This window comes from Sipha flava, unplaced genomic scaffold (assembly GCF_003268045.1).
Source record: "Sipha flava isolate LNK unplaced genomic scaffold, YSA_version1 129_pilon_pilon, whole genome shotgun sequence".
NCBI classification, from domain to species: domain Eukaryota; kingdom Metazoa; phylum Arthropoda; class Insecta; order Hemiptera; family Aphididae; genus Sipha; species Sipha flava.
This window is the reverse complement of record NW_020271755.1, coordinates 839,517-902,650: the sequence shown is the minus strand read 5'-3', so window position 1 is coordinate 902,650 and position 63,134 is coordinate 839,517. Positions and strand designations below refer to the sequence as shown.

Here is a 63,134-nt window from a genome sequence, read left to right as displayed (position 1 = left end):
CGCACACATCGTGTCACTTATCAATCCCCTCGTGTACGGTGGACCTTATATTGTTTTGTCTGATTAATAATTATTATGATTACACATATCCGTACCGTCTGATGCTTTTAATTGGAAAAGAAATTTAGAAGACTTGTTGTTGAATCCGAAATATTCAATACTTGTCTCCGTGCCGTGTACGTTTGGTATACTCGTAAACGTCGTCTGTAACTATCCAAATAACCATGACGTACAGTCATTGATTATATTACATTACGTAATATAGTATGAATATTTGATCAATGATACAGTATTGTTACAAATATAAAAATAAAACAGTATTTTGAATACATATGGTCATGTAATATATTTATAGTGTTCTAAGATCAGAAATTGAAAACAATTATTACGACAATCAACATCTAAAAATATACTTAACCGTATAAAAAAAATTTCGTTATGGATTATTATAGAAAAATACCTTGCTATTATAATTTTGGATACATCTAGTTCCAATTTACATCCACTATTTATTTTAGAACTGCGATTTTTAAGACCATATAAGTCCTTGATTATTTGAAACTATAGCATATAATTAATATAAAAATGCTATAAATCAACATCTCCTTAATGAAATTAATTTAATCACTTACTTTTAATAATAAATACTGTGCTTCTAAAAGTCTTGACAAGTTTAATTTATGGAATAATAATTATCAATTATCAATTTTTAATAATATTTAGTAATTAAAGTACATTTTACTTTAAGCTCGATTATTAACTATAATTAATGTATACACACATTTGATTGTAAATATGTATCCATTGGAATTTCAAATCATAATTTTATAAATATTATATAGTTTAAAAATTATAATTAGTTATACATTTAATAGTATTTAATATCTATTATTGAACCCATGAGAAATATTGATTTGTCATTTTCGTTTATTTTTCCCTAATATACCCACACAACAACTCGATCCAACCGCTGTATAAAGTACATCAAAATTCGATTAACACACGAATATTGTCCGATAAAAGTTAGATCCTCTTATACGCCATATCCTTGGTAACAACTATGAATGATTTTCAGCACAAAAGAAAGCATCCCAAGCTCATGCGTAGAATTAAGGGAAAATAGATAGAACTTTCCATTCCTTCAAATAGTATTTATCCCGAATGAGACCTCTTAATCTTGCTAGTTTATTTTCATCAGACAACTCAACACTCAAAACACCTTATAAACTATCTACTAGAATGAAACCTGAACTTGTTTTTAAAACGGAAATCGATCGAAAACGATAATAGTTGAAATTTAAACGATTCATAAAACGTAAAGATACGTAAAGAACGAGGACTTTTAAATACCCGTAACAACATTGATTTAATGAAACATTAAAGATATGCCATCTATAAGCTTGTACATTGAAAAATGTAACTGCAGTTTCTAAGGCAAATTTAAACGTACCCAACTTTATTTTAAAATTAACAATAATATAATCTTTGTTGTTACTTTAATGAATAAACTGTACGCGTATAATAAACTATGTGGAATACGTGTTTACATTATAAAAATAATATGAGTAGTATTATAGTTTTGTTTTATCAATTACTTGGGTATGCGTCACTAAATTTTATCGAAACAATTCGAATTTAAATGACTTTTTTTACCACAAAATGTATTTCTTGCGTATGTAATGTAAAATTCGTTTGTAGCTTTGTTCAGTAGTCTTTGATTATTAATTATTATTATCAGTTATGGGTACGTATATATTATTTTTATTCTAATTGGGTACTTGATGTTATTTTCAACGTTCAGAGTTTAGTATCCGCAATATACATATTTTAAAATATATCCGAAAAAATACTGAAAGACCAACCACAATACGTATTTAATATTCATTGAAGTATGCATAGTATGTCTACATAAATTTTATTTTCAAACGAAACATGCCCTTTATATTTTTTTAGTTATTATATTTTTTGATTGCCTAAGTTGACCCAACTCCAACGGACTTATCTATGGACTATGATAGTATAATATCTTTGATAACTTATTCATACAAGATGGCATGCAGCGTTATATAAGACCTATTTTCTTTTTCACCGTCTTAAGATTTACTTCTTTCTTGCTTTAAACTGATGTCAAAAACACGTCACCCTGATGAAAACCCATTATGAATAATTAAACTTGGATTATTAATGAAGCTTTCTTCCGTTTCGTATATAAACATGAACAGGATCCACCGTAAAAGGTATTATCATACGCACACCACGTATGTATATTCTTGGTTTAATAGTGTACACTGTGTTACATCATTGACATAATATACGCATAAACCTCGAAGTTAAACCCCATGGTCACACTTCCAGTATTATGCATAAAAAAAACGGAAATTAAATATCATAGAATAGTTATTACGTGGAGTTTTTCGCTTGTGAAATGTTAAATTACTCTTCACAAAGGTTTATGAGTGAAAATAAGTTTTTATTGCACGAAAAAAAGTTTCAAATTGCTATAAAAATATCTATAACGACAAACAAACGACGATTGAGTGGCTTAAGTTAAGCATTTGTAAGAAGACTGCATGGAATTTAAAAGGTGTCATGGACTTTTCAGAGAACAACTTTACGAAAAAATGTGGATCTAATTCAACTAATTTTTTGGAGTCGAGTGTTTAAAAATATTTATAAGTGGTTTGTCACATTCTTCATTTTTCGCCATTTCTTCTTCTTTACCAGACTATTTGGACTTTTTTCCTGATAAAACATTTTGAAATTACTTTTTCAGCAACTTTTCTTATCCTAGTTTCGTCGAAAAGTTCATTAAACCACCGGAAATTAATATGTAGGTTGATGTATTTTCAACCTTTCGAGTCGATGGATTTTTTATGCGTTGTCTACCAGCATAACTCATTTTTCATTTTTCCAAGTAACTGTTCTAATACATATGACCATGTGAGTAATATATTTAATATTTAATAAATAAAATACTTACTCAAAAAAGAATTATTTTATAATTAATTTTATACTATATATTAGATTAACTATTTACTGTATTAATTTAAATTTTTTTAGTGACCATTGGTAATTATTGTATTTTTGTCATCATCGTTATTATTTGTAAGTGAATTATAATAATAATTTATAATATTATTGGTAAAAGTAAAAAAAAAATGCCAAAGTACGCTTTGGAGTTATCAAAATCTGATATTTTCTGAATTCGTGTTAATTTACTCCAGTTTAAAAGTTGAAATGTAATCTTTAAGAAGGTTATCACTAATCAGTAATCTCATTCACTATTTAATTGTATTTATTAGTGATGGGAAAAATCAAGAGAAAATAATCGAGTAATTCAGTTATTTAAATTTATCGAATAACTTGATTATTATAAAAAATAATCGAATAATATGAGTAATTACTAATAAAATACGAGTTATTTGAATTTATTAAGTAATAACTTATACTTAAATATTATCTTATTCTACTTATCTATGAATCACAAATATCTGATCTCACACTTGAAATCATAGAACACAAAAATAATTAATAATTATTTATTTACTTATCCATCATCTTGAATCATATAAATCAATAAAAATTCAATTGTATTTTATGAACTTTAAAAAACTATAAAAATACTTAATACTTCAACATTTAATATATGAGTGTGTTATAGCTATCCCAAAAATCCCACATACAAAAACGGATAAAATTTTTGTCTTTATCTTAGCAAATTTTGGTTTTTGTGCAATTTCTTTAGCCCAAATGATAGTGGTTCTCCCATAACATGTTTTTATACTTAAAAAATGGTTATGTAGCGTCCCTTAAAAGTATAATTATCAATTACACATAATTCTGTAAAATCACTTGTGTTTAAATATTTTTGGTCTAAATATTATGTTTTATTTGTAATAACATTATATGTTTACACTTAAAAGGACACCAAAAGTAAAACTTATACAAAGTCCGATAGAACGCGCTGTTAGATGTTTTCATATGACGCAATGACGCGAGTACGTTCGTCGGCATGCCCATTATCCGTACATTTTATAAATAAATAAACAAAAATATAAAAGAAAAAAATCCACTAAAATTCCGAGAAAATAATTCATTAGAAATAAGAAGATATTATAGAAAATATAAGAAATTATAACTAACAATATTCATCAATTTAAGATCATCAAAAAATGGCCTTAGAAATATGTATCGAACAATTACTAATTCAAATGTCATCTGAAACTGAAATAATTTTTAATTTCATCAAAATTCCATGTTTTTTAGATCATCTAAGCGTAAAAGTCTAAGTCATATTTTTTATTTTATATTTTGATTTGCCACGATAAACAATAAATATATAATACTTATCGTTACTTTAAATTGTATTACTTTTATAACTACAAATTTAGTGATGGCACGAATTTTTTTAGATGCCATATTTATTTTAACTATTCAAATAAATATTAAAAATTAAAATATTATGGTTCATTATGGTTCAAGTATGAGCCAAACATTTAACATTAAACAGTTGTAAACTTATGACAAAACTGACACCAAATTATAAAATACAGTAAGCTTATTGCTTTTTCACCCTATACTATAATCTATAGACTATATTTTGCATGTAAAATGTAAATATCATTAGACGATCTCTGAGGTTTATTTTTGTTTTTGTAGAAATAATATTTTTGTCAGCCCATAGCATAATACCTAATAATGTATTACTTATATTATATTTTGGAATAATATTATATTATACACACATAATATTATAATTATAATATAATATATTTGACTTGTGTGCATACTCTGCATATTTTTCTCTACTGACATTTAATTTTTTTAAATGGAGTCGACTAAAAGCAATCTATGCAATTAAAAATACCTATGTATTTGACATAAAACAAAAATATTGCTGGACGTGCACGTATCATTTATTGTACGGTGAGTTATCGATTGCTGTTGGAGAGTTTCGAGTTTAGTTATTTCCTTCGGAATACGGCTCATAAGTGCTTTCTGTCTATAACATGTTGGTATTTTTACAAATTGTACAATATATTTCTGACAAAAAGAAGATAATATATATGCATAAATTAAAAATGATGGAAGAAATAAAAACTAAACGAAATTGAGTTGTACAACAATATATATCGTGCACCGTCGTTTTGCTACACCACTACCATCACCCTAATGTTTAATATATATATAGAGATATAGGTTATTACGGATGATTTGATCACGGATCATTGTGGTTGAACGGGACAAGTGCATGCGCGATAGAATAGGACTTGTTTCGGAGAAGAGGGAAGAGGGGTTGACGAATGCGTCGAATAAATTACACGCGGTAGAGGAGTAAAAAAATGATCTTGGGAAAGTTCTACGGCCAAATTACCAGAATGGCCCACGGGGTTTAGCTTTCTTTTTTATTATTCGAAAAGAAGGGAAAAAACTTGTCTGGTCTAAAACGATTGCATCTCACGTTCGGCTTATCCGACCCAGCCGTCGAACACGTTCGTGGGTCCAATCGAACGCTATTTCTCACACAGACCGATGCGACGGTGAGGATGGCGGAAATATAAATATATAAGTGCGTGTGTGTGTGTGTGTGTGTGTATAATACAAGACCGCAAGAGACAAATCGAATCGTTTATACCAATGACACATACCCCTCGTCTTTATTACCGTCTCTGATCGGTTGAGTATAATATACATATACATATATATTATAGCTCTCGAGAGGTACTCCTACGCCATACTGATTCGAAATATTTGTGAACTATTTGTCATGTCAATCTCGTGTTTGTCATTACAAATCAACCTTGGAATTTTTTAAATAGTAAATAAAAATACTTTATGATAAACAATATCTAGATAATAAAATATAATATGTGTTGACAAGGGTTAGTTTATTTAGTTTAGTCCGTTATGATAATTGTTTGTTAAATCATGTACCTATATAATTGAACTCACTACTTCAATAAATAAATCGTGACCCATAAATAATTTACGGTAGTTTATAATTTTGTTAGTAAATTATGCTTATAGCTGATATTTCCTCGTTACCGTTGAATAGTTGTAATCTTTTTGAAATTTAACACAGTGGTGCGTTTTGACAACGATTCATAATTTTAAATTAAATTACCTGTACATTTTAATTAATAACTAAAGTTTTCATTTTTGTTCAGCGAACATGAATTAAAAGAAGACTAGAATTAAGCAAAAACTTCTATTATCGTATATACTATATACACAAAATATTTTCAAAATTATATTCTTTGGATAAAACCATTTTGGTCTTTATTATGATTTGTCTAGATTATCGTGACCAAAATATTTAATTTTCAAACATAATTTAAACTATTACTAAAAAGTCTATTATAATATAATTCACAACAAATAAATTGAATAATTTAATCATTAATTAAAGCAGAATACAACCAAGAGACATAAAAATTAGTATATTGGCGATTATCACCGATGATGGTTATATTAAATTAATATTCCTATTTATTTTAGATTCTAAGTAAAACGAGGAATGTTTTGGTTTTACCATTATATGTGTGTTTTTTGTGTTTACGAGTTTACGAATTCGACCAGAAGGAGTAATCCGACCATCACCAAATAAAAATTGAAACATAGGAAATGGATTTTATTTAGTACTTTAGAGCGGTTATTTTTCAATATTTCAACAAATTTCCGAATAGTTGAGGAAAACCAAAAAAAGCATAAAATACCTAAAAGTAAAATCAAGATTCTAATCCTCACCACAAAGAATTGCATATTATTTTGTCACACACTATTTATATTTATTTTTTTAATCTGTACACGAATTCGACTAGAAAGATAGTACCAGAAGAAGAATTATTACTCCTATCGTCATGGCCATGAAAAATTTCTGATAAAAAATATTGCCTAATTGGTACTTTGAAAAGGGTAATTTTACAAATTTCCTAATAGTTTTTTAATAATTCCAAATATTTACGAAAATCTATTAAAATACTGAAAAATGTACGGAATTTCAGTTTTCAAAATCATCGAATTTTGGTTTCATTTTTAAAAAATAATAATCGTAATTATAAACTTTTAACTGAATACTTATATCACCGTTTACTATAAATGGTATGTTTTTTAAAAGATTTTAATTTTCATGTTGTCTTAGTTTTTATTTGAAAATGGCTACAAAATAATTTTGGTTTGACAAAAAGCCTTGAAAATGTAATTCAAAGTTTTTCATATATATATTACTGATAAAAGAAAAAAAGTTAAGCTTAATATCAAAAGCAAAATTCCGAGCGTTTAAATAATAATATATGATAAAATGATAAAAATCACAAAAATCAGCTATATTTTTGTAATTAAAAATTCATAAGCTTTTTAATTTTTATACTTAAGGCTTGAAAGTTGAACCCGAAATATTTCATATAATTTTCTTTGTAACAAAACAAAAAAAAATTTACAAATAAATGATTTATAAGAATTACAATATGAAATGTTGACGAAACGAAATGTTTCAACGAACTTCCATTATATGATATTAACTAATATGATTAAACTTTAAAAATTTCATAGTCACAATATATTTTAATGAAGTTAATGCTGTTTATATACATTGGAAATTTTCGATTTTTCCAAATATTAGACGTTTTTTTAATAATAATATAGCAGATATATACGTGCTACATAAATGTTTCACCCAATTTGTGAAATTGCCGATTTCATAAAATCAGCAACGTTGTATTTACGTATTTGGCAACTGTAAGAATGTTGATTGTACGAAATTCATGAATAAAATCACCTAATTCATGAAATTGTTAGCTATATTACCATGTTCACGTATTCGACTAGGGTTGCTGATTTCATGAAATCGGCAGTTTTATGAATTCAATGTGACTTGTAGGTACGTTATAATACAGAACACGGAATAGAAATAAAATTATCCATGGTATAATATACCAACAAACACAGATATAAGGGGGGACTACGGAGGCTAAACCCCTTAGGCCTTATGTAAGGTGTAGTAGGGTAAGTGCGATTTCTAATATTATGGTAAAAAAAATTAATTCTATCACTCATATCATTATTGAAAATTAATCTACAATATAGTAGGAGTATAAAGATCTAGTTTGCAACACAGTGCGTTAATCCGTTTTCGTATTATTAGAGTTGACGTCAACAATTGTAATATCACTCCCATTTTGAAAAACAGACTCGTTATCAATTTTGTTTTTTTGGCAGTTCAAAATTTATTTTGGAGACTTAAAATTAAAGTAAGTTGTGTAATTATACGTGTAGTTTAGGTTTTTAGTTATATTTACGTGTTTAATATTAAAATTATATTCGCTAATTTGGAATATGCTCTTTTCCTGTGTAATATAATGGAGTAAATGCGACATTCATTTATGTGTAAGTGCGACATGACATGCCGCAGTTGCCCCTTTTAAAAATTAATATTTATTATTTTAATTACCTGAGCTAAAAATTATTTTTGGAAAATGATTATTGGATTCAATTTTTTAAAGATTTAAGGCCAAGTTTTATTCCTCCATCAAGACATCTTATATCTAATAAACTTCTTGATGATGAATATATACAGATGTCAATTAAGGTAAATAAAAAAGTTAATGAAGCTTTTGTGTTTGAAATACAGATAGATGGCTGGAATAATATCAGGTATATTGATTGATACTATTTTAAATAAAAATGTGTATCTAATTATATTTTATTATTTATTTTAGAAATGAACCTATTATGAATACTATTATTATTATTACCCCAGAACCAGTTGTTTACAAATCTTTAAGTACTACTACAAGTAGACACACAGCGGAGTATGTAGCCAATGAGTTAAGTATAGTCATTGATAGTATTGGAAAAGATCGTTGCTTAGGTGTTGTATCAGATAACGCAGCTTCTATGAAAAAAGCATGGATAATTTTAAAGAATGATCCACGTTATAAAGACTTGCCTATAGCATATTATTCATGTATATGCCATACATTAAATTTACTTGTACACGATACATTCAAACTTAAAAATGTGAGTGCATTGGAAGAAATGGCAAAAACCATAGTAAAGACAATTAATAACACTCATATTTTAAAATCTACATTTGTTATAATTCAAAAGTCAAAAAAGAGGTATTTACTACTTTAAAAATGCCTGTTGAAACTCGATGGGGTTCAATTGTTCACTGCTTAGAAAGTCTTATACAAAATAAAGGGATTTTGCAGCAATTAGCTTGGTCTGATGATGCTGATGATGACAATTTAGTTAAGAAACTAGGAAATATACAAATGCACATTGTTGAGTTTTCATTTTGGTATAAAATAGATAAAGTATTGGACCTAATGAAACCTATAACTGAATGGATAAAAAAGTTAGAATCAGATGATCCATATGTTAGTGATGTATTTTATGCAGTAAATGACATAAGTTCTCTCTTGACATTAAAGCTTCCTAACATAGATTTTCTTTCGGATGAAGAAAAAACATCCATACTTGAATCATTTGAACATAGAAAATGTATGGCTCTTCATGCTATGCATTACGCTAGTTCCATACTTGATCCAAGATATAAAGGACAACATTTATCACAAATAAATGACATAGCAGGTGTTGAGTACATTTTCAATGTAGCCACAGCAATAATGCCTGAAGAAACTCAACAAATAATGATTGAACTAGCTCAATACCGTTCCAATGAAGGCCTTTGGAGTAATAATTTTATTTGGTCTACCTACTGAAATAAAAAATTTAAATCCTTTCACTTGGTGGAAGGGGATATGTGGTAGTTCTTATTTAAACAAAATTGCAGTAGCAATTTTATCTCTGCCTCCATCTTCTGCTGCTACAGAAAGGTCTTTCAGTACATTCTTATTAATATACACAAAAAAAAAAAAGAAATAGATTAACAAATGAACGTGCAGCAAAATTACTTTATATTCATCAAAATAGAAATAATTTTAAAAAATCAAGTATTCCTAAAAATAAACCTTGCAAAGAGAGACAGGTAAATACAATGTGTCATGACACTAATGAAATCGACTATTAATCTACACCTGGACCATCTACACCAGGACCATCAACATTCATGGCAACAAGTACACCAAAATCTAAAAATATGTTAAACTTAACTTCTAGTTCTTTCTCAGAATCTTCAGAAGAAGATTGGAATTCAAAAGATTTATTTGATGATTCAGATTCCATTCTATCCTCTAGATCAGACTGGGAAGAATTATATTTATATTTTTAATTTTGATTTTATACTTATTAATTATTTATTATTAATAAGATCTTTTTATAATTTTGTTACTCAGTGTATTTCACCATTTATCACACAATAACCAGATTGGTAAAATGTATTTATTTTATTTTTATTACTTTTTATTTTTATTATTAAATTATAATTTTAACTAATTATAACTCGAGGAAAAGATAAATGAAATATAAAACTAAAAAACTAGAATTTAAATTGTTTCTTTGTTGTTGATGTTATAGTTACCTAATGAATCTGATTTGATTAATTTACAATTTATTTTATTGGTAGGTACATTTATAATATTTTTATTCATAATATAAAGTAATTGAAAATACTTGAATTGAAAAAAGAAATTGAAAAAAAGTAATTGAAAAAAGAAGTGTTACCTAATGAATCTGATTTGATTAATTTACAATTTATTTTATTGGTAGGTACATTTATAATATTTTTATTCATAATATAAAGTAATTGAAAATACTTGAATTGAAAAAAGAAGTCAATAATAAGTAATAACACTACTAGGGACTTATATAAAATCATATATTAAATTTATAATACCATGAACACCACACTATCCAGTAAATAATAAAAATAAGCATTACAATAATTATAAGTTCATGGAAAAGTGGAAGTGAGGAGTTCCTAAGGGTGTTCCTATGGCGACCTACAAAAATTATCAAAATTTACCAAATTTACAGAATTTACGTAAATTTTTCTCTGTAAATTACCAAAAAAAAAAAATATACGTAAATTTTACATCTCTAATTAGGACACGACGTTTCCACTACATGGTATTAATATTTTAAGTACCAAAAAGTCAGAGAAAGACATGTCCTCTTCTTGCCCCCCTCCCCCAATGGACGCTCATGAGTTGAACTATTCAAAATTGCGTTGAAATTACACTTCACCTTACTTAAAATATTTCAAAGATTAGGTACCTCAATTTTCAATTTATTAATTAAAGTAAAAAGGAGCAATACTATAATAATGTACTTGTTTAACATATTATATTATATTGCTCATCGACATTTAGGAATTATTGATAATCATAACTATTTATATAGTCCTCAATAGTCAACCTAGAAGGTTAAAAACAAAAAGGATTGGTCAAATTAATCTGATAATGAACTGTGATATTTTTTTCAACTACAAAATATTTTGCACTCTTGCCTATGTTACTATACTTATATAATGTACGCAATAAAAGTTAATTCTGTTAATAAAGTTTTTTATTATTATTTTATAATATGCATGGATGATAATTATTTTATATAGTTTATTAAGTAAATTTTTTCATCCAGCACCCCCCTCCCCCATTTTTATTTCTAAATCCATGTCTGTACACCAGTTATAGAGTGGACCATAGATGCAATTAGAGTTCAAATATTGAGAGTGCTGAACTAGCTGAAAACAAAATTTATGGTATTTGCTGTAATTATTATAGATCGATTTTAAGAAAAAAGACCAGGGATGCTAAACTTAAACTCAGGGACGCTGAAAACACACTTGTGTTTGCCTAGTTGCACATATGCTGTGAATATTATTAAAAAAGTAAATACGGTAATACTAAAAAATCAATTTGATCTATTTGATCGCGTAAACCGGCATATTGCACGTACAGGCAAGCATACATAATTCCATGTATTTTCACTTATTCATATCGCACTGTTTAGAATTTAACGATTTCAGACGGTTTTGTTCCGTGCAGTAAGATGACGGGGAACCGGAGAGACGATTTACAGACCTCATCGTTTTCTTACGCGCACGGCGGACAAACGTGTTAATAGTGCAGGAGCTGTGATTGTCGGACCATGAATCATCGTGTACCTACCCCTCGTGACGTCGCCGCCGTGCGCGCGAACAACACGAATCCCCGGTGGCGTCTGATTAAAATCGTTCGCGGGACGACAAAGGAGCGACCAGAGAGAAACACACCTACCCCCAAGTGTTCCGGACACGAACATAATACTACTGACAAATGGACGGGTTGAGCGGACGTGTACAAAAGCTTGGGCTTTAAAAAGAACCCGATCCCCGTTTTCCTCCGCCCTGGAAGTGATCCAAACCTTTGTCTACTAGTTTACTTCCGTGTAAGTTGTCGAACGATATAACATAATCCACGGTCACACCTTAATCATGATACTTCGTTAACGTTATTGCAGTACACTTGCTGCATGTACGTTGTTCTTCACGCGGTGAGCGAAAAACTGAACGCAATCATTTTACATAATCGCAATAATGTTACAATGCGATGCGCAGTACAGAGCAATATTCTGTTACCGCGACTGATCGCGACGGTTGAAGTCTCGTCGTTTGCTTTAGACGGTGGTGGAGTGAACTTTATAATTAGCACAACTATGCGGTCCACGATATTCGTGGTTACTTTAACATAATACGTCGATATACAAGTAAGGTCTGCAAGACATAAAATAAACATACCTTTAATGTATTGTAGGCACGTCGACGTAATCGGATCGCAACTACCGATATACACGGTACGTATCCTCGTGTATAAGTGTATTATTCTCCAAAAGCTGGTTTCCATCTATAAGAATATTATATTAGTTTAACTTAAGATTAAGGAATTTATGATCATAAAACAATACCACGCTCAGGATTTTAGTACTGTGGGTCAGCCTGATTCACAGTGGTGAGGCATCAACCATCAACTTTTACAAAGTTGCTCCATTCGTTCTCGATTTACCTTATTTACTTAAAAAATTGATAATATAAATCATATTAAAATACACCATCCTCGGTAAGTCATTATTAAATTATATTAATTTTGTTTTTGTTGATTACATTTCAATTAACGAACATAGATATCTATACCATTTGAATAATTTACTTCCATACAATTTATTTAAAATATTAAGATTATTTAAAATTCCTAAAAGTGTATACGAAATTGATCGTTATAATTATAAATGCCAAATTAATATTTTTGTTTATTTTTTATAGTTGTTGCGAATATATTTAATTTAGTATTTGAACGAATGCTTTCGTTTCAAAACAGATTATATAAATTCTTATCACTCTTATACAATAATAAACATTTATAAAATAAATAATTTAATTTTTTTACATTATTTAAAACATAATTATTACAGATTTGAGTACTAAAAACCAAATATTTCCTGATAAATTTAAAATCTGGAAGTTGCTGTTCCTTTATATAAAGGAAAAAATCGTCCAGAAATAAATAGCTATAGGCCAATCTCGATGATTTGAAATTTTGCGAAAGTATTAGAAAAAAATATTAAAAAACCGACTAATAACATTTTTAGAATACAACAAAGAAAATAAACTTCTTTCAAAAATATTAATTTGGCTTCAGACCCGGTCTAAGTTCTGAAGACGCACTTTATAGCGCAACTAAATTTATAAGTAACTCCTTAGATAATGGTGAAAAAACTTTGGCAAATTATTTAGATCTGGCTAAATCCTTTGATACGGTGAACCATACTATACTTTTGAAAATTCTACCTTGTTTTGGAATTCAAAATAATAGTTTAAAATGGTTTGAAAATTATATACAAAATAGGAATCAATTGGTTAATGTTAATGGTACACTAGGTTTTGTAAAATATATTATATATGGAATACCATAAAGAAGTGTATTAGGACCGATTTTTTTTTGTAATGTATGTAAATAATATCAGCAATACACAATTTGAAGGATAAATTGTCACGTACGCAGATGATATGTGATTGCTCTAATCAGACAAGACATGGGAATCTGTTCGTATTAAAAAAAGTTGTACCTCAACTAAATTACAAACATTTATCACTGAATATAAAAATACATATTATATGACTTTCTTTATAAATATCTTACATATTCCTTTAAATGAATTTTCAGTTTACTTATGTGATAACAACGTAAATTATAATAATAATGATGATCTTTGTCGAAATATTATAAGAGTAAATAGTACAATATATCTGGGTGTTACTTTTGATAAACACTTACTCGTAAGATGGACATTAGATATAAATCACTTAATAAAATACGTATAGCAGTATATCATTTTTATAAACTATAATTAATTCTGCCAAAAGATATCATTCGCACTGTATATATGTCCTTTTATTAAGCATTGTTTCAATATGGTATAGGAATTGAGGCAGTACAATTGAAAATGTGATTAAACTACTTAAGCTGCTAAAAAATAAAATGAGAGTTTGTTTGGTAAACATAGTTTAGTAAGGTCAACACTACAACATTATCAAGAACTAAAAGTATAACCAGTTAATTTAATATATAAAAAAATTTGCTATATAATGTGTTATTAAAAATATAAATAATTGGTTCAATATAAGTACGTTCGATTTAAAAAAAAAATATATGGCTTTTAATGCCACTGTTTCCTACACAAATATATCTTTTAGTCAAAGATTTCTGGACTATAAAGGTCCTACTTGTTTTAATTTTTTAGATAGTGGTGAAAAGAAAGACATCTGTATATCGCCAAAACATGGGAAAAAAATTGTAAACTGGTTGTTTAAAAATATGGAAAATTGTTCATGATTTATTATAAATATGTATTAATAATGTATTAAAATGTATGAGAAAAAAATGTAATATATAGTATAATTCTCTATCTCCGTCACAAGCAATACTTATTGGAGATAGATTAATCATAATGTATTTATGTATTCTTTTTTTGTGAAATGTAATTGTTTAATTTTTTCGATAAAAAAAAAAAAAAAAATTATTAACAGAGAGAAATAATTATAAAATAGACAAATTATGGCTTTTGATATTGATAATCATGGAGAACTCATTAATATTTCATCCAGTTTTGGAGTTTAAATGTTCAGTTTAAAATGGTTTAATAGTTATTTGACTAACCGAAGCCAAGTAATTAAAATAAATGGTTTCACAAGTTATAGCTACTTAGTTAGTACTTCCATAAGTTTTACTTTTAATTATTATTTCTAAAATTTAGTAACAATACTAGTCGTTTCAAATAGCTAGGGTCATTAAAAAAATATATATTATTGATTTAAATATGTAGTTTGTCTTAAACGATTATGATGGAATTTTTTTTTTACCAAAAAATAAAAAATGCTTCCAATTCTAAACCCTTAATATTCAATACATTTATTAGCAATACCAGTACAGCATATAATTAATTTTATTAAAATATTGAAAAACAAATGATGTCTGAAATCAATATAGTGGTTCCTAATTATTACTCATTATATTATCTAGATATATTCATTCATTTATTTTAGATTAATGGAAAACCTGAAATTTCGGAACAAGAACTTTATAAAGTACTTGAAAAAATTAAGGAGTCGGGAAACACATTTAAAAAATAACAGAAATGTAATAAATTATTGGCTTTGGTGGAAATTATATTTATAACATTTAATTTATCTTTATGTTAGCCATGACCAAAAATGTAGTAGGAGGAACCAACTTTTTTAATTTATGTAATTATGCCTTATAAAATTTTAAATAATTTTTGTTTTTATATCCTACAGGCTAATGAGATAAATAATCAAGATATCAATGATAACATTATTTAATTATTTTTTTACTATAAATAACAGAATATGCATGTACTAAAGAATGTAAAAAAAATTAGGATGATAAGACATCTTACTTTCATATAAAAATATCTTGGAAAAACGTTGTTTAAGATAATTACTTGAAATAAAATAACTATCCGTTATAGTATAAAAATAAAGACAAAAATTTACATAATTTCAATAATTTGTATTAGAATTTCTAAATGATTCGTAGTCAGATATTACATTTTTTATCTTTTTCGAACTATTAATACGATTAGAACCCTGTATTAGATAGTGTTATATACAATTTAATTTTAATATAACGGTAACGTATGGAGTTGGTTTTACATCAGTGTAACGAATTTTTAAACTATATTTCCGTACAATAAAACTAAAACAAAAAAAGACGTGTAAAAACAATAACCATTCCTAATAAACGTGATAACAAGAAAATATGTTTGGTATTTTTGAATCTTGTGCAAAAAAAAGGTCAACATTTGTTAATACTCTTTAACAGTGTTTGGAAAGAACATCGTCAGTGAACGCACGTTCGCGCATTCATGTTTATATTTTGTGAACGGCACGCGAATGTCGCTCGCTTTTTTCAAATAGAACGTGAACGACGTTTATATTTTTAATGAATTCGAACAATTTTGGGGGCGTTAGAATGTATTTACCATTTTAAAAATATATGTATAAATAATACATAATGATTATAATATGGTTAAGTATACGTTTTAAACAAATTAAAATATACCTCATACATTTTGTAAACGTCCCATTTACACAGAATGCAAGTTGGTTGTTCAGAAATATAAAATAAAAAAAATTAAATGAACGGTCAAATGAACACATTCGTTTTTTCATAGAACTTGAAATTGGACATGTTCACTTAAAAAAAAAAATGAACATGAACATGATAAGTTTCTTTTTTATGCACTGAACGTGAACGCGAACGAGTTAAATTTTTAAGTAAACGTTCCGAATACTGCTTTATCTGACTCTAAAGCTTATAGTATACCTATAATATACCGTGGGTATAACACATTATTATGCATAAACTAAAAAATGAAGAAGCGTTATACGCCGTATACCTGTGAATACGCTTCACTGATTAAAATTACTGATGTTAAGTTATACTACTAAATACACTAAAATACTAATACTACTAAAATAGATCAATTAAACAATTTCAATACTGTTGTTATTTATATGACATTTTTTTTTATGAAGAACACAACGGTACAATATGTTTGTGTAAAGGGTGGCATTTAAAAATCCGCCTTCAGGCGACATATTCGTTAACCTAGTACTGAACGGGTTCATTTAAACTCCGCTACTAAAAATAACGGGTGCCCGAGAATTGGGCCACTATTAAATTAATATGTCATATATAAATATTGTTACAATACCTAACAGTGTACACCAGAGGTTCCCAAACTTTTTTTCACCGTAGACCACGTGCCAATTTTTTCCATTTTCGTAGACCCCTAAAATTAAATTTTTACAAATTCATCTAGGTGCTTTTCATAACTTACACGGAACTGCTCATCTAAATAGGCTTTACTATGGAGTGCATTTTTTTTTAAATAAAAAAACGTGTTATTTTTAATAATACCATTAATGAAAATATTTAAATAATTTTTTTATATAAAAAATGCAAATTAAATAAATAGAAATAATAGAAAAAAAATCAAGGTTAAAAAATATATCTTTCATGGGAAGAATGAGCCTGATTCTTTGATAGTAAATTTTCAATATTTGTCTTAAAATTAGTCAGGTTTAACCTCATATTTCCTCTATCAGTGATTTCTAATCTATTACTATTTTTGTAAGAAGATTGACAACTGTAATAAAACCCCTTTTCACGCAGTATGATGACGGAAAATCAATCAAAAACTTTCTTGCGATCATTTACGTAAATAGGGGGGGGGGGGACTTGGGTGGGCCTAGCCCACTCTTCAGCCTCTCGAACCCATCTAAATGAAATATGAATGTGTTAAATAAGAAAACAATAAATTGTCAATTCCTATTAGTTCTGCTTTGTGTGAACGATCGTTTTCCTCAATGAGAAGAATTAATACTTATTTAAGGTCAAATATGGCACAAAACAGGTTTACAAATTTAAGTATTCTTAACATTGAGTGAGAATTATCAAACACAATTAAAAATTAAGATATTCTTAATCAATTCGCAGAAAAAGATAGGAAAATATAATTACCTGTATTACAAAAAATAATATTTTATAATAAATGTACTTTGCTGGTGGATATTTAAAATTTTTTTTCTTTATTGAAAATGTTGTTTTTTAAAAAAAATAAATTACAATTTATAATTGTATTATATTTTCTTGTTTATTAAGGATAAAAGACAAGGGTATAGTCGAATAACACCTTCCCTCTGATAAAAATTTTAATTATGGGCTGGAGCCCACTCAATTTAATGGTTCTAGTTACGTCGATGCTTGCAATACTCCATAAAGAAGGATAAGTAACAGGTATGTCCCTCTGAAGGCAGAACTGCTGATACCCATTTCTTAATGTACCTTAAATTCATCATTAGTGCTTATTCCGATCAGTTCTTCTTGTAAGTTCTTCTCGCATATATTTTTGACTTATAACTTTCGTAGATCCCTATTTACACATGATGCACCCTCAATTTTCTTTTTTGTTAACGTAGACCCCTTATAGGTTAGAATCGACCTCTGAGAGTTGATATTGACCACTTTGGAAACCTGTGGTGTACACGAAACTTTAATCGAAGCGACCGTGTGTCTTATCAAAATGAAATGAAATGATATAGAATTATCAGGGGCTGCAATAGTCTCATCAAAAGTATTATACTTTTTATATTATATTAAATTTGTGAATCCTACGTATGGCATTATTAAAAAAAATTATTGTATTTAATGCTTTATAAAAATAATTATTTGTTAATAAACATTCTATATTCGTCTATATTTATGTTGTTCATTTATGGCCCATTCTCCGGGTACACTTTAAAAATATAGAATTAATTTGTGGCCCGATCTGTGGGTAGTAAAATGTAAACAAATATTTTATGCGAAGCAGGTACATAAAATGTGGCCCAATTTCCAACCACCCAAAAAAATCAGGTAAAAATGAGTACATTTGAACTCCACCAGTGAAGAAAATCGAGTAGTAGTATAAAATTAATATGATATATTGTTAAACAAAAATTATAATATTATATAATATCATATCGTTCACATAAAATATTTAAATCAGAGTAAAAGAAATCATCTCAATAGATGTCAACGTATTTGATGTGAGAAGCACTTGGCAATGTGAGCACTGAGCAACAAAAAAAAACTGGCGGAGTTTACAATCGCCTCACTGAATATGATACATCTTACACAATTTATTTTTGTTAAATGTGCAACATGATCAAAATGGTTCGTAAATACTAAATCAATTAATTATATATTTCCTATTAAAAATATTCATACTTTTTGAACGTACATTTTTATTTAATTAATTTGACTACAATAAAATCTATTTTATTATAGTAGGTATCATTTTGCTGTGAATCGCAATATTATAATAGCAAAATTACAATTTTCTAAGAAAGAGATATTTTGAAGAGAAAAAAATTAGTGAAGTTATGGCATCACTTCATATTTCCATTTACACTTAGACCACTAAATGTACAGAAAATAATATGATGATTAATAATTAATATTAATTTCGTAATCTTAAAAATATCTTAATCATATACTGAGCAATGATTTACCCATTTAGTTATACTCAACAATAAACAGTAAACAGATTTATAAATTATGGATTTTGAAATTTGTTTCTTCGAGATATCTTTGAGTTATGCCAGGTTATTAAGGTATATTAATATACCTTAAAACCTTTTAATACAATTGTATTAAATATCTTATTAGCCATTATGAAATAATTATAATAACACTAACGATTGTGTGAACGAATGATTTAACTACCATTTGTCCCGTAGTGTACACTATGTCGCTACAAAATTGTGCTTAGCTCCTTTTACTCTTTACCAGTCAATATAAAACTATATATAGTATATATATTACATATCTGTTGGGTATTCACTCAGAATGTAAAATATACCCTCATTTTCGAAGCCTGAAAAAAAGATACCGATAAATGCATACTTGTATACATATATATATAGTTATGCCTTATAATTGATACTAATTCAATATATTATGGCTTTGACAAAGGCATCAACGTATAATTTAATATGAAGATTAATAAAATGCACGTACACAATCCACTTCGTAGAACACTAAAAAAAAAAAAAATGTACCAATGTATCCATAATTAATTTTCTTTAAATAATGATAACTGTACTAATGGTCTGTGGATTTAGGATTACATCAGCATGGTCTAACCCACAGATTTCCATTACTATTTTTGTACCCTTGAAAATGTGAACATGAATTTAAAAAAAATAATTAATATATGTAAAACAAGAACCACTATTCCATAGTCAATATGTTTTCTTTGATTTATCCTCCTTTCTCCTGTTTGTTATTCAAAATAAATTTTAAAATTGTCCTACAAATTAAAAAAACGATTTTTACCTCACTTAATTACGTGGTGGTGTAGTACGTCTAGTGTTTCCCCTCATCCTAGTAATTTTTAAAATAAATTTGCACCGGAATATTGGTGTTGAGTCGTATGAGGTCGAATAATATAACACGGGGCATATTATTTTTGAAACTATTTACTATTCATTTTTTTGATCTCGAAGGTGACAACCTCATACTAAAGCGATAATTATATTTTGAAAATGAAAACTCAAGCAAATTTTGAGCTGAGATTTATCGTGTTTTTAAGAATTTTTACTATTTTACCATGTCGTCAGACTTGCAGCATTGCACGGTATAAAATAATAATACAGTTTTCGTAAAAAAATATATCATGTTGGTGACATTTATAGTGGAAACATTATATTTTAGAAAGTAAAAAACGGATTAATGCTATTTAAAACTAAATACATAGAAACCGCTTATCTGTTGCTTCATTTACGTATTCATTTTGCATGTCTAATACTTACACGCGTGTCCAGGACCACGGCCGTCGTTCGAAGCTAAAATAAAGAAAACTGCGCGTCCGGCAGTGAATATTTACACGGAACATCCAATACCCATTTAATACCATGTAATTGTTTACCACTTATTAACACCAATTGATTTAATATGAACTCATGTCAACAAGCTTACAGATTGTAGATTAAACTATTCAAATTTGAAAACGATCAATGTACTATAATCACTGAAATATGTAGAAATGTTTATCATAACTGGTGTATAAACCGCGAGAGGTGTAATACGAACTATATACACAAACAATACAAATATTATAAATCTATTTTAAAGGTATTAAAATACATGAGAGTTAACTCTTAATACATTTTATAAAAAAAAAAACATGGTTAGAATTATAAACAATATAGGAGAAGAATACTAAAATCAACGTAATTTTTTAAATAGAGACCACAAATCTTTCATGCTACCTTATGAATATATATATATTAATATTAATTATAATTACTTTATATTTTATACTCTTAAAAAGTAAAACTGTCAACATTCGTGCACAATATAATAATATAAAAAACATGTATAATAATACCGAAGGAATTCCGATGATAAGCGACATGGTTCGGTCGTAGTAGAACGTAACTGCAGTTGTATGATTAAAAAACTGCTTTTTTACGGGCACGTATGATTGATTATCGGTACTAGTTTGAAAAATTCAGTGAATCAAATAACTACAACTCGGAAAGAAAATCGCAAATACTGAATGACGTCGACTGGCAATACTTTAGTTATTAAGAATAACGAACGCCCTAAAGCTGGCTGTAATAACCAATCATGTGGGGCAGAAATACAAAACTGTCGTGTTGAAAAAATTGATAAGGTACGACAGACACGGTTTACAAAACTGCTGCTAACGAAAATCTATCGATGTTCACACGACGAAAACGAAACGATGAGATAAATGACTCGAATAGCAATGTTACCGACGGAAGCTCATAAGTAAGAAATGGATTTAAATTCTTTAAAAAACAAGCAAAATTTTTTAAAAATATAAGATTTAGTGCACTCATAATACACATTTTATTTAAATAAATGCATTATAAAAGTGCTCTTAAATTATTTTTAACTTTGAAATGTGAAATGAACTTTGTACCTACACGGAAAGCAATGTTTTCGGATAATCGAAACAAAATGCAATTCGCGTTAAAATCCATTCCTCGCTCATAAACATAGGCTTAATTAGGGAGGGGCTTGGGGAATTGAGCCCTTCAATTTTAATTTTCACCCCCTCTGGCATAAATCCTAGTCCAAACAAAAGTAACTACATTTTTAAATTTAAATTTAAATGATCACTTTATTTTTTATTAACAACATTTTGGACATTTTTTATTTTTATTTATTATTGGCAAACTATTATATTATTGTTAGTGATGCACTATATAACTAATAAAGTAAAAGTAAATATAAAAATATTCCTCATTTAGAAGAATCAATGTACAGATTCTGTTTTTGTAGCATTGATGTATAAAATGGTGATAACGAATAACGAGTATAGGGGGGGGGTGGTAGAACACATACTTAATTTCCCATTACTATAAAAATGATAGGACTGGAAATCCCTGACTTTAAGGTCTAATTAAGCCAATTCTCATAAGTATATGGAATTATAGTAACAATTACATACGGTATGTTTTAATGTCATCGGGACACAGCACTGCCATATTCCATGTAAATATTGTTCACCATCGCAAATTACGAACAAATACTAAAAATATAAACGGTTATTACTACAAAACTATTTTTACTCTTTGAATTTCGCCACATACCGTCTTAAATACGATTGAACGGTCACTCGAGTTTCGACCACGAAAAACATCGGCCGTCACGCGACCAAACGGAATGATTGTACAAATATGTCACGACGTGAGCACAGCTTTCAGTGGTGCCGAAACAATATGATTTTTCAAAAGTCGACTCGTGTACGTGTTTCCGAGTAATACCAGCGAAACAATCGGTCTCGAATAAACGACGATCGATAAAAAGTACAGCAGCCTAATAGGAGACGGTTGACGACGAACCTGAAAATGTTTAAAAAAAACATTTTACAAACTCGAACGATCGACGCGACGTCACCGTTGTTTTCACGGTAATTTATTATAGTTGCACTGTAACAAGCGTGTGGTAGTATAAGTTTTGCGAGACACATTTCGCGGTCTTTCGCGCGGAACAATGAAATGACAATTTGTGGGCGTTTTATTCGCTTGAACTCTTGAAAACATGAAAGGTTACACATTCGATATCGCGAATATCGCCCGCCCGTTCCAGGTAATTTCGAGAAATGTATTTTAGTTTTGCAAACGCCATCTGCCGGACAAATTTTTTTGTAAAACTTCTGTTCAACGTTCAGCTATAAACCAATTAATTTTTATGAACGAATTCCGCCGATGTTGATATCGAACCGAGTACAAAATAGGAAATAAAAATTTACTATTTACCGATTTTAGCATTTGATCATCGGACAAAGAATTGTCGACTTTTTAAAATTTCTTAGAGTGGAGCATTTGCCATAGTCTGCCTCCCCCCCCCAAAAAATAACACCCCTGAGTCTAGAGGACGTTATTTTTCTTTAAAGTAAACAGAGTCCCCCTTCTTTAATTTTCCCAAGTCGAGCACTGATTTTAGCTTATCTCATACAAATATATTGTAGGGAATCAATAATATTGACTTCATAAACTACATTTTTACTGCTGAAGAACTGTCACCGATTATAAAATTACTTGTACTTTTCTCACAGGTATAGATTTATAACTCCTATGAATAATGACAATAGTTTTTACGGACGAGAAATTAGGATATTGTAAAAAATATATTAAAATATAAAATCGGTAAATAGTGTAAAGACGTTTACAATAACACGTGCAAATGCGTGCGATATATAGGTATGTAAAAATAATCTAAATAATTAACAAACAAAATATGTAAATATGTACGAAAATTAAAAAATAAAATAACCCAACATATAGTCATGCGTTTTTCATTTGTGTAACAATGAAATAGTTCACTCTCTAAATGTTATTATCAGGTATGTCCTTGACATAAAATTATTACCCAGTGGTCGGCAGTGCACATATAATATAATATATTATTTATATTTAAGAAATACTAAAATTATACGTATCAGTAGGTTAAAATATGACAAGCCATTTAAATATGCAAAAAAATATTTCGTGACCAAAACACCCATTTTTACCCATAACTATGTAAATCTGTTTTTTAGTATTTCTATACATTTTTAAAAAGATACCAAAAATGTGAATATTGCTATTCCGAATTGTTTGAACTTATTTGTATGTGTTTAATAGTTATTAATTTAGATTGAGTATTCAATAAAAAAATATTGTTTTCGTTTTTTAGCTAAAGGAGGGCATCGAATATAATATTGAATTCATTGGAAGGTAAATAAATAATTCCTATAAGTACTTGATGTCCTATCTTTTTTTTTTATGGATAAATCTTGATAATATATTAAAAACCCGAATAAAATACATTGAAGTGACTGGCGATCTGCTTATATATATATATACTATAAATCTGCTTCTGCAATTTTATTGAAAAAAAAGCAGTGATGATAAAACTTATACAAGCAATAGCTTTGATAGCTAAGAAAAATAAAGTGGAAGTTTGATACAATTTCAATGAAGGCGTATTCATGAAAACTTAATGATTCAATTTCTAAACTCTTTGTATTTAATATAATACAACGTTTTACTTTTATTTTTATTTTCAATAATTATGGGGTCCCAATATGATAAAACAAATAAATCAATAAAAAATAATTTATATTTGTTCATAAAATTGAATTTGTTATATTTTAAATTCTAATCATAAGAAAAAGTTGGTTAGAACTAATTTCCAAATCTTTTGATTTATAGTAATTTTTAAAATATATTAGGATTGAATCCGCATGTTATAATTTCCAATTAGTAAAATTTATGATTTTATCATAATTATTACGAACGGTCATGGGTCGAAAATTAACATTATTTTCAAGTATTTTAGTAATTTTTCAGCGGGTTTTTTTAGATAGCTAAGAACTATAGAATGAAAATATTTGCACAAGCAATATAATTCATGGCTACAATTTCTGATCGAAAATATTTTTCCGTGGTAAAATAATAGCTGTATTATTTCAGTATTGGTAAAAAAAAAAAAAATTCAATCTATGAATTCCTGGTTCTTTTAGGAATCAAAAACGTATATTCATATGAATTTTGTAATGAATATTTTATTTTGCGATTGAATGATTACGTACGTTTCCTGTAAAAGCTTACGAGAGAAAATCATGTTTTTTCTAATAAAAACGACTGTAGAGTGTTTACATTGCAGTCCCTTGTACTCAAGTGGCCCTGTTCGTGTTAAAGACAGGAAGATATGAAAATATTATAAAAATATAAACGCAATAGCTTACGTAATTCGGTGTTGGTGTTTTGGGTTTCGTCGAGAGTCCAGGCAAACCTTATGTGTTTATTTTTACATTTTATATTCGTCGACCACTTGTTTTCCTTGGTTTTGATTCGAACACCGAGGATTACCGTTACGAAAATCAATCCATGGTCAAAATAAAACCACAGGAATCCCGTGGAGGAAGTGTAATATCATTGATTTTAGTATAATATAAAATCAATGGTAATATCGACGACGAGAGAAAAATCGCGCGAACTGATAAGCCGCCCGAGTCGTTATCACAATACACAGGTTATCTCAGTTATCGCATTAATGGTAACAACGATAATAACCCAGTCTCGACGTCCGTACGGCGCACGGTAGTGGCTAGTGCGTGTGTCATCCGTCTATCGCCGCTTATAACGTGTTATTATTATGATAATAATTGTTGCATTAAAAAAATATTCTTCCGCTCGTCGCATCGAGTTTCCCCTCCACTGCTGCCCGACTGCCCGCAGCTTCCGTTAGTCAACCGCAACGCGTCCCCGTGAGTCATTCCAGAAATAAACGTTCGGCGCACCCTCCGCATTGGCCCACACCTGCTGCAGCAGCGGCACTCGCACTCACGTTCTCCAGCCGGTTCGACGACGTTCACCTTCAACTGTGACGCAGGTCACCGTAATTAAATTCGTTATTGGTGCCAACAATTCGGTCGCTTTTCATTGATTTTGGTGCGTGCAGTGGATTTGATCTTAGACGACGTTACGCGATCGTTCGTATTAATATCGTTATTCCTCCGTCGGTAGTTTCACTGTTTCGTCAACCATGTGAACATCACGGATCACAGTGGAGCGGGAAAACGAACGATTTGTGTGATTCATTAACGTACAAGAACTATGTCTAATTACATTCGTCTTCCTGATAATGCAACATGTACGTGCAGTTACTGTACGAGTAATTTATTATATATGTATTATAATGTTACATTGTATGCTTACATTTTCGTTTGCCGGTGTACGATTTTAGAATGATTCCAAGGATTTGGCCGATTGTCATTATGAAGCGACCGAAACGGTGAGAAACATTTTGAAAAAGCAACTGCTCACGGCCGATCTGTTCCAACAAACGTTTTTGTCCACCATTCTTACTGCTTTGGACAACCACTCCGACAACAATAACAGTACATATTCTTTGTCATTTTCTAGTTGAAAACCTTAACAGTAGTTAATCAGACTCTCTGATTAATTCTTTTTTTTTTTTTACCATAGGTGTCATCAATACTTGGCTGGACACGCTGCTAGATTTTATAGAATTTTTACCTGTTGACTGCTTACAACAAGAGGTTACATATACTTACTAAAATTGTTTTACAGTTTTTCTTTTTTTTAACTTTTTTTTTTGTTAGATTTTACCATTTGCTATTGAAAAAAGCAATATCTCTAAGACTGAATCATCACGTTTGATAAGTTGTCGGATTTTCGGATCTCTTGCCTCAAAATTAAATGGATATATGTAAGCTATTAAATTATTGTCAATGATTTATTAATTTTCACAAAACATTTTGTTTTTACAGTATTAAACGTGAAATATGGCCATGTATTTTATCGCTTTGTCAAGACGAAAGTGTTCTAGTAAGGAAAACTGTTTGCCAAGAGCTAAGTAAAGTCAGTGCATTTCTTAAAGATGATACTGACAACCTAAAAGACTGTGTATTGTTGCCTGCCATTGTGGACCTGGCCAATGATGCTGATTATGGTGTTAAAGTTGCTATGCTCAATGTGATAGTTGATATAATACCATGCTTTCCGAAGGAAACAATTATCACTGTAATATTACCTATGGTTAAAAAATTAATTGATACCAATATTAATAAAAGTACTATATTGGTAGTTGCTGTTGCCAAGAATTATGGTATTATTTGTAAAGCTCTAAAAGGTAAGTAATTAATTTAAGTCTTAAGTATATAATTTATTATTAATTATTGTATACATTTATTTTTTCCGTGTTAGATGAATAATAAATTTTATGAATTTCAGATTATCTAAATTTTGATGATGTTTCTTGGTTTATAAATAAATACACAGATTTATTAAATGTAGATCAAATTTCTGAGCACCCATGTAATAATGTGAGTATAAATAATTTTTCTATGTGTATTGTTAAAATATTCATGTACATTATGATTAATTTTATACTGTTAATTAATTCCATTTTATGTTTTTAAATTAATTTAACATATTATTCATCATTCCAAAAAGATGTCTTTTAATATGTCATTGAATTGAAGCTTTGTGATAAAGCCATATATCTTATATATATATATATATATATATATATGACTTTTATATCTTTATTTCAAACTGCTTCAAAGTTTAAATTGGACACATGAGTTAAATGTTAAATTTACACTACTGATTAACTATTAATCTATCAGGCATTTATTTTAGATTTTCACAGCTTACCCTTCTCTACTTTTCTCTTACATTTCATTATTTTACTGTGCATAGGTAATATTTTTATTAAAAACTATTTAAAAATCTCTACAACATACCTCTACTCAATATTTACTGACACAAATGTATTAATATTTTAATTAATTTAATGTAGTAAATTAAATTTGAAATGTTGATAATATTTATTATTTGATATTTCTATTTAATTTTGTAATCAACAATGTTATTAGTTTATTAAAATTAATAATAACTAAAATATTTTTTCACAAATTCAATGTTATAGTTTAAAATAGTAAAAAAATAATTTTTTTATTAAAATACTTAATTAGATACATTTTCAAGCTCCATATTACATATAAAATAGATACTAAGTTATGTTTTATATAATAATAAACTAAAACAAGAGTTTAATTCTATTTCATATTTGATACTGGTTTTAGTAATTTAACAATATGATTTAAATATTTAATACATTATCAAATACTGAATACTAAATACCTATGGAATGATTGAATTATTTATTTATTTTATTTTATACACATAACGGGCCGTGGCCCAAAGTACAGTGGTGATAGATAATATATTATAACATTAAAAAGTAATTACATAATATTATTAAAAAATTATGTGCTGTAAATGATAAAATAAGTTATTAAAATATATTTAAATATCTAATTACTTATTTAATTGTTTACATCAATAGGACAATTATATTTATGAACAACCGTATTTGACTGTTCAAATGTATTGTGCTAGAAGTTTAACAGATATTGTACTTTTAAGTTCATCGGACAAGGGCAGTACAACATTGCTAATTTTTTTGATCAATCATTTAATTGATTTAGTCACAGATAGTTATGTGGAGATAAAAATAGCGTTAGTTGGTGTTATCAAAGAAGTAATTATTTTTATATAACTAGAAATAATTTTTTTAAATGATTACTTATTGTTTTTTTTTTTAGGTTTTAGTGACTCTTAATGATAAAGTTGTATTGATTTCTTCGGTTTTAATGAAATTATTGTCTGAAAGAAATATTAAAGTTTTAAAAGTACTGATTCCCAATTTAAGCTTTATGATAACAAAAATGGTAAAAATCAGTTCTTAATTTTACGTAATGCTATTTTTTATACTTAAAGTATATTTGTATTTTCAAGAAATACCAAGAACAAGTATTGAAATCATTAATGCTTTTAGAAGAATATTTATGTGCTCAATACAACTGGAGATTGTATACTGAATTTTTGCACCAGTTAATGGTATTACCAACTTGTTATACATCCGACCAAGTATTTCGTGTGGGTAGAGTGATGTTCGATAGATTGGAATGTGTTAGTATATATAAATTAAATATTTATATTTCATTTTTTTGCATATAAAATATTAACTATTTCACTATTTGATATATTTAAGAATTATTATTCTTTTCAGAGACAAAAACCAATCAAAGAAGCTGTTTGCACATTGTTATTGACTATTTTACGTTACAATTTAGATGCTAATCAAAGAACCTTACTGCGCGAACACCTTATTGACCGTAACTATACTAATAACATTTTTAAATTAATTGATGATGTAAAATTAGTATTTTTCCATTGTTAAACTTAACATTACTTGCTAATATTATATGTTCAGTATACAATTGGTATTTTATGATCATAAAATGAAAAACTCAAAAAAGTAATGAAAATAAGATTTGAAACACATTTTGGAGAGAGGAAATAAAATTGAGATAGGCATCAAGGAAAATAATTTTTTGGAGAATTCAGAATCTTAAAATTATCATGTAAAAATTACTCAAAATTTAGTATGATGGTTGTTTAAAATAAGACTTTATTTTGAATATATTAAATTTTCATCTGGTACTTAGTGAGATAAGGATTTATTTTTATTATACCCCATTTTAAAAGATTAAGTTTAGTCTTCAAGGCAATTTGAAGAGGTAAAATTGTTAGTATTTTGTTTGATAAAAAATTTAAACTTTTAGACCTCTTCCAACTGTCATAATTATATGCTGGATATTGATTCAAGTTTAGGAAAAGAGTGATGTGATAAGAGAATTACTTTACCAACAGCAAATATTTTAGTTTTAACAATCAGGACATGATTTAAAAATAAACTTATTAAGTTTTTATAATATTTTGGGTATAATTAAATGCTAGCAAATAATATAATTGATTATAAGTACTTGTATTTATTATCAATGGTAATATTATAATTAATATTTATTTTCACATACTTTTTCTTTTATTTTTCAGGTACAGTACAAAGTCCGAGTTTTTATAGAAGAACATTTTACATATTTATTTGTCAAGAAGCTTTGAATTTATTTTCAACAGCATATTTTAAAAAACATTTTTTTTCAGCTTTGCTAATGTTAGCAGGTATGTAGTATGTATGAAATATATTAATACAGAATGCACCACTTTATTTTCTTAAGATTATGTATGATCTATTTGATTTCTTATACATTTTTCAGATGATAAAGTAGCAAATATTAGATACAGTTTATGTAATATCATGCCTAATTTAGTAAATATATTTAAGATTTCAACTGAAAAATCTTTAGTTGATAAATTAATATGTACTATAAACATACTTTTGGTTGATGAGGACCGGTCTGTTCTGGAACAACGTCCTATCTTGGAGTACTGCAATGCTTCTATTAACCATATAATACAGGTAAATGTAGTAAATTGTTTTATACTTATGTATGATTTATTTCATATCTCCTTATGCTGATCATTTTGATATGTTTTGATATTATGAATAACTTGAACATTTCTATATGGTTAATAGATAGAATATGTAGATAACTTAATTTTTTTTCTGAAGTAGTTAATGAAATAATTACTTAAATTATCATTTATTTGTTTAATATTTACTTTTTAGTTGTATTTATAATTATGAAATATCAGTTACGCATCATATGTATTTATGTGATTAAGAATTAAAAAAATATTTACTATTATTTATAGAGTAATAAGTCTATGTCAGAGTATGCAAAAACTGATGACGATATGATAAAATTCAGAGAAGAATCTTGTTTGTTACTTATGAAGCCATCTGAACGTATTAATTTAGATAACAGTGGCATGTTCTTGAGAAGTCTTATTGAAGAAAAGATGTGTTCAAGTCAGATAGATGATTGTATGAATGTAAATTAAAATTTTGTGTTTTTTTATTTATATGGAGTTTTTTTTTCAGGTTCAAGAATATCAAATGAAGATGGTAAAATTTCTTTAGCTAGTAAAAAGGCATTGTAAGTCTATAAATATGAACTAATACATTTTTTTTTTTTATATCATATATACTAAAATTTATAATATTATTTATTTATATATATATATATATATATATATAAATATTATTTATAATTTATAAATATACTAAAACAATATTTTCTTTTATTGTAAAATTCATTATATATTTAATACTCAATTAAGTTGATTTAGAAATTTAATTATTATATTGGTCGGTATTTAGAAAAAAGTATGAATAATTTATTATCATCATTATGTTTCCATTTCACAAATACATTTGAGTTATTTGTGAGTTTGAATGATTTTGTTCATCACTAGTTGTTGATACTAAATATTTTTAATTTTTTTTTTTTGTTTTCGGGAAATCTGTTATTATTAGACATCTAAACTTTTCCCATTGATACATGACCAAAGAGTATTAGCAAATATAATAAAGAGTTTTAGATAACCAGAAAATAAGAAAATACTAATTGTTTTTTAAATATTTAATAAAACTTCAAATAAAAATAATATAAAATTTCTTAATGACTTTCAATATAACTCATTTTATCTTAATGTTTAACCAGAGGCATAGAAAACTTTCTAGTACCACAAACAAATTAACCTTTTTACCAATTTAAAATTTGATGAGATGATATTTTTTTTAACTTTTAATTTTACTAATTTTAATAATTTGTGTTTATTAGTTACTATTATATTATACATTTTAAACTTTAAAAATTGCTTTTCTCATTATAAGCCTGGTGAATGCATTGATAATTTCTTCTCTCAAAATTTCCTGTATATAAATTCACTAGCGGGATTTTCATATTTTCATCATTAAATTCACTAGTAGTGTGTACAATTAGACAAATTCTACATATTTCAAAAAGTTTAATGGAAACATTTCATTTTCAAGGTAGAATAAAAATGCGACTTTTGCGCCTCTGGCATATGCATAGTTTGCCATACCCTTGCTACGCAACTGTGTTTAACTTGTAGTCACAATAAGTGAAGTGCAGAGAAAAGTTTTACACTCTAGTACATGTATGCCAAATAGATAATGAATTAGATTGCAGCTCCCACTTAAGCACTATTAATCAATTGAACAAAATGCCTATTTTATTTTATTTTACTTTAAGAATTTAATAGATAATGATTGTGTTATATTTTTAGTATGTTGGAGTCAGAGTTCATTAAAGATACTGGTGTTTCTATTAACAAAATGATGGAGCATTCATCAAAAATACCTACACCTGTGTATCAAACTCTTGCCGATACAAAAAATAGTAAACCATCCAAAGAAACAAAAATTTCTCATTTGCCAATAAAAAAAGATAGAAAAAATTCTCCGGTTTATCGATCTCAAAAAAGATATGATAGCAATGAACATGTAATAACTCGAACAACAAATATCACTAAAAGAAATGCAACATCACGTGGGAAAAGATTAAGTGTACCTGTAATGTCTAGTATCAATGTTGACATCACAAAAGATGCAAATGGTAACCTAGTAAAGTTTGCATCCAAAAGACCACAATCGTGCTATGTAGAAAATCATATTGTGTCAAAAAATAAAATTGAAAAATCATTATCTGATGAAGCTTTGGATAAAACATCTAAGAATAAACCGTTGAGTCGTCTTCCAATAAGGTATTTGAAAAAATATATATTTTCACTTAAAAATTATAATTTATTAATTAATTAATTTTATGGTTTCAGAAAATCGCAAGGTAAATGAAATGTAGTTTTCCATTAGGTTAAAATTGAAACTATTGATCTTATGCCAAATTAAAATATCTTAGCTGTGATAAATATTCAGTATACGCACCAAAAATAAAGAAATCAATTATATTATTGTAGGTACAAATGTTTTAACTTAAAATGTATATTTATTTACATATCTTAATTTAGTGTATGTATTTCATTGTTAAGTTTAATAATATCTTTTTACAGTATTTATAGATTTTTAGGAATATATTTTATATAAATTATTATTAAATATTATTATTAAATGCAAGTTAAACTTGTTTATATGGGAGTAGTTTAAGTTACTATAAAGAAGTTTTAAAAAAGCAAATATTTAAATATTTTACTCAAATACTTTTACATATATAAATATTTTTTGATTAAGTTAATGTCCGAATTAATTAATTTAGAAATGTTTAATTAATAATTCTAAACATTGACAAGTACAAATTTTTTTTCATATTCATCTTAAAAAAAAATTAATTTTGACAGATTTATAATATAGTATTGATAAAATATATTATTATATAATATATTATTTTATAATTCTTATTTTTTTAATGGTATTTTACAATTTTATCCCTTTTTTTTCTTTTAAATCATACTCAAAATTATCATTTTTTATTAAGCCTTTGTACACTACAAAGAGTTAATTTCTATTTTAGAGATAAATAATTGAAATAAACTTAAGTTATATTAATTAAATTTTAATAATTATTTCAAGACTTAAAATTTATGGAATGTAATTTAGTATAATTACTTTACTGCTCTAGAAATGTGCACATGATTAAGTGTTTGAACTACTCCCATTGTGTTTTTATTTATATAACCAAAATACGATAAGTGCAATTATTTAAAGTATTAATTTATAGTTATATTGTATGTTTAAATTGAAGTAGTAATTGATAACTAACCAAATGTCTGTAGTGTTTTAATTGTAGTCAAACCATGGCTCTTGTTAATAATAAAAAATATTTAGAAAGTTTTGTTATAATATATTTATTAGAAAATTATGGAAGTTATTTAATATTTATGAAATTACCTTTAAACAGAAGCTATGGGTATGTATTTTAAAACTTTTTATAATGAGAAGATGCATATTTTGTTACCATTTTGAGGTGGCTCTAGTACATCAATGATATTAAAATCATAAAAACCATAAATTTGAATGTAAAATGGTTGCTATACTGGTTGCTTAGATAGCAAATTTTTCCAATAGTAGCTTTTGTGATGATAAATGTTAATTACAATCTTCAATATTTTTATTGGAAAAGAGAACAGTTGGATTACAATTTATAATACTTTTTACAATAGGTAGTGTAAATAGCAGATAAAATCTCTTCTTTTTTTTTTTTTATATATTAATTGAATGGGTGTCTAATAACATATCTGCTTCAAATTCTAGATGTTAATATTTATATATATATATATATATTAATTTATTGAAATGTAGGACTAATCACTATTGAGAGAGGAGAAGGAAATTGGAATGTTTTTTTGTGAAATAGTTTATAGTAGTGAGGGACTAGTGTATGAATCTATGGAATTTTGAGATCTGAATATAAGGTAATTTTGTTAATATGTCAATGATTTAATTATGTAAAAAAAATGATTCTGATTCAAACTCAGTGGGTTATTATATAATATTATTTGTATTTGTTGAGAAAGATTTGGAATCAAAAGTAAATTATTTCAAAACATGATCTTTTAAAATCATGTAGAATATAATTGATTTCAATTAATGGGTAATACTAGAAAAAAGATTATATTTACATTCATAGTGGTTATGAGTTGTTATATAAATTTAATTTTAAAGATTGTAATTGTGATGTTATTTATCCTTATTTTTAGTATTAATCTTGATCTAAATAATAATCTATATCCTGATGCTTCAATTGATACATTTTCTGAAATCTTTTATCATTGATTCAGTTTATTTTTTCCTAAAACTAATATTTATAATAACTATTACTCTATATGGGCAAGTACAGATCTCAAAAACTATAATGAAAAATAAGGGTGCTTATATAACAATATAAACTGCGTTTCTACATACTTATTATCTAGAATATTTAAATTTTCGAAAAAATGTTAACACTTAAATTAAATCTGTTAAGTTTCTGATATATAAAAAAGTATTCTATTAATATTAAAGCATTGTGAAATTATATAAATTCTTTGAAAAAACAAGGAAATTTTACTGGATTATGTAAAATATAATAATTTATTATCATCAAATATCTCTGTTACTGTCAGTTTGCAAATTATTTTATGTGTCTATCTATGTCAATGATTCAATGAACTGTAATGTAGCTGTTCCATTTCCTAATTTTCCATCAAATAATAATTATGTTGATTTAAGTTCTTGAATGTAGCACGTGTACACATAAAACCACTTTACTATTACTATTATTATAATTACTATTTTTAATAAATCTATGAGTGGTATTTTTGCGGATTTTTTATAAAAATCTTTTGTTTCATTGGTTCAAAAAAGCAGGAAATATTTATATTTATATTATTTAGCAGGAAAAGCAGGACTTATTATTATTAACTATTGGTCGATTTCTAAAATCTCCATTATTTCCAAAATGTTTAAATCTATTAATTATATAAAAGTTGTCCATAATTGTTTATTTTCTTATTTCTAATAAACAACATGGTTTCAGGTTACAAATGTCAGTTGCCACTAATATTTAATTAGCTATTTAATCAGTATAAGATACTTAGAGCCCTAAATAATGGTGTACAGTTAGATTCTATTCATACTAACTTTCAATAAAGTTAACCTTCTAAATAAATTAGCTACATTTGGTATCCATGGACAATTTTTAAATTGGATAAAGTCCTATTTAAGTTGTTGTATACAAGCTGTAAGACCATCCTATTGTATTTCAAACTATTTTTCAGTTAGTTCTGGTATACTTCAAGGTTCCTATTTAGGACCTATTTTATTCATAATATTAACGATTTGTCTTTTATTTTTAATACCATGGTTGACATGCTTCTTTGCTGGTGATGCACAAATATTTTCCATTATTAATTCTCATTCTGATTCTTTAAATTGATAGTAAAATTTTATTAAATTAGTCTGTGGAAGTTGCTAAAATAGGTTATCATAAAATATTAAAAATGTTATGTTATTAATTTTTCCCATTCCGATTATGCAATTAACTATGTTAATAATATTAATAACTGTTTCATAAATAGAGGTTAGCGAAATGGGCGACTGTCAAGGGCGCAGCTAAATAAGAAGGGGGACTGCATTTCAGTTAAATTAAAATTATATTCGCCTAGGGTGGTTATGGCACTGCAAAAGTAATTTTAATAGAAATCTTGGGATTATTGTTGATTGTAATATGTCTATTTTAACTCACATAATTTATTTTATTAAAATCACTTTTAAGATATTGGATTTTATTGAAATACAGTTAATTTTATAAACGTTTTTGCTTTAAAAACATTATTTGCTTATATATTTGCTATATATATTTGCTTAAATTTCATCTTGAGTACGGGTATAAACCCGTACTATTGAATTTGGTCACCTATTTAATTTACAAATATTAATTAACATTTTCAGTATTCATCTATAATGTATAATTATAATTTATAGTGTATTTTAAACTAAATATACCCACATCTAAGAAATCGTACATACGTAGACCTTCAAATTGGAATCAATGTTTTGTGAAACTTTCTTATTTTTCTCCAGAATTTTTTTTAAGTTTGGGTTTAGTACAATCGTTCATCATTTAAGAAAATCTAAATTGTTTCATGCAACATCCTACAAAAATAACTATAGTTTCACCTCAGAGCTTTTACATTAGCGAACCATATCGTGGATCAAGTGGACTTTTTCTTCATGTCACGTAATGTTTTTAAGTAAAATGAAAGTTTTAAATACAGTTGTAAATCAACATATTCTTCTTCAGCAGCTTGATCCTTTTTTTTAAAATTTTTAAAATTCTTGTTAAAATATTTGTACAATAACCTGTGACGAATATAATAGCATCAGGGGTGTAATTACGGGAGGAATATAGGGGATAGATCCCCCCCCTATAAGCTGTATTTACATATTGTCTTAAATAGCTCAAATACAAACTTATAAATTATTACGAAACTAAAAAAAACCCGATTTTAAATATTTATCCGTAAATGTCTATGTTTTCTTTAATACACCAAAACGTCAAAATGTACTTTTAACCAACATTGAAAATAGTAATGAGGATCCTAAGGTTAAAACTTAAAAAAGATTATGTGCTACACCAGTGATTTTTAACCTTTTTAACAATGCGGCACACTTCATCTCCAACAAAATTTTCGCGGCACACTAATCCATATATTATGTGAACCATATTTTATATATATATATATATACTGTTTACAGTCTACTCTATTAGAGGGTTATTTATTGAGAAATATATTAATACAATCGATCGATCGAGACGACTGCGACCGGCATACTTACAATAAATAATATTGTATGTATCTACGATTACTTTGATCAGTTTTCATTTCGAATATCAGTAATAAGCTGGTAAATACATATTTATAAAACAATTTATAGATTTATCGCGGCACATTTAAAGGGCGCTCGCGGCACACCGGTTAGGAACCACTGTGCTAGACGACGGGTGCAGCGTTTTGATGCGATAACAAATTTCAATGAACTATTTATATTCGTAGTTGAATCTTAGAAAATATTTCTAATTAGAGTGATTCCACTGCAACGGAAACTAATATACTAATATACTATTAAAAGCTATCGATTCAGAATTTCTTATATTCTTACAAATTATACAAGTAAATAGTAACTAATAAATATAATTTATTTTATTTTATAATAAAATATTTTTCTAGTTGGTTTTTTTTTTTTGGATCACTTTTGTATAAGTTTTTATAAAAATAAAAAATTAATTTAAGAGAAGCAGTAAGCCTTGTTGAAAATATTATCATTGTATTAAAAAATATCATATTAAATTGTGATACTGAATTTCAGAAATTGTTTTTGCTTGCAAAAGTAAGTATACTAAAATAAAGTATATTATTATATGAATTATATGAAAAGAATTATGTTTATATTTGGCATTTGTAATAGGAGATATCACTAATTATAGATACAGACTTGAATACTAAAACAATATCTAAACAATAAGTAAATCGAACAAACCTTGATCCCAATTTAAATGTTGAAAAATACTACAAAGTGTCAGTATTTATACTTTACTTGGACTTTTTTATACAACAACTAGAAGAAAGATATTGAATCCGTTCTCAAATTTTTGAAAGTACCTATGTTAAATTGGGCGATGCCCGTTTCCACCAATACTCTTTTTCACCAAAATTGTATCCTTCCTTTTTCCGCCAAATGAGATATTGACCACGTTTTTACCAAAATAATTGTATACTACGCTTAAATTAAAAGCTACAGTACAGTAATAATTTTATTTAACATATACTATTAATTCAATAAATGTAAAGACATTATATAATATATACAACATAGGTTGGAAAATGTTAAATTTTATTTAAAAAAATTGTTAAATATAAAAAGGTGAAAAAACGATATAATAATTATTATGGTATACAATACCTTAGTTATGTAAATTGTAACTATATATAAAATTAGTTAATATTTGTTAACTGGTCCAATAAAAAATTTAAAGTTGTTTAGTACTAGTGTTTTGTTTCCACGTTTACTTTCGATAACTTTAGATAAAGGAGGTGCGGGGGGCAATGCCCCCCCACAAGTTTATCATACAAATTAATTTTGATCCCCCCCCCCCTATGAAACATTCTCAATTACGCTACTTACTGAAAAGTATCACTCACAAGTACAATTGTTGTTCCCGTTTAAAACGAAATAAATAAACAGATGCATTTGTCGGAACGTTTTTATTTTCATTTTCACTACCAGGTCTTATTCTAACGGGCAGTACGACTAAAATTGGGTAGTAGGAAAAATCAAAAAGGCAGTTGACTTTATGAATATGGGCACCATAAAATATAATTTTCCATATAGAATGATTGAATTTCTGCTGAGTATTTGAAATTTGTGTAATTTATAAACCCAACCTAGTACCTAATAAGTAATAATTATGTACGTTCACAATATTTGTTGTTTTGACGATTGATTAATCTATGAAATTTAAATAGTTATATACGTATACCAGAAAAGATCCATATTTCTATTTTATTTCACCACGTGACTGTCAAAATTCTAAAATATCAATATACCATTTATCTGGGGAGGGGGTAAGTATTATGATCCACAATATATTTCATAAAACAAACTTTTCAGTGTGTTCGGGCTGTAGGTGAAATTCCTTAAAATAAGCCCTGTTCACTACTGAACTCAACCTGGGACGAAGATAATGAAAAAAAAAAAAAGAGAGAAATAAATGTTAAAAAGTGCTTTGCTAACTGTGGCGGCGGTGCATAGGTATGTATTTTTCGTCGTCGTCGTCGTCGTCTTAAACCCGAACGGCTTTTTGCGACGGTGGTTATGTATTTTTGCGCAACAACAGATATCCCGTCACCGATCGATTGTCGCGCGTGCATATTTATATTTACGTACGTGTGTTGTTACACTGTTATAAAATGGTGAGCGGGGCGCGACGGAGATAATAACAGTTATGACAACAACAGCGTGTCGACAGCGTCAGTAGTATATCGATGGGCGCTATGCGTTACCCGCACGAGGAGACGTTTTGCGCGGAGTAGCGCGTCCCGGGGGGGGGGGGGGGAGGGGAGGAAAAAAAAAAAAAACCCTCCCGGGGGGGGGGGGGGGATGTTCAACGGGGTAGTACGAGCGCGAGTACGAGTAGCGCGCGACGGATGATGATGGACCGGTGCCAAAAGTCTCGTGTACCGGAAGACGGCGGCCGGTGACATGCAAAACAAGCGATTCCTTCCATCTGTAAGGCGCCGATAACGTCGTGTTCGCGCGAGTGCCGCAGATGAGCTTTCGCGCGGCGGCGGCGGTGAATAATGGTTACGCGCGTATAAGATATTATTTTCACGCTTCTCCTACGGGCCCGACCCGCGTTCCCCTCGTGCGCAGCAGTGGCACCTCGACAATATCGTGTCACGCCCCAACGGGTAAATAATAATACGGCGGAGGCGTCGGGAGAAGAAAAATTACGTCCGCGGTAGAAAATAAAAAAAAAAAATTTAGAAAAACCACGTACGCCCGTTATTGTCGCAATGTATACGTTACCGTTGTGCGCGATATTAACGCCGGTGCAACCCTTTTTCTCCTCCCATAGTTTTTGGCACGCTCGCACTTATTTTCTAATGTTCGTACAATGGAAATCGTTTTGCTTCGATATCATCGATTCTGTATTTACACACGATATATTATAAAATCTATTACAAGCATATTTATGTATGGGTACCTGTATTTTGTTTTCACACGTATTTACAGACGTTCGTCCGATAATGGAAGAAAAAAAAGTTATATTTTAAAAAGAAATCGTGAAAAACGCTGCGAAATACCTACTTAGTTCGATATCACGGGAAATAACGTTTACCCTGAAGCAAGTATGTACCTTGTGTATTGAATATGGTATGTAGGTATTTACCACAGATTATATGAATAGAATATTATATATTATATTCATATAATCTGTGGTATTTACCGACAGTTGTTTAATGGTTTCCGATGAAAAACGGATACCAAGTAAAAGTATCCATCTCATTATTTTACAGTTCTCTTCTTGATTTCTTTATGAATTCTATGGATTGTAAAATATAACCGTTGTTTTCATAAATGTGTTCATTTTTAGTTTCATTTCAGTTTATTATTAGACAAAGTTCTGCATACGAATGGGGAAAATACAGTGACCATTGTTTTTACAATATGTTACAAAATCAATGATTCCACGTTCAAGTTTCCAGGAGTGACATATTCATATATGATGGTCAGGTATATTGTTATTTCAAGTTAAACATGTAGAAAATGTATTTGATTTCTATGCCGATGCTAACCGTATTTTTTTAAATAGCTGAATTAAATTTAAAGCACGATTATCGATTAAAAATGTATTTGAATACAACTAAATACACATTCGTACTGTTTGCGCAAATGTTAGCGAAATAGAAAATAGTTTTACAGTTTTTTATTTTAATTTTAAAATCCTATTTAATAAAAAAATCTAAAGCAGTGGCATAGACCAGTGATTCTCAACCTGGGGCCGTAAAATATTTATTTAATTTAAAATTCTTGAAACTGAATTTAATGAAAACAATTTACTACATTTTGGTTAAGGCGACAGAAAGAGTAACCTGTAATTTCGAAAGCGACTTAACTTATATTAATACCATTTGCATCGACATATCTTTGTGAAACTGCATTTTCATAACTTCAAATTATAAAAAACAAACATAGATCATGCATTTCACAACAGTCTTTAGAAGCAAACTCACGTATTTCAGTTTCAAATATTACAACTAACACAAATATGTTATGCGAAAATATGCAAGCCCAACCGTCACATTAATAATTATAACATTTTTATTATTATTAACTTAGTCTGTTTGAAACCAAATCAATATTACTATTGAATACTTTTGAATTGCTTTATAGTTATTACTAGGGCTATCGACTTCATGCCCTTAAAAACTTTAAAATATGTATGCATTTATGCCCTAAAGAATCAATAAATATGCTATTAAAATATGTGTATAAAAAAAATTTTATTTGTAATAATTAATTTAATAAAAAAATTTAATTAATAATAATATTTTTAGATATGATAGATATGATGATCTGAGATAATTATTTTCTTTTTTTCAAATTTGTATTCATCTTACATTGAGTTTTTGTGAAAAACAAAAAATTTAAAAATGTTTTAAAAATAAATAAAATTAAAAACAATTTTTATATTTTTAATATAGTTATGATTACTTTGAGCATTACATTTGACTGTAAGATATTTTCTTAAGTTGGGAAATTTAAATGACCGCCTGTTATCAACCAAAATATTATTATATTTAGAAAAGGAACGTTTCACGTCTACGGAACTTAATGGTGCAAGCTTAGAAAATGGTAGGTTCTAATACTACAATCTGCAGGCAATCCATCAATTGATTTATTTTTTCCATTTGAAATGTTCGATATTTTTTGTAGTTGATCAAATTCAACCTTTTTCTCCAAAACTTTTGTAATTTTGTCATCAATTGCCTTAGCTTATGCAGATCCTTCAATTTTTGAAGAATGTATATGTTCTTTTGTAGTTATAATTATTTTTATGCATTCAATCAGTGCACCAATAAGACACCTTGAGTTCCAAGTCGAGAAATATCTTCATATATTCAAATTCATAACTTTTTTTTATAAAATTAAATAACTTACTCCTTCATATAAATAATTGTCAAATATGCACTTATAAAATAAAAAATGAACAAATATGCACTTATAAATGAAAAATGGTCAAATATGCAAAATATGCAGCTACAAATTTTATGTATAAACTTGTATTGCTCTGAAATAAATTTATGTATTACTTAGCTATAATTTATTTGTGGGAAATAGTGCATGTAAATTTAGTATATCATTAACAATAAAAAAATTAATGATTTTAATTGAGGGGGACTTGACAGTTTTACATAAAATTTAAGCCCTAAAACAAAAAAGGTTGAGAAGCACTGGCGTAGACAACCCCCTTGAATTTTTTTTTTTATCTACATTTTAGTCCTCCTCTCAAAATAAGAAAATTCTACCTACGCGTCTGATCCAAACATCGGTTAACAACATTTTATCACATCAATAATTAAATATTAAAATACTTTAAATATTAAACAACCGTCATGTTTCGATGTTCACGATTTTGTTCCGTTAACTGAAGTAATACGTATGGTAAAGCCGGGTACATACCAGAGCATTTAATTGTAATGTAACAGAGGTCATGCTCATTTGAATGTTAAATATTACAAACGACCGGTATGTACGATTAGGTTCGAGCACTACATTGTATCGGTTGTTCGCCGGTTTATCCATCAGTTATTCACAATTTGTTCTCATGTAATATCGTGTACATTGTCTTCTACCAATTTACAAGTCCCTAGCGCATCATTTATTTTAATTCATTATATTTTAGAAAAAATAAAAAATAAAAACGTAAAAGGAAATAGTGGTAACAAACGAATTAAATGAGTTAAAGGACCTGGGGCGAATCTAGTGTCTCATTTTGGGAAAAGGGGCCCTTTTGAAAGAATAACCAACTAAAATAATTAAAAATGGATATTTTAAATTTATCGAATAAAAATTATTACTTTTAAAAGTAATGATTTAAATTGTACCAAACCATCGTGCATTTCAATCCATTGTGTTTGGCATAATCCTTTTAATTTGTGATTCAAAATATTTTTTAAAACAAATTGCCGTTTTGCAGAACCATAAAAAAACGCAATAACTTCTTTCAATATACTGATATTATTTCTGACAGAAGTTACTATAGATGTACAAGAAAGAGAAATATTTAAAGCATGGACAGCGTGCAGCTATTAGGACTGTTGGACATTATTTTAAAATAGTAGTTATGGCGTCAACATTTTTTAAGTCATTACACTGTATCCATCAGTTCCTACGCCTATATAAAATTTTAAAATTGAGTTCAAGATCTTTTAAAATATCTAATATAATATGACTAATAGCGAGTCCTGTTAGTTTTGACTCTCCAGATGTGATATCACCCACATTAATGCAGTGACACGTAATCAAGGAGGCTATAGCCCTTCATGGATCGTGTTTATGTGCTTGTACTATACTAGTATACTACTATTTAGTATTTAAGTATTTGGTCTTCTTAGTCAGACTTCTCGGCTTCTCCTGGATCCGCCACTAATAGGGACATATGTAATGTATCAGATTTATTAAATAATCTTCAGCAACAGGAAATAAGTGGACAATACAGAGATTTCATTAGAATGTCGTTTGTTTTTGAATATTTAATAAATTTGATCAGTCCAAAAATTTCAAAACGAGACAAAAATTCCCGAAAAGCCATTCCTGTGCAAAAATATGAGTTGTCACGTTACGATTTTTGGCAGCCGGTGATTCATATCAAAGTTTGCAATACATTTTTGAAATGTCAGAACAAGTTATTGCGTTTCGCAAATTTATTAAAATATTTTTGGTCTTTTGGGAACTATAGTACCGGTTTATTTTTGTATCTCTCAATTAAGTCTGACACTTGTTCATTATTTCATTCAATTCTTTAAATTAAAATTAAATTAATACAAATATATCAAATGAATATACAAGCATATTACTGGGTGATTCACTGCAAGCAACTAATTAATTGCGTGATGTCGTAATGTAACATTTCTTTGATATTCGTTAGAATGTCGACATTCGGGTGGATCAACGGCTTCACGAGCTGAATACGTGCGACTGATACAATAACACAGTACACACTTGAACATTACAGTTACATTAGAAAATATATATTTTGTATAAATGCTCCGGTGTGTAAGAAAAAAATCCAACTCATTGTGTACACCTTTTTTGTACATTTTTGTTGCACGCTGAAATGTATATTATGTCATCTATATAGCTAACAAACGGCGATATTACAATTTTGTCCATTTTTTAGAAAAATGTACCAATGCTAAGAAAAAATGATCTTGCACATTGTTCCGATCGTAACTCAAGTAATTGTATTATTCGAATCGATTTTCCGTGAATTTATATTACATTTTAATAATATTTTATTTTAAATAATGAGAGCAAGTAATAAAACTTTTAAAACTTTTAACAAATAAAATATAAATAACATAAACAATGCAAACCATTTGAGAAAGAAAGTGTATACTTTTCATGTAATTTATTTGTTTTAAATTCTATTAAAAAAATGAATTATGTATAGTTAAGATGATTTTGGTTACAGAATGTTACGATGTTTTTGTACAATTTCAAAATTACAATATATTTAAATTTTTACAATATATATTTATTTTTTGGATGACAAGAAAAACAAAATTCAAAATAATAAGTTAGGATTCAATCTGGAACAATAGCACATTTTTTTTCTCCTTCTCTGAATCTGACGGTGTACCTATACGCTATAATTATTATAATTTTATGCTTATAATTAGGGACCGGATTTATATGCAAATTCATATATGTATTGGAATAAGCTTTTTAAAATCTGATGAGCATTGTCCCCGGTTTAGATCTTTCTTATAAAAATAACTCTAATTTTATTTTGCATATTTTGCATATTTCAACGTTTTTACCTATTAAATGCATATTCAATGCATATTTGTAGTTTTATAGTGCATATTATTATTAATAGCACATATATTCGTTTCGTCGTATTTTCACGATCACAGCCACATAATGTCGATAAAATTGTGACCGGTTCTTATTTCCAAAGATAAGATTACATACTCATATCATCCAATGCAATAAGGTAAAATATGAATTCAATTTTTGTTTTCACTTTTTATTAATGTTGGTATTTATACTTTATAGATTGAAGATAAAGAATGTTAAAGGCGATAAAGACGATAAAATATTTTAAAAGCTTTTTATCCTTTTTTTAATACCGTATTAATTAATGATTATTTTTATATTTATAATATTTGTACATAATTTTAAACAGCATTTTAAATTAATATTTAAGTATATATTTAAAAATAAATACATATTTTATAGCATATTACAGCATTTATAGAAGCATATTTTGAGGATTTTTTGTCCATATAAGCCGGTCCCTACTTATAATAATCGGATTGAGGTCAAGTTGGAAGGACTCTTATTTTGTAAAACAAATATTGTATTTATGTAATTTAATTATTTAATATTGCGTGACAACAAATTATTAAGTTTTTGTAAAACGATGATAACGTACACCTAAAGACGATTGTATTTGCCCCATCCTATTGTTTAAAATATTAATTTTATCCCATGCATCTCAACATACTCTCACCCTACAAACACTGCAAAAATCATACTTCAATTGAAGGGGTGCAGTACCAAAGCCATTAATGACGAAACACTTTTTTTAAATCTCTACACCATGTGAAAATCCACGTCCTACCTACTTCACCCTCGAATGTAAAATATTACTTTATAACAAATTTATAATGCATAGTTAATGACAGATTTCACAAAACAATTTATAAGTGTATGAAATTACATTTTAACAGCATTACACATAAGTTTATATGTATTTTAATAAATAATGTTTATTCCACTCTATATTTTAATCTAATGCCAAAAATGGATTTAAACTATTTACGTCTATTGACACTAAAATTATACCGCCTCAATTATAAAATATAATAATACCTTAATTCATTTGAATTTGTTGACAGTTTTTTTTCTCGCTTCTGGTTATTTAGGTAGTCTACTTCTGAAAAATGGGAATAAATGTCCACCAAATTTTAATGAAAATGTACATTGATAATTTTTATAAACCACCATTATTAAAACCATTTTTTGGACAGATATGAAAACATATTTTGTAAATATAAAATAAGGAATTTTCTGTTTTTTTTTTTTATTTTTTTTTTTATTTGTATGATGATGTACTTTAATAAAGCACTATAGAATTTGTCGCTCTTTAAATTTTGCTTGTTGGGAAATCTGCCTCTGTCTAAAGCTATAGTTTTATATTAATTTATATATACACACACATACATGATTCACACACTCTTCACTCACTTTTGATCGTTACATTTCTATAACGACCAAAATGTATGAATTTGAAGTTTGATCTAGTCAAATTCTCTGATTTTCTAGATGTGCAATAAAAATGAATTGTTCGAAAGTCGCATTTTTAAGGATTTTTTTTTCATATGAGATTTGTGCCTGGTTAATTTCTTTGAAATAACCCTAAGTTATTTTCTTCTGCCTACCAACGATTATTCCGTGTTTCTCCTAAAGTGTATTTTTATTCTATATCATTTGTTATTTAAATTTAAATCTTAACTATGAATTAGAAAAACATGAAATAGAACAGTGATGTAGATATTATATAAAAAATATCGTTTGTAATTAATATAAATTGGTTAATATAATTCATAATAAATTATAATACATTAAGTTTATCATTTATAATATCATACATTAGATTACTTAATAAGTTACTGAATATAATTTTAACTCATTCCATCGATTAATTCTTATTGAAAAATTTTGTTTTATAAAAATACTATTCATGAATGACACTTAATAGTTTAATTAATTTCACGCATACCTTAGTATTTTATCGGTTTATAAATTATCCCGAGTTTTTTTTTGTTTCTTCCTTTGTAGGTTTTCATGCGTTGTTTATTGTTTTGATTTTCTTTTGGTTTTCTGCTGAAAATTCAACATGTTGGTTTGTATTTAAAACAAAATTACTATTTAATCCAATAAATATAACAACATTTATTTTTATATGATTTTTTTTTTTTTTTACAAGTATAAATGAAATAACTCGAATGCATTTATTGCGTATTGTGCATTTATGTAATGTAATTAATAATATAATAAAATTAACCTACCAGCAAGCTATCTGAATCGTTTTAGTTAAAGATGTAATTATTTTCATAAATATATATATTTTCATGCATTTTAAATCATATTTTGATAGTTCAATAAATTTACAAAAATTAAATTATATTTCTTAAAAAAAATAGTGTTTTGAAATTAATAATTATTTTTAGTTTTTATAAACTATAAATGAAATACATAATATTTTATATTCTACATTGTTTTCAGTGGAAAATAATATACGTAAAAGATATATTGCATATAGTTTTCCGCAGTGAATATTTTAAACAATTTTCTCTGGGCGACAAAAAAAAAAAAATGTCTACGCATATAATTAAAATCGAAAAAATCAACATCAACAAATTGTGAAAAACCTAAAAAAATATTCAGTATTTGAAATCAGCGTTAAAAAGTTTTTCAAACCTTAGAAACTCTAATAATACCATTTAAACTCGTAATGGTATATATACAGTGGTTCCTAATTAGTGTGAAGTCACGGATTCCTAGCTATAACTTAAATTGGTCCAGGAACCCCTTTTTTTGTAAATATTTACTTTTCAATTTTTTTTTTAATTATGAAATTGAAAAAAAATTTATTTTATTTTGGCAAATTTTTTTGTAATATTATACACACACATTTTCTAAAAAAAAATATATATAAAACGATTTATTTGATTTAAAACCTTATTATAAATTAACATTATTGCAATTACCTTTCACAATTTAATTATATGTTACTTAAATTAGTTATTGCATTGATTTTCGAACTTTATGAGATAAGTGAATTCTTTCTTTTTTGTTCATAATTTTGTCCAAATTCGACTGCATGCTTGATATTTTCACTCTTAAATCAGCATCAATATTAAGTCTACCTATTACGATTTTTGTTTTTCGTGTAACAGTAGGTAGATAAAGCTTATTTACATCCATATGTTGTGCAAAAGGGGATCAAATATCTTAAAGCTTTCTCGGCCAGTTTTTTTTGATAATTTTGAATAATTAACCAAAAATCAATTACTTTTTTATCATTGAAAATATTTTTCATCGTCCCGTTATTTACCAAGTAAATTAATTTAATTAATAAAAATAATTTAATAATTAATTCTTCTTCAGAGATATTTTCTATTTTATCAATATCACAGGGAAATAGATTTCTTATCCACGTATTGTTTATGACCGGTTGATAATATTTATTTATAAAAAATAGATTATTTATTATTTTCGCGATAATCGAGTTTCAATAGTCCAAAATATCCGGAATTTCAAACGACTAAAAATTTAATATTTTCACTAAAATAAAAATATCATTATAGTACTACACAACCACGAACCCTCTAAAATCAACTCATGGACCATCAATTGATAACCACTGGTATGTATAATACAATATAATACAATACCGTATGGTTTTTATTGGTTTTACATTGTAGGTATCTTTGATAATCAATATAATTAATGTTTGAACTTCAATTTGCCAAACGAAATGATTAAAAAATAACAAAATCAAGCATAATAAGTGACTATTAAATAAAATTATAAAATAATTACAAATATCTTAATTATTGCCAAGATATTGTTGTCGCCTAGTAATTAAAGATTTCATCTTCTTGGGGACAAAAAAATATTTATTCTGTGATAATTATGTCACCTAGTATGTTAGGTAAAATATGCACTGGTTTTCGATGCAAAATGGTTACGATGATCGTTCCCATAGTATAATATTTATTTTATGATATCGAAGTTTTCCAATACAATTTTAATAAAAATGTTTTGTGAAAACCCTAAATTAACGTTTTTCGTATCAATTTAGACCGTAAAATCCATAGTAAATCCATTCGAAAGTCATTCATAAAAATATAATGCTATGGATCAAACGTGTGCTGTTAGATTTTGTTAGTTGCGGTTGTACCTTAATGTTTATGGTACGAACTGACAGAGGGTTATTAACGCTTAGTCGTGATTTCTTCGATAAGCGTTCGATTACATTTTACCTACCGCAGAACGCATATAGAACATAATCCGCATATATGAATTGTTTGGTCAAACAATGCACGAGACAATAAAATCGCTTAAATCCGATGATGACGTATGACACAATAATCTCGTTTTTTTTATTACTTCCGATACGGTTCGAAATCCAAACCGTTAAAAAAATGAGACACCCCCTAAAAATCTGATGCGTTTTAATTGACATATACAGCAGTACGGTGATGTTGGGGTTGGTGGGGGTGGTGGTTTCGGTGATGACGGCGTACGGTTGCTTATAGGTCAACCGATTAATCTGCGGTATGAGCCAGTTTCTGCAGTGTGTGTTTTACCGCAAGTTTTTCTCCATTCATTTCCAGCCCTCTTCCAACATAATCGTGTGTATTATTTCTGATAAACGGCGTTAAATCTATATAATGGACCAGATGTTTTACGCGATAATACTGGGAATTCGTCTCGGCCTTTGGGCGAGCACGAGCCATAACTAAAAGGTTTTTGTGTTTGTGTTTTTTTATTCCGTTATTGAAAACATAGAATATCGCACTCAGATGGATCGGTCTAAATTTCGTAGCAATCGCACGTTTTTTGCAGACGCGAAATTGGAACAGCTGTTTTCTGAATCGAATGCGGACATGGTTCGCCATGAACATTAGCTTTAGCCGTGTAATGTAATATTATTATATGTTTGAATTATTCAAAAGTAGTCATTGCACTGCGCTGCACAAATCTTTCGTTGATTTCCGTCTAAAGTACTGTAAAGTAAAATCAAATTTTTTCTTTAAAAATCACCTTTCATCGAATTCGCGAGTATTAATACTGCACTGATTGTTTCGAAAATACTATAATATCGATTATCGAATACTTTTCCACGTTGACGAGTTTAAATTGGTAAAATATTTTTATTTATTATTTTTTTATATAATATTAATATCATAAATGCATAGTTTAGCAGTAGTTGAAGTATATTTTTATTCATATATAATAAACATTTTATTGTACCACTCAACTTTATTGTATTAACGCGACTTCTGTTGAAAAGTATGCTACGGTTTTTGTATATGTTTCGATTAAGCAGTCTAACCGTAATACACGGATACATAATGTATTTTTGAGCTTAATTAGTCATAAAAAAAACAGCATAAAAAAATTAAAACAAATTATCAGTTACTGATATTATTTAAAACAAACAAAAATATAAATATTAAGTTGAGCGTTTTACACGATGGTTTATTATAATCGAAGAAAAAAGCCTTACAAATGTAGATTATTTCTATTTTCTAAATAACATCTGGTACCTTTTTTTTTATATTGGAAACTGTTCTCATACGAGTACATGAACGATTTGTATTAAATTTCTTTTTATTTTTTTTATAGTTCAGAATTATTAACTTGGAATCGTCAGATATATATTTCAGCAGTGCAGTATCAGAGATATTATAAATCGTTAAATGGTAAGTAATTGTTTTTTTTCTGTTTTTGAGTCACAGTTTTGAAACTTATAACCTTTGTGTGAATTCACTTATATATAACGTTTGTAACTTGGGTTATTCACTTTTGAAATGTAAATTAATGTAATTTAAGAGCCTAGATAATATTAGCTTTTAGTGGTTTATTTTTATATTAGTCAACAGCTTAAGATATTACGCGGTTCGTAATTTATACGAGTATTTACTTACGGTAAACTTAATTGCAGTGTATACAATTATAATTTCTATGAAAATTTTTAGCTGTATCATGGCCAGTAAGGATACTTCAGAATTAAACACCACCATATGACGATCACCCATTTGTTTCCCAACTACGATGAGTATCAATGTTGCAGTTTCATATCAGTATATTTCAGTTTCATATTTCAATTTCAATCGAAACCCTAACGCAGATACATAATAATATAATGTATAATAGAGGATTTTATTATATTCGCTTAAGTATGCCGGTATATTCGAAACAATGACAACAATTCTTTCGAGTACTTAATGTGTACAATATAAACCTCCGTCGGATATACTCATTTTGTTTGGGGTTGAAATTAAATCATTGTCCATAGTATAAATCCATGGCACTTATTAATTTTGACGAGCGTAATCAAATTCGTTTTTGTTGCGTATACGTAGGACAAATATCTCAAAACTGTATTATAATCAAGTTATATAACTAAAATTTACTTATTCTATTGTTGAAAATATTTGCTCGATCACCGTTTTTTTATTCATTTTTCTATAGATTAACACTTTAAAACATATTAAACAATAATATATTGTGTTTCTTTATTTCTATTATTAAATCATATAAGAATATAAAAAAAGTTTGCTTTGATTATGATAGTAAAATACAATTTGATGTAATATTTTATATTAATATACATTTTGTTTAATTTTGATATTACCTAGTTATTTTTACAGTATAAATATATTTATTTATTATATGATTATTATAATGTATGGGCTTTTTTCGTTTATTTTTTAGCATTTAATAGAAAATAGTCTTACGGATCTAATAATAATAATAATAGGTAATTCATCATAGAATATATTGAAACATAGAGAGATGATTTATTTTTAATTTTGTTAAATATATACGATAAAATCAACTGTTTATATTCGTTTTAATAAAATATTGAACATTTAAAGCCTTAATATTTTTTTATTTTGAGTTCTGTTTTAAAATTTGAAAAATAATGCATTATACCGTTTAATTTAGAAATTAACGAAATTACTACTTTTGTATTAAAAGTGTTCAAAATCCTTTTAGTTGGCTTTTTTAATACAATAACTAATACTATGTTGTATGAATGAATACAAATATGAAATTTCCTATTCAATAATAAGAGTAATTTCTTAAAAAGCAGATTCATATTATGCGATTATACTTTACAGCTAATTTATATACGATTACTGTGTAATGTAGTGTACGAGTATAGTCCTATAAGTATCAATCAGCCAAATAAGATATTAGGTATCATCATTGATTTTATAATCAAAGACATATAATAGGTACTAAATAGAATCAAATAAAAGTAAATTATTATTAAAAATAAATTGCACATAAAGGGGTTTTTTTAACCATATGTTTTAATCAATTAAAGTGATAGCTAATAGAATACATTTGAAAATAGTTTTAACTTATTGCATAATAATTATTGATATAAATTAATTTGATCTGATAATGTCTTCATTGAATAAATATTACTATTATTTGTTTCAAAATACGTATAGTATAGGTAACTGATTTTACTTTAAATGAAAACTGTTATTTAAAATGTGTGTTTATGATAGTTTAATTTTTTTTTTTACTAAGAAATTTTTGGACTACACTATTGGTTTACAATTCTATAATATAGCTATATTTTCTACTTTAATATGACAGAGATGATATAATGATAAGATGTTGGTAGCAATTTTTAATACGCTGCACATGTGTGGTCGTCAATCTATTTATAATATTTAATATTTAATGATTAAACAAACTGGTTCAACCGGGAACGATAATTATTATCTAAACTGATTTTAGAAAAATGTTTTAATGAACATACATTAAACAGATTGGAGAGGTTTTAGTGTTTTTGAATTGTTTGAATTTGCGTAAAGTATAAATTTTCTTTTCAATCAAATTCACGTAAAGAGATAAATACACTTATCAACATTAAACAGTATTCTTTATATTGCAATTGAAAGGTCGACAAGAATAACGTGCTTTGTAACATTTTTTTAGATTTTTTTTTGCGGAATAACGTTGTATGAAGTAATCTTGGTATAATTTTAGAATTGTAAAATTCACGGAATTTTCTTATACTTACTTATTTCTTACAATAATCGTGTATAAACTTATAAGCCGACGCTTTGTTGACAGTTAAAAAACGTGCTATGTACGTTGCGTGGTTTTTTGTATCCACAGCAAGTTGAAGCGACGGGTAACGTGTTAATATTGCGATTGTACAACATTTTATTTTCACGTATATTATTTAACTGTTGCAAGTCCAAATATTAATTTATCTAAAATTAATATTAACCATTTAACTAATAAACAAAAATGGAAAATCAATACAACAGATTGGAAAAATTTAAAAAAATAAAGCTCATTGTAACAATGGGAAAGAATACAAATCTCGGAGTAAATAGCTTGTACCAGTTAAGACATCTCCATCTGTGATAAGTAAAATTGTTGTAATGAAAGTTATAAAATGATTATATTTTAAATAATATTTTTTTAAAAAAAATGTTGTTAAAATTTGTTACAAGAATTCTTGTCCTTGGCAGGATTGTGTAACTTTAACTTTAACAAGAAAACTTGTATTATTTAGCGAATTTTATAAATTAACGTATGATGAACAATCAGCTATCTTGTATAATTGTATAGAAATAAATGTTCTATTTCAGAAGACAAAAAGGAAAAAACAGATGCTGCATCTCGATGATTTTGTTCATTATAACATTACATGGATGATTCACAAACATGGAAAAACACTTTTAAATACGTTTAGTATTGCAAGAAGTCGTGTTATGACGTTACAAAATAAAAATAAATAAGGTATTATAACACCTAAGGATGGCCATGGAAAATATTTTAATAGACCTTAAGCGATTGATGCGTCTGTAAAAGATTTAATTAAACAGCACATAAATAGTTTATCCTTAATTTTAATTTAAGTTTAATATCACATTACATCCGCCTCACAACAGATAACCTGCAATATCTGAGTCCAAACTAAAATAAATGTAAAATTTACCGATTTTTAAAATAAGTATCCTGATGTAATTACAATTGAACGTATCTATGGAAATATATTTTAGTCGGACTTTAAATTAAGTTTCGATTATTAACGTTCAGATACATTCAGAGTGATTTTTTTATAATAAATAAGTAGCAGCTGATATAGAGGAAGAAAGAAAAAAAAGTAATTATAGTATTCTGCATAATTCAAGAGCTGAGCAATCATATAATTTCCTTAAAAAAAGATACAGAGTTAGCTATTTAGTTAGACTCAATAGCTTCATTATACTGATTAGCGTTGATCTACAACAAGTATTGTTTTGTTCAATTCTTACATGTCTTAACAGAGATAACTTTCCAATTATAATATTGTAACCCATAGCGTCGGAAAAAAAACGCAGTTTCCGTGTATTTATGGTATGAATATATCATTAAAAGAGAATCATTAGAAATAGCTTCGTGTATTTTAAATTATATCGAGAGTAATTACAATAATCTTGGACATGATAAAGAGAGGAAAGTGATAATATAGTTTAATAGATGTGTCGATCAAAGTAATAACTGGCGATTATTAAACATGAGAGAAAATATTTTATTGATGTACATATTTAGTACTAAAAAAAAAAAAAAAAAAAACTGGTATTCCTATCTAATATTATGCAAGTATTTTATAGAAATTAATCAAAAATTTCTTTCGACTAGCCATAGCTTTTTATCATGTAATCACGATTCTGCTTTAATCGGAAAATAAAAAAATTCAGCAAAAGTTTTTGTACCGTCACAATGAAAATAGGCTATAGTTAATGTAAGGTTAGAAATACCATTTAATATTAATAAAATGTTTCAAAATGGTTATAAAGATTTTTTCTTATATAGAAGAAGATAATATAAAAAAAAAAATCTAAAAATTACGCAAGCAATGTGGTTTAAATTATCAGCGGATGCTTCTATCTGTATAAATATTTAAATATTCGTGAGTCGCTATACGATGGGACCGTGGAAATCTCATCAAATACGTCAAAATAAATGAAAAGAGAATACTTCATTTATTACAGATTTACTACCAGCGTAAAATTTCTATTGGCATTGATAAAAGAAAAGAAAAAGTTGATTTATACAAATGCAGGTATTCGAGTATGCCTAAAAAATATAGTTCTATTAATTATTGCCAAAAGAATATATTAAATTAATAATAAAATATGCAAAAATTATGTGATTCCTTAATGAATAATAAATAATACATTTTATTAATATTAGTATCCAAAGTATTTTAAAAAAAATTACTTGAAAATTTCATAAATATAATTATGATATCATGTTGTTGAGTCATTAAGAACGTATTACATTCATTTCAAATAATTCATAAAAGAAATAATATGTATAATAAATGTTTTGTTTTTATTTGTTACTGTATAGTTTACGAATTGCCACATGTAATTCCTATCGATCCTTCAATTATTAAATTAAATTAATTTAAACAAACAACTAGTTAACTAACTTACAAGTCTTATATATGTCACTCCTTCAAATACTTATACGTATATAAAATTATATTTTATATGTATATATAGGAAGTTTTACAATTTAATATCAATATTATATTTCTAGTATTTTTGCAGATTTAAATTTTGTTTGTCGTTCATTTATACACCTACTTATAAATTCGTTTTTATATTTTTTATATTATAATAAATAAATATATAGAAAAGATCTCGGAAAAGGTTTTCTAAATATCTTCAATTTTTATTCAAAGAGTATAAACATGATTTTTTTTTGTCAAAATACTAAATGCACTCTGACTAAGTTCAGTTTATTATAAAATATTTAAATACAATTTTCAATATCGAGTTTGTTAATTAAACTGGTTTCTACTATTATTTATTTAAATTCTGAATAACAAAATTAAACCCATAGAATAATAATTAGTAACTTTAACATATTAGAGAACTTGCTATATAATTATCTAGTGTATTTTTAACGGTTAGACAGTTGTTTCGGGAAAAAAAAAAATAATGTCATGACATTTGTTCTTTTTGGCCCCTCTTTTATACATATAATAAGCTTAATTTCTATACGTAGAGTAATATTAGTTTATTTACTCGTATTATATAACAATTATGCTTGATATAATATGTGTTGGACATAATTTTCATTGTATGTTTTATAATAAATATATATTTTGTTAATTTATACATGTACGTGTGTGTTAGTAATACCCATCGGCATTTTAAAGTGTTAATTAAAATTGTAAGCATAATAATTTAAAGTCGTTAATAATTATTTATATGAAAGCGTGATAATTATTTTTTATTATTTTTCCACTACAGTCTTGATGAAGATGAATCAGATGAAGAGATTATAAGTCGCAGAAGGATATGAGTATATGTGAAAAATTACGAACCAGTTACATCTACTCAAGTCTCGTGCTGATTTGGTAAGTGTTCACAATTTACAAGTAATATTATATGAGAGATAAATTCCTAAATATAAAAATATTATAACCACCATATTTAAATTAACTATGTACAATTATTAAAAAAAAATAAATAAATAATGTATACATATGTTTGACTCGTATACGATATGTATTATTATTGAGTATATTGGATTCGATATAAATTCGTTTATGATGTATATTATTTAATTCCTACTGAATTTTAGCCTTTGGTTAGGTGTATATCATATACGTATCATATTAATTATTATCAAACCTACACATAACTAGTGTAAACGGATGGATTTGTAAACAATAGGTGGTTTATATCCAATGTTATTTGAGGGAGTAACACGCATGGGTGTGCAGTCATTTTTCCGCAAAAACCAAGTTATATATACGTTGTGATTATGAAATGAAAATCCGTTGTTACCTTCCTATTACTACCCTTGCTCTCCTCTTCACCGTAACAATACGTCTTTGGTCGCTATGCCCTTGTGTGTGTGTGTATATATATGGGTGTGTATGTGGGTTTGTATCAATTAATTAAATCTGATCTACTTGACTTATTAACCGATTATATTATGCGGTTGTAGGAAACCTGGTTTTTATTTTACTTAATTTTTATTTTTATTTTTTTTATTTTTTAATGGCTAAACTGCCGTAATACATCACGAACGAATAACTAGAATATATTTAGAGGTACCACCATAAACGCATGCCACAGTTTGTATTATAATATGTGTCCAATAATGTTCCCGTAAAATTTAACGATCCATACAAATATAATTTATATACATATATATATTCGTTTATAATATTATTGCTATTATTTTTTATCGAAATACAATTTTGATATTATTATATTATATAGTTCTGTTTCAACGGCCCGGCCCCGGGCGTGGATCCTAATATAATAATCGCCTCCGCGTGTTCAAATTATAGGGTTATGCGTGCATATAACCGCTGCAGCAACAACAATAATCGATGGATCGGTCGGTCGCCCACAAATATCACAAAAACGTTAGGTTTTTAATAATAATAATAATAATAATAGTAATAGTCTTCCGCGGTGTGTGTACACCTAGATGGATGACAATAAGTCGCATTATTGGTTTATTATTTATCTATTACTTTCTAAATATATTTAAATAAATAAAGAAAAAAATATGATTTTTCTTATCGGTAGATATTACATATTATTTTTTTTTTTACTTCGCATCGTCAGGAAAAATAAAATAAAGACTATGCATGATTATGGTGTACTTGCAGCAGTAGTTTTATCCGAACGTTGTAATCGCAGCTGACGATGTGGTGTGCGTGAAAAAATAAATACGTACCGGTTTAAAACGGTGGTGAATGTATGACGTGAAAAAAAAAAGAAGTTTTTAAATAAACGACAACGACGAATACTGCAGTGTTATGGCGAATTAAAGGAATGAAAAAGTAAAAGAAAAAATAACGCGTAGCGCGTGACAAATTTAAATGATAAGAATCGACAATAACAATACCTATACGTGCACAGTGTGTATACGTCAAAATTTTTGCACTTATAAATAATTACTACCATTCAGTGTAATACATTAATTTGGTGTCGTCTCCGTTTACTGATGCAAATGAACGTTACGCGTAGCGAAATTGTCTCCAATTTTTGTCCTAATTTACGTACATTATATTAGTTGTCTAAAATTGACTCAAACGAATATTTTTTTTTTCTATTCGCGCTTAATGAAATTCATTTAACGGCAGTGTGGTGGTTATTATGGACGACGAATTTTATTTAACAAATCGACTGCGCAATGATTATAGTATCCGAGAGAAATCTCTTTTTCAAAGTTTTCACGTTTTCTATTATTTTATATACGTATACGTTTATATGAGCGCATAATTTAATATATAATACGTGTGTTCAGTATATATGTGGATTTGTTTTTTAATCAACCATCGACTAAGTCATTTGAAAAGCGCAGCGATCTGACAGTAGCGTGGTACAGCGTGTCTGTGGTGACTTATGTAGCCTTTTACGGTTTTTGCGAGAGACTTTTAGACCTGTCAAATAATATTTACAATAACACCCCGCGTGGACTTACTGTGTACACGGAAGGAGACGGGAGCGTTTTGATTTTTGATTTTTTTTTTAAAATATTTAATGCGCCCCATGGAGGATAATGTCAAACGGCGGCCGTATAGACGACGCCGATTCATCATTTGCCGACGAAAGAAACTTTTTATAACGCCACGTCCTCTTGTCTGCACCGTTTCAATATGATGCAAATTTCCAATGTGAATCGCATGACACGCGCGCTACAATGGTTTGAATGACAGCGGGGATATCAAGAGACGGAGATATTCAATTTTTTTTTTCTACTCGTTCGTGACGCTTCAAAATGTACAAGACACTCGTGTATATAGGCACGTATTTCGAGCACCCTTCTCGCCAAGTTCCGAGGTTTTGCCGTTGTTAAATCAGTTTCGAACTACGGGAAAAAAAAAAAAAATGAAATAATAATAATAATAATAATAATAACAATACTGATAATCATAATAATAAATAAATAACTATACGCGCGCGAACGATACATATTATTATTGTATTATACTTGAATATAATGGTGATAGTTTTTCTAAACGATCCGTAAAAAATATCCAAGTAAATTATTAAACATAAGACATATGCTTATAAAACGTAATATTATTCACAGGTCAATTTTTTTTTTTTTATTTACAAATTTTCTCTGATTAAACTTCTATGTTTATTGCACTCGGTTATAGTCATTAATATTTAATAATAATAAATAAATATTATTTAAATTTATGAAGATATATCAGTAACAATTTTTATATTAAACGTCAAGAATAATATAATACTATTGATTAGTTTCAATATTTTATATGACCAAGAAATTTTACATGGTTCTGAGCAGTTAATTTATAAATTTACTTAAATTTTATCCATTATAAATAATACGAGTAATTATTGTGAACTATCTATTTTGATACATTAATAATATAATTCTTATCAGTGTTGTTATTTATGTACTGTTAGCCTAATGGTTATTGAATTATTTTTTATTAATTGAATTATTTACGCGAATTGTGAAATGTATGAGATCTTTGAAACGAGTTGAACTCTTGCCCATTAGCAAAAACGTTTATCGTCTTCATTTTTGACAAATAATTTACTTTTTTTTAAAATTCTTACCAACGTTAAACGTTTTAATCTTATTGTATTTTCAACAATAAGCTATTTATAATTATTAATTTTACATGTATTGAATTCAGGTATATTAACCCAACGCTGGCAAAGTATAACATTTAAATAAAATACACTTTTCATGCAATAATATATGTATGTGCGCACATATACGTAACTATAGTTATACATATAAGTATATAAAAATGCACATAATTAGCACCAGGGCTGTGTTATATTATTTTATACTTGCATGCTCACTAGATTTGCACGCGTTCTAAAGCAAACTAAACGCGTAGTTTTCATATTTAATTATAGCCTACAGTTTTTTGAATGCTTTCTGTAGACTGTAACTCGGTAATGCGTTATCAATCATTTCTACCTGTTAGTTTTAACCATTACGCCCTAGGCCAGTATTGTGTTATTATCGACATTTCCAGTCTACACAGATTTTTATTACCCTCCAAATGTTTAACCGGTAAACTGATTTACGTGTAAAAAAAATACTACCATATTTGGCTTATAGACCTTAGAGTTAATACATCCGTTACGTACATGAACAGTTAAGAAATCAAATGAAAAACTATTTATACCTACTTCGGTACGATTAGTAAATTTGAATAGTATATTAATATCATTTGCTGTCGTTTATCCATTGTTCAATGATAAATAATGTGTTTTCATATAATTACTATTTATATTTTTTATAATCTTTCTATTAAACTTTTAACTTGCGATGTGCAAGAAGTCACAACAATTAATGATCGATAAACATTTATAATAATCAACAACTGAACCACTGAAGTGATTTTCATATAGGTTAAAGAGACCACATCACTTTAAATTTATATTTATTAATTTGCACTCATTGAAATTTAATACTTTTTATAATGTGCTAATCAAACAAGACTGCACTGTTTCCACATTATTCATATAATTGTATATTAGAAATAAGATTTTTTTTTATTGACGTATTTATTTAATATATTTATACACATATTGTAAGTTATATTCATTGTATAATTTTAACAAAATGCGTACAAATAAAAATAAAAATCAGAAACACCATTTGTTATATATACCAAATTATTTACCGAACTATTTAGACACAATCAGTTTAAAGATTAATCAAGAAAATATATTTGTTTTGTTTAATTTTTTTAATTCATAAAGTACTTTGATTTTAGAGACTTATTGTTTTCTAGTGTAGGAATTTGAAGAGAAACTTCATTTTCGTGATTTACGTCTAACAATCATAATGACAAAGCAAATAAATTATGTGTTGTATCTTTTGTGTATTTCGTGATATGTCTTTTTTTCAATACCATTCATTCAAAAAATGGTAACCGGATAAATGTGTATAATACTTAAGATAAACATAGGTATACATTGTATCGATTCATTACCAACAAATGACGCATAGCAAAACAATATTTTGTTTACGAATTGAGCTTTTTGTTGGCAATGATTTTAATATCGGGTACTAATGAGATCCGTCCGATTACACAAGAACACCGCAGTCAATCCTACTGTTTAAATAATTAAAAATAAAATTATTTTTTGCATAATGCGTTGATTTTATTATAAAATGCAGCCAGTTACATGCTTGCACCGATTATTCTTTTTTTATCTTTTTTTTTATGAATTTTGTCATTGAATAATGCACAAAATCATTATCTAACAATGTCGTGAATTGTCAATGAAATTCATTATGGGCCCAATGATTTTTTTTCCCAAATAGATTCAAAAATAAATTTTCCTAGCTCTAATCTAATTTTTATATTTTTCAACGCTTACACATGGGTTTTGATTATGCTTTATCAACATTAAGTATTTATGATTAATTATATGGTATAGTAAAAACTTCGAAAATCTTGTTGACATTTTATTAAATTATTATTGAATGCTGTTTGTTTTTCAATAAAAGTAATTTAAAATTTATTTATTTATTGTTCAAAAATCAATATCATGTCTAGTATAAATATTTGGTGAGGGTTGTAAGATTTCGATTCAGTGACAATTTTAATTTTTTATTGATTTACAGGAGGTCATTTGATGGTATAATATGCTGCTTCTAAGTGAATGTATTTTATTAGTTAAGTGTTCATATTAATATATTTGAAACCAATAATAATAATGTTATATTTAATATATTATAAAAAATTACCGGGATAAATATTTCAATTTATTAACATAAGTTAAAACAATTCAGCGCATTTTATTAAGTGTTCGAACAGTTTATTTTATCAAATGGTTATGGGTTGAAACCTACAGATATTATTTTCAAGTTTTTCTCTTTATATCGGTAAAAATACTTAGAATATTAAAAAATTGATCGCACCATCATCTGTGTTTAATTTTATTTTTAAAAGTTCCTTCGCATAATATATTTTTGATGTAGATTTACTGTAAAATTATTTACTGATAATGAAAAACTTCTACATTTGTTTCACTCTGAATCTAGAAAAATACTCTAAAAATGGTTAGGCATGCGAATAATATTATAACCGATCTACCCAGAAAATACGTTACTGATAAAAATGTTTATTGTATTGCAGACTTTCTTGCACATTTGCCACTCAGCCCCTATCTGTCTATCCCTCTTTTGTTTCTTCTTTTTAAAGTACATGCTTGTGTGTCTGTGTGTAAAAACGGGCATGATAAGAAATGATCATAAGATTGTATGATTGCTCAATAAAGTGTTTTGGGAAAAGGGATGTGCAAATAAAAATAAAGGGGCACCGCGTGTGGAGAAAAAAAATGAAAGAAAGCGTTTTCAATTTATTATACCGCATACTGAAATAATAATACTCAAAGGCAAGTAACGCGTTATATTGTCGCTAAGTCGATGATACTTATTTTGATAGTCTATGCTTTACGAAGCTACGTATGTATTTTTCCCTTCACCTTCGTAGCTATATATTCTCGCGGGACACACACAGAAACTCACCACGGCGTACACGCTCGCACTTGTATTTATATGTACATTTATGTTTTTTTATCGCACCATGACTTCCCGTTCTCCTGGTAAACAGCCATAAGTTATATACTCCACAGACTTTACACGTTTTCCGTATTAGCCCCGGTGGTATCGATTGCGTTTTTTATTGGTAACCGTAACCGCATATTCGTTGAACGTGGAATATTATACCGGGCGCGGGGTGCAAAATAAAAAATAAATCCAAACGAGCACTTTATGGACTATCAAAACAATTCTTTCGACTAAATCCTCAGCTAACGCGCGTTCAAAGTGTGTGTGATACGTAGTTTATCCATCCCAAATGCATAACGTAAAGTAAATCGACTGTCTATATAATACATGTATAAACAACATAAACACATAAATAGATACATATAAATATTATTATATACGTAGATTGTAATACCGGAGTTAATGGATTATTCATATTCAATAAAATCATTATAATCTGCTACTTTTAAATATGTTAGTGGTATATGCATGTATAATATTACAGAATATTTGTGAATTATTTGTAATAAAATAAAAATGTACTTTTACGTGATTAACGATACAAAATTTACATATTATAATAATAAAAGGTAAGCGTAATATTTTTTTTCCTATCTTTTACGGTGATAATTAATTTATGCGCTAGGTACAATTGTCTAAACA

General features: G+C 27.5%; 1 protein-coding gene and 2 long non-coding RNA genes across 5 annotated transcripts in view; 2 read left to right on the top strand and 1 right to left on the bottom strand.

The window, feature by feature from the left end:
- Positions 1 to 22,289: 22,289 nt before the first annotated feature.
- Positions 22,290 to 25,528, bottom strand: LOC112694426. Its single transcript, XR_003149568.1, has 3 exons — positions 25,273 to 25,528; positions 22,631 to 22,882; positions 22,290 to 22,569 (listed from the first exon to the last, which is right to left on the bottom strand). It is a non-coding gene; the product is annotated as an uncharacterized LOC112694426 (long non-coding RNA).
- A 121-nt stretch (positions 25,529 to 25,649) lies between these two features.
- Positions 25,650 to 32,838, top strand: LOC112694424 (serine/threonine-protein phosphatase 4 regulatory subunit 4-like). Of its 3 annotated transcripts, XM_025569883.1 has the most exons (17): positions 25,650 to 25,978; positions 26,054 to 26,195; positions 26,274 to 26,427; positions 26,516 to 26,589; positions 26,653 to 26,759; positions 26,821 to 27,182; positions 27,284 to 27,375; positions 28,404 to 28,598; positions 28,663 to 28,788; positions 28,856 to 29,029; positions 29,130 to 29,235; positions 29,957 to 30,082; positions 30,178 to 30,380; positions 30,677 to 30,848; positions 30,906 to 30,960; positions 32,117 to 32,593; positions 32,663 to 32,681. In XM_025569883.1, the coding sequence occupies exons 2-17, from the start codon at positions 26,172 to 26,174 to the stop codon at positions 32,679 to 32,681; spliced, it is 2,466 nt and encodes an 821-aa protein (XP_025425668.1). In that variant the 5' UTR covers positions 25,650 to 25,978; positions 26,054 to 26,171. The 3 variants fall into 3 exon arrangements, with proteins under 3 accessions (XP_025425668.1, XP_025425669.1, XP_025425667.1); XM_025569884.1 differs by having other exon boundaries at positions 25,650 to 26,180; XM_025569882.1 differs by having other exon boundaries at positions 25,651 to 26,195; positions 32,663 to 32,838.
- A 7,659-nt stretch (positions 32,839 to 40,497) lies between these two features.
- Positions 40,498 to 63,134, top strand: part of LOC112694435 — a 38,840-nt gene continuing 16,203 nt past the window's right edge. The window contains exons 1-3 of the long non-coding RNA XR_003149569.1: positions 40,498 to 40,619; positions 50,538 to 50,614; positions 56,201 to 56,307. This is a non-coding gene — a long non-coding RNA (uncharacterized LOC112694435). The remainder of the gene's footprint in view (positions 40,620 to 50,537; positions 50,615 to 56,200; positions 56,308 to 63,134) is intronic.

Bases quoted from the DNA above. Each gene is read 5' to 3' on its own strand.
- LOC112694424 (XM_025569882.1), top strand. From the start codon at position 26,172: ATGCAACATGTACGTGCAGTTACT. The intron at 30,381-30,676 runs GTAAATGTAGTA...TATTATTTATAG, and splicing joins CTATTAACCATATAATACAG to AGTAATAAGTCTATGTCAGA. The intron at 30,961-32,116 runs GTAAGTCTATAA...TTATATTTTTAG, and splicing joins TTAGCTAGTAAAAAGGCATT to TATGTTGGAGTCAGAGTTCA.